This window comes from Sciurus carolinensis, chromosome 4, assembly GCF_902686445.1.
Source record: "Sciurus carolinensis chromosome 4, mSciCar1.2, whole genome shotgun sequence".
Classification (NCBI taxonomy): Eukaryota; Metazoa; Chordata; class Mammalia; order Rodentia; family Sciuridae; genus Sciurus; species Sciurus carolinensis.
Genome location: NC_062216.1, coordinates 55059873 through 55110973, shown reverse-complemented (window position 1 = coordinate 55110973; position 51101 = coordinate 55059873). Strand labels below are relative to the sequence as shown.

Here is a 51101-nt window from a genome sequence, read left to right as displayed (position 1 = left end):
AAGATCTGGCTCAGAGAGAGCCAGGGAATCAGAGTGAGCAAAACCTCAAGGAAAGTGAAACTCTTGGGGGAATTGAGAGCTGTTTTTGTTCCAAGAATTTCTAGAAAATGACAGTTAAAATTTTGGATGTTGGACTGGGAGAGGTAGAGTGTTTGCCTAGCATGCATAAGTTCCATGACCACCACTGAAGGGAAAAAAAAAACAAAAAAAGGTACCAGGAGTCGCTGTGTCCAAATTCCAATTCTCTCATTTAACAGTACATATTCTTGGGAAAGCGACTGTTCAGATGTCTCTTCACCTCTTGGTTCCCTTTCTGTTGAAATAATTGTCCTCCTCCTGTTGTGAGGACTAAATGACTTAAGTCTTGTAAAATGTACTGAACTAGAGCCACTCACATGATCAATACTCAAATAGCCAGCTGCAGCCACACCTGGAGAAGACAAACTTTTTTAAAATTCTATTTTTAGCTGGGCGAGGTAGTACACGCCTGTAATCCCAGTTACTTGGGAGCCTGAGGCAGGAGGATCCCAAATTCAAAGCCAGCCTGGGCAACTTTATGAGACCCTGAGTCAAAACAAAAAAGGACTGGTCATGTAGCTCAGTGGTAAGGTGTCGCAGCTTCAATCTCCACTACTGAAAAAAAATTTCAAATAAGAATAATTCTTATATTTTTGAAATAAAACATTTATGCATATTTATGGGGTAAAATATAATAATTTGGTGCATGTATATAATGAATAATGCTCAAATAAGGAATAGGAATCCCATCTCCTTAAACATTCATCATTCCTATATGCTCATACACTTAAAGTTATTTTGAAATATATCACGAGGGCTAGGATGCAGCTTAGTGTTAGAACACTTGAGGCACTTGGGGTTCTATCCCCAGCAATGTGCATGCACACACACACACACACACACACACACACACACGACAGAAATATAGCTGAGCATGGTGGCATGTACTTGTAATTCTAGCGACTCAGGAGGTTGAGCCAGGAGGATGGCAAGTTTGAGGCCAGCCTCTGCAACTTACCTAGACCCTGTCTCAAAATAAAAAATAAAAAGTGCTAGGAATATAATTCAGTGGTAGAGTACCCTGAATTCAATCTCCCAATCCCCAGTACCAAAAAAAAAAAAAAAGACAAATATGTCATAGAAGTTTATAACCAATAACCAATAGTTACCCTACTGTGCCATAGAAAACCTGAATCAGGCATGGTGGTGCACATGGGTAATCCCAGTAATTTAGGAGGCTGAGGCAGGAGGATCACAAGTTCAAGGCCAGTCTCAACAATTTAGCAAGGCCTTAAGCAATTAAGTGGGACCTTGTCTCAAAATAAGATATAAAAAGGGCTGGGGATGTGATTTAGTGGTAAGAACCTCTGAGTTCAATCCTAAGTACCAAAAAGAAAGCCATAATCAACAAAGGTGTTCATCAATGGATGAATGGATAAGGAAAATGTGGTATTTGTGCACAATAGAAATTATTCAGCCATTAAAAAATCAGAAAAGAAATTATTCAGTCATTAAAAAGAATGAAATCTTGGCATTTGCGGCAACATGGATACAACTGTAAAGGTCTTTATGTTAAATGAAGAAAATAAGGAAAAGAAGTTACTTAAGGGCACCAAGCTTCTTTTCAGAAGAAGAGAGTACATGGGAGCCCCCAGACTCTTATGGAATAAGATCTAATAGAGGGGCTGGATTACACTTCTACCCTACATTTGACTAAAATTTTTGGTAAGTCCCCTCTTTGCTCTGGTCAGAATTAATTCAGTTTTACTCTATTATCATAGGTACCTTACCCCAACCTCCACTGAAGAGTTTATCACCTCTTATTAAAGAATATTAAAGGGGAAAGGGTGTTGGTCAGTGGTAGAACATTTGTCTGGAATGCACGAGGCCATGGGTTTCACCCCTAACACCATGAAGAAAGAAAGAAAAGAAAGAATTTTGTTGGTCAGTTTCCCTAGCCAGATATTCTGAGGTCAGGAAATAAGTTTAAGACATCCTATCTCAAAATTCAAAGCATGAAGCTTTTTATTTATTTTGTTTTATTTAAAAGACAGGGTCTTACTGTGTTGCCCAGAAACTCCTGGGATCCAGCAATCCTTCTGCCTCATCCTCCTGAGTAGCTGGAAAGACAAGCACGTACCACTATGTTCAGTTTAAAATAAGATTTGATCATGCTAGGTGAAATAAGCCCATCCCCCAAAACCCAAAGATCAAATGTTTTCTCTGATATGTGGAAACTAACCCACAACAAGCAGGGGGTGTGGTGCAGATAGAAGCTCAGTGGAGTAGACAAAGCGGAATGAAGGGAAGGGAGGGGGTATGGGAATAGGAAAGACAGTGGAATCAATCCGACATAACTTTCCTATGTATATATATGAGTATACCATGGTGAATCTCACCATTGTGTACATCCACAAAAAATTAATTCTAAAAAATAAAGTAAGATTTTGATGTGCAATTTATTTACTTGCCCTCTGCACCTCTGAGTACAGATAGCAGGAAGCATCCTATGGGAAAGTCTTTGAGTGATTCAGAGAGCACTTAGAAAGGAATCAGAAGGTAAGCTCCAGTCCAGGGTGGTACATGCCTGTAATCCCAGCTAATGAGGAAGTCGAGTAGGAGGATCGCAAGTTCAAGGCCAGGCTGGTCAATTTAGAGACCCTGTCTCAAAAAATAAAAAGCATTGAAGATATAGCTCAGGAGTAAAGCACTCCTCAGTTCAATACTTCTGTGAAGAAATAAAATATATAATGTAAGTTTCTACCCCCCAGACTCCAGGCTCTTTATATCTCTTTATAACTTGGTTTTCTCATCCATAGTTAACAAACTGGGAAAGTGACCCCTATTCCATTTACCTCCTTGTGCATACAGAAGTTAATAAATGTGAAGTCCATCAGGACAGGAGTATTCTGTGAATCTCTTCCTCTGGCACCTCATTCCCACCCACGGGAAAGCCTCCCTTCATTGTCATGTCCATGTCATCTGACCTCTATTCATCCTCAGAGAGTGGGTGGAACTGGAGAATTTCTTTCCAGAAATTCCAGTGTCTTCATTTAGCAAGAGGAAGTCACAGAGAAGCTGTGTGACCCAAGCCAGAGGCCTTTCCTCCTCCTTTTCCCTGAGCTTTCCTTGCCTATGAACAGGAGGCCTGAATGGGCAGCCCCGCCTGTGGGCTGTGGCTCTGCTCGACCCTTTCCTGAGGAATGCAGCCTCAGCCAGGCTTTCGAAGGCTCCTGCTGGGGGAGTCCATTCCTTTTCTCCCTTCCTCCATTTGCAATCACTATTTATTTATCTTTGGAAGTTCAAGGAACCAGAGCCTGCAACTGGGAGAGACTTGTGGAGCCAGGGAGGGAGAGTGGAGAGGCCAGTGTCAGGTCCAGTGTCTGCTGCCAACCAGCAAGGGAGAGAAGTCACTTCCCTGCAAGGGGGTGGGAGACTTGGCCGGCAGGCCACAGTGGTACTGGAAAAGTAGAGCCAAGGTCATGAAAGGAGGTAGTCGTCTTAGGGACCACTTTGATGCTCCAGTGATGATTGGAGGACAGGAGTCCTGCCTCAATCCTGGTAGCTGGCCTCTTGGCAGCGAAGATTCTATTACATGATAGAAAGCCATCTTTTGTGGGGAAACTGAGGCAGTCACCCTGGGCCATCTTCTCCTTTCCCTCTGTCCCCAGCCCCCTTTCCAGTTTGCACTATAGTTCATCTAACACCCGTAGGCACTTTTTATCCCCCTCCCCAGTTGTTAAGGTCAGACCCTGCCCAAGGCTGTCCCTTCTCTCTCCTCCTTCTCCTGTCACAATTTATACTTATAAACTAGGAGGCAGACAGGACCCCATTTTGAACTCAGAGATGTTATGGGTTGTGTCCAAAGTCAGACAGCTAATAAGAGGCAGAACTGAACCTAGAATGGGATGTCCTATCTCACTGCACAGTGCTGTGTCCACACTGGCACAGATCCCTGTAACTCTTCTCATTCCCCCTGCCTTCCCGTTCACTCACATATTCAACACACACACACACACACACACACACACACACACACACACACGGAGGTGGAAAGGGGAGGAGGCCAGATCTAGCAGGATCTGCATTGACCTTTGACCTCCCTTTGGCCTAATGACATGTACTCCCCGCTGGGCAAGGTCACTGCTCCCAGTCTAGGTCTGCTGCCTCCCTGTTTGGGTCTTGTATCCTCCTGCGGTGACCCCCATAGGGCTGTGAGAGGGAAAGCCAGCGTCCAGACAGGCCCATCACGTCAGAGGCCAGTGGAAACCTCAGAGTGGTAAGCAAAGTTCAACCCAAATCATGGCGCACCAGACATCTCAGGTCACACACAGGTCAATGAAAGCCCCAGAAGCATAGGCCTGCAGGGAGCCCAGGAGGGTTTTGTGCAAAGTGATGGTGGTTGGTTTAAAAGTGTGAGACGGGTTGAGGAGAGGAAGGGTCCTAGCCCAGGGGAACCGGTGGGGAGGCAGAGGAGTCTTGGTTCAGGGCGGGAACAGGGAACACATATGGGGGTCTCAAGCCAGCTCTCCAGCTCACACTGCCATGAGGGCAGCGGCCTGGCTGAGCATCTGGAGGCGCTAGGGCCTCGCGGAGTGCCGAAGCGGGAGGGGAGAGCGCGGGGGCTGGCGGCGGCGGGAGCTGCGCGGCGCCGAGCTGCCTCCATCCATGGCACGGAGTAGCGGCGGCAGCGGCGGCGGCAGGATCCCGGCGCAATCCGCTAGGTCCCAGCCCAGCGCTGAGCGAGTAGGCGACGCGCAGGGGCCGGGCCTCCACCAGCCCCAGAGCTGAAATTCGGGCCGCGCCGCCGGGGGCCGCCCGCGCTGCGCTGACAGCCGAGCCCGCGTCCTCCCCGGCGGGGCGCTAGCCGGACATGCCCCCGGGGCGCGGCGGCGGGGACCCCAGGGCTTGCCTCCGCCCAGGGCCCCCCGCCCCGCCCTCGGGCGCCCTGGGCCCCCGCTGAGCACGCCTCCCGCACGGCCGGGTCCCTCCCGCCGGCGCGCAGCTCGGCCCCAGCGCTGTGGGTCCCCGCGGGGCGATGGGTTGATGGGCGCTGGGGGACGCAGGATGCGGGGGGCGCCCGCGCGCCTGCTGCTGCCACTGCTGCCGTGGCTGCTGCTCCTGGCGCCCGAGACTCGGGGCGCGCCCGGCTGCCCAGTCCCCATCCGCAGCTGCAAGTGCTCGGGGGAGCGGCCCAAGGGACTGAGCGGCGGCGCCCCAAACCCGGCACGCAGGAGGGTGGTGTGCGGCGGCGGGGACCTCCCAGAGCCTCCGGAGCCTGGCCTTCTGCCAAACGGCACCGTTACCCTGTGAGTACCCTACATCGCCGGCACGAGTCGGGACGGGAGGACGAATGGACGAATGCAGGCAAGACGGGAGGAGGAGGAAGGGGGCCATTCCGCCACTTCAGAGACTCCAGGACAGGCCTGAGTCCAAGCGCTGAGCGGGAAAGCTTGGAAAAATAGGGAGAAAGTTGGGACTTCGGGACCCTGGAGGGAGGAAGAGGCTTGTGCAGTCAGGTGCGCCCCAGAGAGAGGCACCATGGGTCACCTGCACAGGTGAAGTGGAATGCATGCTGGCAGGACGCCGGTGCTCCTTGTTTCCAGCCTAGGGTAGTGTAAGGGACTTTAGGGACCTGAAGAGGATGGGGACCGAAGGGGCGCAGGAAAGATCGACGTCCCGGGTCCAGTAGGTAATTGTGGTCCTTACTGTCGCGGCCCGTCTGGAACGGTACTGCAGGAGTCTCCTCACTACCGGGCGGTCCTGCCTCTCAAACCGGGGATACTCTATCCACTCCCCGGGCCTTCCAGCCCGACTTCCAGCCCTTTTGCATAGGGCAGGCGGGAGAATGAGCTCAGAAAAGTCGGTTATTGGAATGCGGGCGCTCTACTCTGAATGAGACCCCGGCATTCCGATTCCTCTTGGGTCCCTTTCCCACTGAATGCATGTGTGTGGTAAGCTTGTGCTGGGTCCTGCGCCCCTGCCTGTTCTTTACCTTCCTGGAAATAAATGGATCTTTGACTGTTTCTGATTGACTTTACGCAAGGATTACGAAGAAAAGAAACCCGACTGAAGGGAGGCGCGTGCCTCCCATCTCAACCAGGGCCTCATTCGGCCCTTGCTTTACTGGCCACAAGCGCCGCTGCTCCGCAACACAAGCCCAAGCCGCCTACATGGGATCTTAAGTCCCGGCAACCTCCTGAGTATTTGCTACCCCTTCCCATTACCACGATTTCCTGCGCTGACCACGTGCTCGTATCTCCACGCACGCCGTGGAGTTGAGGATTGGTCTTAGGGGCGACCCCTTGCTTTCCTGTCCTGATCTAGCCTAAAAGCCGCTTCCCCTTCCTCGTCCTCCTGACCCCAGTGGCGATCGTTTCTCCACCACCCCTTGTTCGGAACTGGGACTGGCCCCGTCTATTCGATTGTGTCCAGAACAATACAGTAACGCCTCTGGTTGGGTGAGTTCAGAGGCTGTCCGCTTCCTGACAGGACACAACTGGTCAGCCTGTGACGTTGGCCGCCTGGCCTGAGTTTTCCCCAGCTGGGGTGTGTGCATGCGTGTGTGCCTTGGGGTGGAGGCAATGTGTCTGTCCAATCCCAACTCAGGAATATGACAATGCCAGTAAGGCACCAGTTGCTGTATCCCAGGTCTGAGTGTCCACCGGTGTTTAAGGATCGGCAGGCCTGGGCATTCATCAGCCCATTCAGTTCTGGAGAATTGTTTGCTGTGTGGAATAGTTGAGCTGGGTCTGTGTCAGGCAGAGCTGCACAACGATAGTCCTGAGATTGAGGTGGGGGGTGTGCACTATGCTCCTGTAGCTGTGTGCACTCACATAGTGGGAGTTGTCTCTGTATGTCTGTTGGTGGGGATTAGGGAATCCTAACATAGTCAAAGCAGAAAGAAAGCGGGAGGGGGGCAAAGGGGGGGATCGAAAGGTGGTTTTGCAGTACATCTTAGAATGATTTGGCAAGTAATGCTTTCCAGCCATGGCTAATTCCCATTGACGCCACTCTAAGGAGAGAGTGGGGCAAACTCTTGGTGAGAATATATTGTGACAGAGTGACAGCAGATGTGACTCCTAGGTTACCTTCCCATCTCAAACCCTCCCTAGAGGAAGGGCCCCCTCTTTCTTCCCAGGACACTGACCTGGCCTACAGCTTGAGTGCACATCCCCATAGGGATAATGGACAAGGCAGGCAAGGAAATTCCTTGAGAGCCCAATGGCCCATCAGCGGGGGTGAGACTGAATCCCCAGCCAGACATATTTCTTAGCTCCACATAATCTTGATCTGGATGGTGCCCTCCTTCCCCCACCTGGCTTCTGAATGGAAAAGGAAAAAAAAGATCTTCTTCAACAGAAGTGGGCAAAGATTCCTTCTTTTTCTTTTCTTTTTTTCTTTTTTCAGTACTGGGGATTGAACCCAGGGGTGCTCTACCACTGAGCCATATCCCCAGCCCTTTTTTTTGAGACAAGTTTTTGCTAAGTTGTTGCGTGTCTCAACTAAGTTGCTGAGTGGCCACCAACTTGCTGTCTCCTACCTCAGCCTCCCAAGCAGCTGGGATTACAGGTGTGCACCACTGCCAGGATGCAGGCCCCAAAGAAGTAAAGAGCTGAGCAGTGGTTACCACTTCTGCCTGGCAGCCAAGCAAAAAAAAAAAAAAAGGAAAGAAAACAAAACATGTACATGGTCAGCCTCACCCTCCCAAACTCCTCTAATCTCATTTGTTTTCCACACAAAATTTCCCTTTTGCCTTTTAGCTTGTCACCTGGTACAAACAAAAGACATGAGCCAATTGTTTTTGCACTGTGGCAGTGTCCTCCCTCCCCAACATCCCCTACATTCCCACTGAGGACCCTTTCTTTCCTCCAGAATGAGCCTGCAGGTACCATTCACATGAGTCCTCAGGGACCCCAGGATTCCACCTTGGGAAGCCTGGCAGACACTTAGTGTTGGGGCTCAAAGAGCCAGAGAAAGTCCCTGTCTGCAAAGGGACTCTCTTCTCAGTGCAGAGAAAGAGTAGAGTAGTCGAAAGGCAATCCTGTGAATAGTTCTGTTTACCTCATTGAGAAGCCTTCCTCCACCCTGTTATCTCTACTTCTGCCTTCTGTTTTTGTAGACTCTATGCCCCTCTCCCCACCCTTTGCTTTTTTTTTTTTTTTTTTTTTCTTTCATGGACTTTAATGTGCAGTTTTCCAGGAAAGTGGAGCTTTTGGCTTCCTTCCTGATCCATCTGTCCCACCCCACCCCCAGTCTCACAGCTCAGTCTGCAGGGCAGCTGTGGGCACAAATGCTCTTGTCCAGAGCAGGAGCCTTCATTGGCCTCTCCTGAGGGAGATATCCCAGGGTGGGTGGCTTATTACAGGGAGAACCTGGCTGTCGATAAGAGCCCACTGTGAGCCTCCCCTGACTCCTGGGCAGCAGTTGAGGGCCTGCCCACTGGTTCTTGGCTCTGGGAATTAGGGGGAGAGGGAAGGGGGTTTGAGAATAAGGAATTCCAGGAAAGGACTGATAATAGATAACTCCAGAAGAAATCTCCTATGAGGACCTCCCAGGACATCTGAGCAGACCCTCAGAAGACACCAGCCAGTGTCATAAATTCCTACATTGTCTGCACCGAAAAGGGTCTTTAGATAAGCAAGTCCAGCCCCCACATCTTACAGCTAAGCACACTGAGGCTGGAAAGGGACAGGGCCTGAATGGTCACACAGCTTGGTGGGGTCGGCATCTGATTAACTAGTTGGGTTCTCCTAGCTTTCCTGTTAGGTGAGAGCCTTGCTGTTCACATAACTGGACTTGGAACCCATTGGACACAAACACTGCTTTTAAACCCACAGCATTTTCCCAGTGGACCAAAGACCTTTCGACCTGAGAACATTCCAGACTGGTGAGAAGGAGGCAGGCATGGGACAGGGCAGTTCATATTCCCCCAACCAGCTAAGCCTCCCATTCCAGGGGATTTGCCCACACTAGGAGAAGGGGCCATTGCCACAGACGTGCCCAGCGCCGGCTGTGTGCTTTTGCTGGGAGTTTGGTGGGGAAAGACAGGAGATAGGTAAGAGGTCACTTCGTGACCCTTGTGCAGTACTCCCACCTCAGGGAGGTGGCTCTTGAGCAGATCTATCCTTCTGAACCTCCAGTTCTGGACTGGGACACAGTCACTGCAGCCACCAGGATCCAGTTAGGGGAATTTGGGGCAAAGTGTGCCAGCCACCATGCACACAGCCCAAGGGCAGTGGAAAGATGCTGGCAGGAGGGGCGGACCCAGCCAGCTTCCCCCACCCCCTTCTCTTCCACCCTCTTTCCCCCATATGGTTCTCATAAGGTCTGGGCTCAGAGACAGCAGCCAGAGGAAGTGGCTGTGTACAGAGAGCTTTTGTGAGAGAGAGGAGGGGGAGGGGGAGAGAGAAAGGAGAAAGAAGGAAAGAAAAGAGGGAAGAGACTGGAGACAGAGGAGAGGGGAGGCCAGGAGACTCCATCATACTCCCTTACCCTCCTGGGGTGCGGAGTCTCAGTTCAAGCACCCCCAGATGGGCACTTGGAGCCCCTGGCCCCTGTCTGTCTGAAGTGAGGAACCCAGAAGTATTCTTACTGCCTCCTGAATCTTCCCATCTATCTGCTTGAGGGGCTAGAGGTACAAGCCCAGGTTCTAGGGATTCTGTCAGCTCCTCCTCTGGACCTTTGGGAACCCCTGCCCTTAGGGTTCCCTCTGGTACAAGAGTAGGTCTGTGATTCCATCTCAGAGCACTGGGCAGAGAGCAGAGTCCTCTGGGGTTTGCTGGTTCAGTCCTTATTGCACCAGAGAGATTGGAGAGACCACCATGCTAAATTCCAGAGATGGCACATATAATTCAGCTCCCAAAGGGTCTGGGACCCAGAATGGGTTATTTAGGATTGAAATTATTCAGAATATGTGCAAGAACCCAGCCACTCCTGAATCCCAAGGAAGTCCCTTCCTGATGGCTACCTTGGATCACCCCTCAGTGACTAGGGAGGGGGAGTGGCAACTCTTAGCCCTGGGGTGAGTCTGAGAATTTCCCCCAAAGGCAAACCAGTGTAATGTGAACCTAACCATAGATTGACCCTTAAATTTGGGGTCATGTTTTTAAAGAGAGAGAGTGTTTCTAAGTTTATCCCACATGGGAGTCATTGGGATAAGAACTTTTTTCTACAGAAGAAAAAGTTGCAGCTACTTGTGAGTTGATCCAGATCCTTCCACTCAGTGGAGGGGTTGGCTGCTCTCTTCACTAAAGCCCAGAGAGGGAAAGAAAGTTCCTTAATGCCACACAGCCTGCCCTAGTATCATTAACTCCTCTGCCACCCCTGAGGTACAGGCTGCCCGGGGAGGGAAGAAGAAAGGAGAGGAGCGGAGGGAAATGGCCCTGGACTGAGGGACCAGAAGGAAAATCCGGAGACCGCTAGGAAGGGCTGCTCAGAGGGGCTGTTTATTTTCATTCCCCCAGCACAGCCGCTGTGTTCTATTTAGAGCTCAGTCACTGACAGGACGAAGCTGCCTCCTCCCCTTCCTCCCTCCTGGGGGTGGGGGCATCCTTCCCAAACTCCAGAACATTCCTTTGCTTTTAGGACTGGGCTATGGAGAGGGGAGGGTGAGGAGGGGAGAGAGCAGAGAAACTGAAGTGAGCTAACTCGGGCAGCCTCCCAGGACCCACTCCCCCAGCCTTTGCTTCCATATTCCTCTGGGAGCCAGGGAGGGCCCAGATGGGGGAGTCAGGGGGTGTGCAAGATGGATGGGGCCAGGTGAGGGGCAGGGGAACCCATCTGTCACAGAGGAGCAGGCAGGGGGGGCGGAGAGGGAGAGTGTGGCCCGAGGAGGGAGTTCCAGCCTGAACCAAGGGGCCAGACATCTCCCAGCTGGAAAGGAAGGGAAGCTCCAAGCGCCCCCTCCTCCCACCCTCTCCCTCCCACTACCCGGGCTCCTCGACTTGCTGGGAATTGAGTGGGGAAGGAAAAATGCTATGACTTAGGATTTCAGTCCAGGATGAGGAAGATATCAAAGATAAGAGGGGCGGGGGTCTCCAGTCCAGACCCTTCTTTACTGAGCAGGAAACCCACAGAGAGGGGCTGACCTGTCCCAGGCCACACAGTCCTAATCAGACATCCACATCTAGAACTCAGGGCTCCTGAGTCCCAGTCGCCTCTGCAGGTGGAAATAAAGAGATCACGCCAACAAGAGGACTCATCTGAGGAAATAGGACAGAGACTGGGGAGCTCTGAAGCTTCTCAGGTCTCTGGGAGGCTTTCCACCCTGACCCCCAAAGGTCCTACTGCCAAAGACAGCAGGGGCCCAGAGGCTCACAGCACTGGAGTTTCAAGGGGTCCAAAAAATAGCATTCCCTCTTGAGTTGGGTCTGTTAGCAGACGAAGGAGATCAAGATGTTTTAGTACGGATAAAAGGTAGATTGGAAGACCTGGCTGAGAGGTTTAGCGGCAGTGGGTTTAATCAGATTTTCCCACCCAGCAGGCATCCTCTGCCCACCCGGCCCTGGAAGGGGCAGAGCCCACAGCACGTGGCTCTGTGGCTCTATAGGCAGGAGATGCAGCTCCACACTGACCGATCAGAGACATCGTCCCTGGGGACAGAGCAGGGCAGATACACTAATTTCCTCCACGAGGATACATGAGTCAAGGAAAAGGGGCTCCCTCGAATAATGACCTAACAAGTACAAGTGACTTAGGGGGAGCACTGTGAACTGCCCAGAGCGTTTGAAATCAGACTGAGCAGAGAATGTGAGGCCTGGGGTTTTATCTCCCTCTCCTAAAGGGACTTGGACAACCTGAAATAAATGTGACCCTTAGGGAGCAGTATCACAAAGAGCGGTACCACACAGCCAGGCTAGCATGGAAAAGGATAGGTGCTCTTTCCCAGGAATGGGGAACGCACAGGGACTGGAGGTAGAAAGAAACAGTGTCCTGACTCAGAGAACCTAGAACCCCTTCCCTGGAGCTCTGCCCCACCACTCACTCAGCTGGTTCCTACTGTGTGTTCCAGTCCCTGCCAGGAAGTGAGAAAGCTGCTCTCTGTCCTAATGGGCCCTACAGACATGGTGGGACCAAGATACAGGCTCATAAAGCTGTGCAGGATTGAGGTTCCACATGAAACTTCTAGGGAGGAAAGATTAAGGTTCTAATTTATACATAGGCATAAAAAACTGATAACAGAATGATCCTTTCAAGTATGTTTATCTATATCTATATTTATGTCTACATCTGTATGGCTGTATCTGTATCTATTCTTGTGTGTGTGTGTGTATGTGTGTGTATATGTATGTGTGGTATTGGTGAATGAAGCCAAGAGTACTCTATGCTGAGCTACGTCCTCAGCCCTTTCTGTTTCTTATTTTGAGACAGGGTCTTGCCAGTTGCTGAGGCTGGTCTTGAACTTGCAAACCTGTCTTAGCCTCCTGAGTAGCTGGAATTTCAGGTGTGTGCCACCATACCCAGCCACATTCATTTATATTTTCAAAGAGGCCTACTTTCTTCACTCAAAAGTTTGGCTCCCCAGTGGTGGAATTTTAGGCCATGTGTGGAGGAATTGTTTAAGGTGGGTTGGGAGTTACTTCCAAACTATTGCAAATCACATGGACACACACACACACACACACACACACACACACACAGATGCAAATGTGTTCCACCCTCTTGGACACATTTCCCTCCACCTAGGAAGGTTTGAGGTATGAATGAATAAATGCTTTGGTGTGGGTTGTTGCAACAAACTATTCCTTGTGTTCTACAAGAGTACTAGGACCCCAAAACCCCCCATCAAGGCACGCTCATCACCTCTCACAAACACCTGTAGCACTTTTTCTTATGTTTACTCCTCCAGATTCCATTCCAAAGCTCAAGGTCAATCCTTCCCATCTAAACCCCAGTTCCTTAGTTCTACTTCCTCCCCACCAAGATGGGGTGGGGGTGCCTTTGCAGAGAGAGTAGGTAAGAGTAAAGGAGTCAAGACCTATTAAAAAAAAAAAAAAAAAACAAAAAAACAAAACAAACAAACAAAAAAAACTAGGCCTGAGATAAAGAGATGAGCACTGTAAGACTATTTTTCTCTTGACCTTGGTGTTGACTGCGGGCCCTGCCTAGATAGCCCAACTTCCAGACTGAGTTCAGGGGCATTCTCAGGATTGGGGAGGAAGCCCCAATCTGGATTCTTCTATTACCAGCAGTTGTTTGGGGCCAACTGGACAAGCTTCCAGCCAAGACAAGATGGTAGGGAAGTACGGGAGTAGGCAAGGCAACTGTCATGTCCTCTCCAAGGCTTAGGTGTCTTGCAGTCAGCCTCAATAGACATCATGGGCAGCCTCAAAGGGAGGGGAAACCACAACAGAGCTGTCTTTAGCCTGAGGGTGTGTGCTGAAGCAGGGCCTTCTGGCATTGTCACTTTGGAGGTCCTACTATCGTATAAACCCACAGTCTTCATTAAACATAATTAATGCTCATTGACAAAGTGTAACATTTTGTAGCCATGTAATTAGGCATTTGTTAATTTCCATTTTTGCACCTGGTGTATTTATTTATGTACGTTGTGCTGGCGATGGAACCCAGGGCCTTGTATATGAGCATTCCACTGAGCTGCACCCCATGATTATTTTTAGGTCTTTTTGATATCAGCAAGCAGACCACCACCACCACCCATCACTGCTCATCTCCCTAAGACACCTCCAGGCCTCCAACTCCAGGTGTCGGCAACTGGCAGTGGCCTGGACCCAACAGGGCTCTAGGGTCAGACTCTTGAGAATGTACATCCCTAGACACAGAGATGTGGTTGTTTCATCTGGATGGTTTGGGGAGGGGGAATGACATTCATGACTCTTCCTGCACATGTGAGAAACGATTATTGCAGGCGCGTGCTGGCTCCATGCCCCACAGAGCATGCCCACGTGACTCCTAGAGGGTCACCTTTGATGTCGGGTGGTATCTGGTGAGTTCCTGTGGCTGCCCAGAGGCCACAGGGCCTCTCTGTAGACGCCAGCCACTCGCTCCCTTGGCCTCCAGTCTCATTAGTGGTAACTCTGCTCACTTCTCTTCCTTAAAATAGGACCCCAGCCGGCAGACCATTCTGGAATGGACTTGGTGTGCCCCCTCCGTTTGGCCAGATTTCAAACTCTGGAGTAGAGAACAGGGAACCCCAGGGACTTACCCTCCTTCCCATGGAAAACTTGAGGTTGGGGGTGAAAGAGGAGCGAGGGAGGGAGGAGGAAGGAAGCTGAAGATGCCTGACTGGGAGAGCCAGGACTCTGTGGGGCCTGCAGGGTTAGTGCGGTTAGAAGGGGACCCGCCAGGCTGGCTCCCTCTGAGGCAGTAGGGCAAGAAGATGGTGCAGGCTAAGGAGGTGTTTGTGTGAGAAATTTAAAGAGGACCCACGATGACACTGTTTCTGGGACAGCTAGATGAAACCGTGGGGCCAAAGCTCTGTCCTTGTCTTCCCAATTGTGTGACCACCCTGTTTTCCTCCCATGAGACAGCCTAGAGTGGTGGGAACATTTTTCTTCCCATTGGATGAAGCTGGGTGGTATGTGTTCATCTACCCTACTAACAGCCCTGTAACTGCCAGCTTCCCACCTGCCCGTAAAATTCCCAGACCCATGAACTCAAGAACTTAACCCACAAACACAGAGAGGCCAATTCTCTGGAGAGGCCATGTTTAAAGTAAATTTCCTCAGACTGCTCCAGGTGGTAAAGGCCAAAAGATCCAATTCTGGGTATTTGGAGACTGGCATCATAGAGCCATCTGCCTGAAGTCCGTCCAGGAGCTGGCAGTACAGCAAGACAGGGGCCCACTGGGGGAGAAGGATGAGATACTGTTTGCCTGGTGCCTGTCTTTGTGAGTGGGTCAGAGGTTGGGGATCTGGGCTATGTTCTCATAAAAAAATTGCATTTCAAGAGCTAGACTTTGTGCCAGGCAAGCCAGGCCGGAATCATGGGCTGCAGCTGACCCCCACTCCTGTTCTTCCCTCTCTGAGCACACACAGAGGGTGCTTCAAGGAGGCAGAGAGAGAAGCAGGTCTAGCCTACAGGAGGTTGAGGCTCAGGCTACAGTAGGGTGGCACTTGGCTGGCAGCTGGCCTTGCAGCCAGGCCAAGAGATAAGTTGTTCTGGCCAGAGGCTCATCCTGGCTTGCCTCAGGCGCTGGTCCTGAATTTTTTGCTCTGCCCCCTACCCCACCCCACTTGTGTACTTGTGATGTGAGTGATCTAAACTGAGATGTGCTGGAGTAGAATACATCCCAGATCGCACAGACTTCATACACATGCAAAAGGGGAAAATATTAATAATTTTGTATATTGATTACATATTAAAACAATATTTTGGGTACATTGAATTAAATAAATATATAACTAAAATTAATTTTTAAACTTTAAAAATATGGCTATAAGAAAATTTTAAATTATATATGCAGCTCACTTTGTATTTCTATGGGCCAGCTCTGATTTAAAGGATTTGATCTGAAAGGGGTTAGGACTAATGGCTGAAGGGTCTGAAGAACATGGGGAATGACCACCCCCAAAACCACCTCTGGACTACTCTGGTTTAGGGTTCTCAAATTGGAGTTCCAGGTTTTAATCTTGGGGACTTGGGGTAGGAGAATTTTTTTAGCATTGTTTTTGATTCAATGATTTTCCAAAAAATCTTCCATTAAAAACTCTTACCAGGCACAGTGGGGCACACCTGTAATCCCAGTGACTCAGAGGCAGAGGCAGGCATACTGCAAGTTCAAGGGCAGCCTTAGCAACTTAGTGAAGCTCTAAGCAACTTAGTGAGACCCTACCTCAAAATAAAAAAATAAAAAGGGCTGGGGGTGTAGCTCAGTGGTAAATTGCCCATGGGTTAAATCCCCAGTACCAAAAAATCCCAAAAAACAACAAAACCACTTGCAGAAGAGTTTTAGATAATTTTCAGTTAGAAAGCATTTACATAGTGTAAGATTTTTCCCCCCTTGAGCTACATTCCCAACCTATAGCATAAGATTTTAGTCAGTGTTTTTCAAACTGGTATATTCCCAGGAAATCAGGTGTCTTTTCCCTCTTACTCTAATAGTTTATAAGTTTGAGAAATAATGTCTATGGGTTTTCCCCTTTGCAGGATTGTGCTCTGATAATCTGGGAGCCCTGTTTCTCCATCCTTCCCCACCCACTTGCTCTGACCCCAAGCAGCTTTCCTGTTCTTTTTCCTCACATCCCACCCGGAGAGGGGACAATCCCTGGGAGAGGGCTGTGGGGTTAGCGGGAGACTGGAATAGTGAGGCCCTATCTCAAAATACAAAATAAAAAAGGCTCAAGATGCAGCTCAGTAGTGGAGTACCCGCCCCTGGGTTAAATCCCCAGTACCACACACAAAAATAAATAAATAAAATTTTAAAAGAGCAGCCAGAGGTCTGGGGTGCCCTCACCACCTTTTTGACATGAATATACCTTCTTGGCGTATTCATCCACCCATTTCCAAGAAACTCTGGGCAAATCTCTTTGAAAGCTCCTCTTTGCCAGGTCTTCCTCTCCTCTCCCTTACTATCCCTCTAGGCTGCCCACTTGAGAGAAAGACTGAACCTCGGGCCTTCCAGTCATTTCTCCATCAGTAAGAGCAGAGAAAAGAAGGGAAACCCTTTTGCTACAGTCCAAGGCAGGCGTGTTTGGGCTGAGAGGCTCATTAAAGCTTTCTAATAAGCAATTAACCAGAGGGATGAGCCCTTTGGCTGGTCTGGACCTCCCTCCTCCTGGCAGGGAGTCTGGCAGAGAAAGACTGAGTGGGTGGGCGGAGATGAGACTCCGGGGGCTCTTTCCTCCTCCCTTAAGTAAAACTGAATAAACAAACAACTCAGAGGGGGCAGGCAAGGGCTGAGGCCTGGGCTTCTCCCAGACCTAGGGCTCCATAGCTGTTTGCCAGGACTACAGGCAGACTGGGGAAGCCTTTGGACACTCAGGTCCTCTGAATTGGGGGCCTTGAGAATTCATAGCAGTCATCTTTGGACAGGGTCCTCAGCTCCTAGGAGAGTATGTTAGAGAAACTAAGAAGGGCAGCTCATCCATCGCCTCCAGGCCTGCTGGGCTTCTTCTTCCACTTGGAGCCAAACCCTGTCCCGATTGATTCTACTCTACTCTGGAAATTGCAGGGAGAGGATAACAGGGGAACTGTGGGGTCAGTCCTGGGTTCCAAAGTGGAAAGGGACATCGTGATTTCACACCCACTCAACCCACCTGCACAGGGGGAGTGGAGGGTGGGGGCTTTGCCATACACAACTCCAGGGGTTGCTGTTTACACAGAAGGCAACATGGCTCTAGCAGTGGGGCAGGGGACCCCAGTCCATCAGCACTTTCCAGTGTCTGACAGCACCTTCCATCTGTGTTCTTCCTGTCCCTTCAGGCTTTTGAGCAACAACAAGATCACTGGGCTCCGAAATGGATCTTTCGCAGGACTGTACCTGCTGGAGAAGTTGTAAGTGTGGTGGGGCAGGTATAGGGGAGGGTGGTGCTGGGTGGGAGGGTCACTCTAGGGAGGATGAGGAAGGCTGGTTACTGAGTGATCCCAGAACCTGCATGGCCTGGTCTTGCCCAGGACTTGACCACAGAGGACAGAGCAGGGCTGGTCTGGCAGAGAGAAAGAGCCAGCAGCTCCTTCGCCAGCATCAGTAGAGAGACCTAGGGAATTCTCACTGGTCTAGGCAGGGATGGGGCTAAGGGAAGCTCATTAACGCTCTTTAATGAGCAATTAGCTGAGAGGACTGAGCCCTTGAGCTGGCCCCCTCCTCCCAGCTGGGGGCCCAGCATGAAAGGGCTGAGGGAGACTTAATGTGACTGAGGCCTCTTTCCTTCCCGAAAAACAAATCAACAAACAAAGCCCCAAGGGGGCAGAGTCCTGGGCTGAGGGTGGAGAAAGTTGATCATTTCTAAGCCTCCACCCCCAGCCCTGCCCGGGTTTAAAGGGTTTAAAGCTGCATCAGCAGCAGTGTCCTTCAGGCTGCCTGTAGGTCCCCAAGAATCTCCTCCCAGGCCAAGGACTCTTGAGGTCTGGTTGGGGCCAGTTTGTGGGAAAAAGTTACTGAGGAGGCATTTGAGGACATGGTAGATTGTGCACGGCAAAGAGGGGGGAATGCAGAAGGCTCGACCCCTCAGCCACAGCAAGGTGTTTGTGAGGGCCTGGGTTGGGTGGGATAACCCCTGGGTGGGACACCTGGCTCAGCCACTTAACCTGCCAGATGAGGGGCTTACACGAACTGCTCCAAAATCCCCATTCTGTTGTCAGGCTCTGGGAACCCTAGCCTGTACCATGGCTTTGGGTCCTTGTTCCCTTCACAGAAGTGACCTGCACCTCCTGGCTTTCCTGGAGACTGATTTTTGCTTTCTCTTCAACCAACGACCCCTCTTCCACCTCTCTCCCCTCCTGTGAGGCATTCCCAGTTTCTCCAACAGGGTCCTGGACCCCCTCTACTACTATTTTGCCTGAAAGCTTTGGATCAGTGCAGTGGGAAATAACAAAAGAAGGTGCTAAGGTGCTCTGAAAGAGCCAAAGAGACCACAGTCTAGTGGAGACCACATACAACGCCATATACATCAGCATTAAGTGGGTTGAGATTTCTTTCTGTCAAGTTCAAAGGAGAAACCAGCTTAGGCTGGGGTGTTCAAGGGTAATGGAGATGCAGTTTCTATAGGACATGGGGTTTAGATCTCTAAATACCAAGTCTTTCTTGAGAGGCAGCCTCTATCCCACCCAGTTCACAGCGGAAGGGAAAGCTTTGTGCCCAAACCCCCAACACCCCAGGCTAGGAGGGAAGCTGGATGACCTGGTAGGGATGGTGGGAGAGGAAAGGGGCCAAGTCCACATTTAGGGCAAAAAAATGCCATCTGGGGCAGGCTGGGGGCCAGAAGGGGATGACAGTAGTACATGCACAGTTCTGAACCCAGCTCCCTCTAATAGCTTCTCTGTAGCAGAGTGATCTTGACAAGCATAAAGGGCTGCCTCCAAGTTGCAATTCAAGTCTCATCGGGTGCCAATAAATAGGGAATGTTTTCATCCTCCCACAAACCCTTAAGCATTCGGGAGCTGGATCCTCCATTAGGCAGGCTTGGTCTTAGAGGTCCTTAGGGGTCTTCTGGAGGAAGTGAACTATAGCTGCCTCTCCAGCCCTTTGCCCTGCCCCAAAAGGGCCAGACCTGGCTCACAGTTGCTCTTCCTTTTCAGCACCAGCCAATGAGTGTGGCTTTGAGCCTCAGATGGCCTCACATCTTCCCCTCTTCGTCCTCTCCCTTCACTTTGTCCCCTACTCCTGTCCTTCAGTCTCACCAGGATACCTTTTTTGATGAAGATGAAAAGATAGCTCCTCTCCTTCCCACCCATTCAAAATAGTGAAGTAGGCTCCTCTCCTTAGTAGGACCCATAAACCTGGGAGACCACACAGCAGGTGCATTCAAAGCATGGGAAGGGATCAGAAACATGGGAGGACAATCAAGGGACTCCTGAGAGCATCTGTCTCAGTGCTGAGCCATGGGATGTGGGAGAACTGCGGGCATGAGAAAGGGCACTAGAGCCAGAATTCCCAACCGACTTTAAATTCTTGATCTGTTATGAATCCCTTCATTCATTTTACAGATGTTCGTGGAGCCCCCTCCATGAGCTAGGCTCTGTTCCAGGCATTGGGAGTGAACACAGCAAAGTGCCTTCCCCCATGCCACTTACCGTCTACTGACAAGACCCAGGAAATAGCAAATGCATGTTGGGACATGCATACAAAGAAAAACAAAGCACAGTAAAGGGAATAGAAAGCAAATGGACAGGGATGCTGCTTTACGGAGTGAAGAAACACTTCCTCTTAAGGGGGTTGAGACCTGAAGGGATGGAGAGAGGAAGCCAGGTAGCTATCTGGAAGGAGGGATGGAGAGAATAGCCATTGTGAAGCCCCTTGGGTACTGGTGAGCTTGAAAAGCAGAAGGACAAGCTAGGTGCAGTAGCACAGCCTGGAGTCCCAGCTACTTGGGAGGCTGAGGCAGGAAGATTGCTTGAATCCAGGAGTTTAAGGCCAGCTTGGTCAATATAGGGAGACACTATCTCAGAGAAAAAAAGAAAGATCCTAGAGGGGATGGAGATATAGCTCAGTGACAGAATACTTGCTTAGCTCGAGGGAGACCCTAACCTCAATTCCTAGCACTGAAAAAAAAGAAAGAAAGAAAGAAAGAAAGAAAGAAAGAAAGAAAGAAAGAAAGAAGAAAGAAAGCAAGCAGCACCGTGTGACTGGGCAGAGAGCAAGGGAGGAAGTAATAGAAGTAAAAATCAGGGTGATTAGGAATGAGCATGGGCTCCAGGTTTAGGGACTTAGTTTCCTCACTATGAAAACATGGGAAGGGGGGCAGTGGATGGGGTGCTCTGTAAGGAGTAATTATTGATTTAAAATTCTGTGATCCTTGGATGTGTATGATACCCACAATGCTGCTTGGAAGGGTCAGAGCCCAGTGATATGGGCAGGGCCAGGCTTTCAGAAGAGGGGCCCTCTGGGCAGGAGTTGTGGTGCCCAGCAGGAGAGCAGGGTACCCCTGCAGGGATGAAGGAGCTGAGTCTGCATCCTGGCTGACTGCCACTGCACTGGTTTTATATATATTTACACATGTGCACATACACACCCATGTATTCTAAGGAACTGGCTCACATGATTGTGGGAACTGGCACATCCAAAATTTACAGGGTGGGCCTGTAGGCTAGAAAGTCAGGCAGGAGTTGCCGCCATCTTGAGGCAGAATTTCTTGTCCAGGAAACTGCAATTTTTCCTCTTGAAGCCTTCAACTGATTGTCAACCCCATTGTCGAAGATGATCTTTAAGAATCTTTAAGATCTTTAAGACCTTTACTTAAGGTCAACTAATTGTAGGTGTTTCCACATCGACAAAATACCTTTACAGATTTGTGGGTTCAGTTTTGTTAGCTGTGTGTGTGTGTGTGTGTCTGTGTGTACTAGGGATTGAACCCAAGGGCGCTTCACCACTGAGCCACATCCCCAGCCCTTTTTTAAATATTTTTTATTTTGAGACAGGGTCACACTAAGTTGCTTAGAGCCTTGCTAAATTGCTAAAGCCAGCTTCAAACCTGTAATCCTCCTGCCTCAGCCTCCTGAACTGCTGGGATTACAGGTGAACACCACCACACCCAGCCCTTTTAAATTGTTTTGAGGGCTGGGGATGTAGCTCAGTTGGTAGAGTGCTTGCCTTGCATGTATACGGCCCTGGGTTCACTACCCAGCATCACAAAAAAAAATGTTTTTTGGAGACAGCGAAGTTGCTTTGTTCTCCTGAGTTGCTGGGATCCTGTTTTTATGAGATGGCATCTTGCCATGTTGCCCAGACTGGCCTCAAACTCCTGAGCTCAAGTTGTGCTCCTACCTCAGCCTCCTGAGTAGCTGGGACTACAGTTGTGTGCCTAGCTGGATTAGTGCTTTACTAAACCACTAAGTACTGTAGCCTAGCCAAGTTGTCACACAAACTGACCCATCACAACCACCATTCCAGAGTGGGGAATGAGGCCTTGAATAACAGATATTCTGTGCCTAGCTCCTGGAGATGCTGAGTCAAATGGGGCCTGGGAATTTTTTTACACAGTTTGCAGGCGATTCTCATGCTCATCCGGGGTTGGGAGCCAGCGGACCAGATGACCCCTAGACTGTGGGCCTATTCATCACAAATAAGATGCCACAGCCTGGCGTGTAGTTGGTGCTCAGGAAACACTGATCTCTCTGTCCTGTCAGGCTCAGATGTCTAGGCTTAGGCAGAGGAGGCCACAGCAGCTTAATATACCACAATCCATAAGCAGCAAATCCCATGGGAGGGTTGGGACCTAATCTAATAACTGAAATAATAGATCCAAACTGTTCCATGAAGTGCCCACATGGCGTCCTTGTGCACAGAGCCCCTCAAGCTTTTTTTTTTTTCAACTGGGGATTGAACCCAGGGGCATTCCACCACTGAATTACATCCCCAGCCCTTTTTATTTTTATTTTGAGACAGAGTCTCCCACATAAGGACCTTGAACTTGAAACCCTCCTGGCTCAGCCTCCTGAGAGTCTGGGATTACAGGCATGTACTACACAGCCTGATCCCCTCAGGCCTTTGAGAATGGGTCATGTGTGAATGTGTGTGTGAGACAGGGATCACCTTGAAGGCCAAGAGTGGGCAGTAGATGTACATGATGTCCATTTTGCAATGCAAGGCCCTGATTGAGGCTGGGGAGGAATGCAGGCAGGTGACAGTGACAACTGTGTGAGCATGGGCAGGAAGGCAGGGGAAGGGAGACAGTGGATGCAGAGTGGGTCTGTGTCTGGGAGGATCTTATAGGAGGATCCCATTCCAGAGAGACTGGGGTACAGATGCGGGGACCCACCTCTATCAGCTGGGAAGGATGGAACAGAAAACCTGAAATGGGGCCCATCAGAGGCAGTTTAGGAAGTGCACAGAAGGACCCAGAAATGCATGAGGCCTTCCCTGAACCCTCCTATCTATATCTCACTACCTCTTAGTCTCTTTAAGCCTATGCGTTGCCCAGAAGATTTCTGAAGTAGGTTAGGGTGGGGTGAGGGAGGCTGATGAAGGAGCATGACCACTTTGGAGTAAAACAAGGCTTGGGAGTGAATCCTACTTCATTTACCTTCTGGCTGCCTTTCCAAGCCTCAGGTTACTCACCTGGAAAATGGGTCTACGAATGACTCCCTGACAGTGCCCCAGACGAATTCCAAGTTGTAAGGTGTTACCCAGTCACCTGTCATTTGTGTAGTTTTCCAGACTTTTCCAGGCTTGTGCACTTGTGCAGGCAGTTAGGTATGTAAGTGCTCCCCCCACCCCTTTCTGATAGTGCTGCAGAATCCAATCCAGAGCCTCACACATGCTAGGCAAGCAAGCTACCACTCAAATACACCGCAGCCAGAAATGTGAGTGCTCAAAGTAGGCCATGACTCATTCCTCTGGTCCCTCCTCTGTCCAGATCCTCCACCAAGCATATACAATGGGAAGCAAGCCACCAGAAGACTTTTCAAGGGATCTGAGGGTGTCCTGGTCACAGTGAGATGCCCCTAGACTACAAACCAAGGAGGCCACAGCGCAGATGGCTGCCAGAAGAGCCCAAGGGAGCTAGACTAGCAACGCTCCAAAGTGTGGATCTGCATGAACACAGGCCCCCAGAGGCTGGTGCAGAGGCTGGAGGAAAGGGCCCGGGGAGGGAGGCTGGTCAGCCCCCGGGATGATTTGTCAATGCCTAATGAGATTAATGAGCCCCGGGGGCTGGTATGCAGCGGGTGCTGGGGCACTCATTAGAAGCAGATGCTCATGGGAATGAAGGCAAGTGGGGGCGTGAGGGTGGAGGGCGGGTGGACTCACGCGCCAGGTGGTTTCCATTAATCTGTGGGCGGAGCCAAGGGTGAGGCCTGGGGCTCTGTCCCTCCTTCTAGTTCCCATCCCCTCCAAACTGGGGAGGAATGCCACATGGAAGCTCGGGCACAACTGAGGCCTAGGGAGGAAGGTCCATGGGTCCCGGGACAGTCCTCTTGTTTGCTGTGGTAGCCCTAATACCCGGCCCAATGTATGTGCTGAATACATACCTGTTGGTTGATATCAGAGACAAAAGCCCCCGCCCCCCCACCCCCACCCCCGCAGATTGGGGGTGGGAGGGAGACTGGGACCATCCTGTGTTTCCGTGGGCCCCAGAGCCTCCCTTTCTCCTCTCCCCAGACAACCTCTGTACCTGCAGGGATGTTCTGGCTCTCTTCACAGCAGCCCACACTTTCTAAAGAAACCTGGAAGTCTCCTAGGGCCCATGGCAAGCTGCTCTGTGACCTCCAAACCTATAATTTGGTTTTAAAACCCACAAGCAGGGAGGTCTGTGGGGGCCAGAGGGAACCAATTTGGTGCCACACCATCCTGAGTGAACATGGGCACGCACACACACACACCATTATACCAACTCACACACCCTTAACAGCCCTAATGGAGTATAATTTATATACCATAAACTTCACCCATTTAAATTACACAATCCAATGGTTTTTAGTATATTTTACAGAATTATGTAATCATCCCCATAATCTAATTTTAGAACATTTTCATCATCCACAAAAGAACCCTTGAATCATTAGTAGTCACTCCCCATTCCTCCACCCGCTATTCCCCAGCGCTAAGCAACCACTAATCTACTGTCTCTATAGATTTGCTTATTATGGACATTTCATATAAATGGAATCATATAATATGTTATATTTTAAAAATTGGACTCTTGCGCTCAGCATAATATTTTCCAGATTCATCCGTGTTTTAGCAGGGATCAGCACTTCATCCCTCTTTGCGGACTAATAATATTCCTTTTGAATAGTTCACTTGCTATCAGTTGGTTGACATCAGTTGATTGACATTTGAGTGCTTTTTGGCTATTATGAAAAATGCTGCTAGGAACTTTCATCAACTGGATTTTTGTTTATTTGTTTTGTTTTGTTTGATAATGCTGGGAATTGAACCCAGGGGCCTGGAGCATACTAGGCAAGTGCTGTGCCACTGACCTATATCCCCAGCCCTCCCACTGGTTCTTGTGGATATTTGTTCTTTTCTCTTGGATGTATACCTAGGAAATGGAATTGCTAGGTCATATGGTAACTGTAACTGCCACACTATTTTCCAAAGTGGCTGTATCATCTCTGCACTCTGCATCCTCAACAATACTTGCTATTATTTTTTTTTTTTTTTTTCTCCTCTTCTTTTTTGAAGTACTGGGATGGGATTGAACCCAGGGCTCAAGAATGCCAGTATGGGGTTCAACTGAGCAACTGAACTACATCCCCAACTCTTTTTATTTTTTAATTTTTTAAAAAAATTCATACAGGGTTTCACCAAATTTCTAAGGCTGGCCCTACACTTGGAATCCTTCTGCCTTGGCCTCCCAGAGTAGCGGGGATTATAGGTGTGCATCACCACCTCCAGCTATCTTTTTTATTATAGTCATTTTAGTAGATGAAGTGGTATCGCACTGTGATTTTGATTTGCAGTTCCCTTAAAACTAAATGATGTTGAGCATCATCTCATATGTGCATGGCCATTTATATGTCTTCTTATGCTGCCTAGGCTGGCCTTGAACTCCTGGACTCCAGTGATTCTCCTGCTTCAACCTCCCAAGTGTCTGGGACTACAGGCTCATACCACCGCATCCAGCTTATATGTCTTCTTTGAAGAATTGTTTTTCAATCATTTGCCTTTTTTTTTTTTTTTTCCAGCTGGGTCATTTGTCTTTATTATTGAGTTGTAATCTTTTGAAATCCCAAGAAGTATTATGCATGTAACTCTCTAATCCCTTTCAGGAGTAATGGTGACCTTTGAGATTTTCAGGAGCTCAAAGGCACAATCCCTCCTGGATAGAAGTTTCTGATCAGATATCTAATTTGCAAACATTTTTCTCTCATTCTGTGGTTGGCTTCTACTTTTTTGAAGGTATCCTTTAAGGTATAAAAGTTTAAAGATTTTTTATGCCCAACTTCTCTTCTCTTTTATTACTTGTGCTTATACACTCACTCATACATGTTCCAGTTCCCGAGCTTCTCTTTTCCTAAGAAGGGCAGAGGGTGTCATTGTTCCCAGCAACTCTCCCTTCACTCTACCTTAGGGCATGCTCCTCCACAGTGACACAGATACAAGGACCAAGTGTCCCTAGCATCAGGGAGGGGGAGCATAGGCCAGGCAGAGGGGAGAGTGAACTCCATCAATGCTGCCTCTTTCCCAGGTTCCAAGAACAAGGTTCTCAGGAAGCAGCCAGAGCATAGGAGATTCCACATCATAGGAACTTCTGTGTGTCCTTGGACTTGCTGCGTTAGACTTGTGACGTCACTCAAGAAATGCAGAGCAAGGATTCTTAACATGGGCTCCACACCCCTCTGAAGTCGTGTGCACAGTGTTAGGCGTGCTGCATTTTCTGAGAAGGGACTCCAGGGCCATCATCAGATTTTCCAAAGGATGTGCTAAACAAGAAAGGTTCAGAACAGCCATTCAGTTAGGGCCCTGCGGAGCCGATTCGCTGATCACATTTCCCTCAGGGTACAGCCTCAGAGTTGCTTCCCTAACCTGGAGAGACTAGGAGGCATAGGTTGCCCTTGGGCCCCTTGGGCTGTCAGAACTCAGCCCAGGGAGCAGCCCCTAAGCTTGTGCCCCCAAGACCAGGAGAGGACCCAGGACTATCCCACGCCCTGGGGCACTCCAGGGGATTACCTTGGTCACCCCTGAAGCCACTTTCCAGGCAGACGTGGGGCAAAAGGGAAAAAATGCCAACACTTGGTGGAAGCTCCCCTCTCAGAGAGGCCCCACATGGCTCAGGCTGCAGGAAATCGAGGGCAGGAAGAGGGGCTGGGGCCTGAGGGGCCCCCTTGCTCCCATCTGCAGAGCATCAGTGGGGCAGGCGGGTGGGGGTTCACAGGGGGGCCTGGGGAGGAAATGAGAATAAACACAAGTGAGCGAGAGGGAAGGGGCGGGGAGGGGGGCGCTGCAGCCTCAGCCCCTTGGCAGCCCATGAAGGGAAGTGACACAATGAGGAATGTGTTTCCCTCTGCCCGTCCCTGCATGGGGGTGGGAGTCAGAGCCCTGAGAATGGCCAGACCCAACAGGGGCCAAGGGGCACATGCTGGAACAACACTGGAGGGGTGGGTTGTGAGGGTGGGGCCTGGGCAGCAAAACGGTGGAGGGTGGACAGGCAGTAAGGGCAACCCTGTGCAGGCCGGGTGCTTATCCTGCCTGTGTTGCCTTCTCTCCGCGTGCGGTGTCTTCTATGGCCTGTCCCTTGCACATTCCTCTTGTGTGCCCAGCACTGGGGGCCCCTTCCCAGAACTCCAGTTTCCTCTAGGAAGCTGGTCCTTTCTGGTGGCTTTCCCTTCTTTCTTAAGGGGACTCAGGGTTATGGAGGGAGCTGAGTCCTCTATGTGAGATGGAACAGTGATATGAGGCACACTGGCCATGTTCATTCTCTCTCTCTCTTTCTCTCTCTCTCTTTCCACCCTCAACTGGAACTGCGCACAAACAGGCCCATAGAGGGACAGCACCTCCCTGCCCTGGACACCCATTTCCTCTTGCTCAGCAGGGAACTAGCTCAGTTAACTCCCTCCTGTCCAGAATTCAGACAGGTTCTGAGGCTTTGGCAGGCAGAACCAAGACCACCTCTGCCTGGGCTGGAGGGCTGCAGGGCCTTGGATAGCAGGTTGATCTGAGATCTCTTTTGTAATCTCTGTGTCCCTACCACAGCCCTTGTGACATCGTGGTTGTTCCAGGAGTCACCCACTCACCCTCTGCCTCCTAATCTCTTGGGCACTTGGGTGGGGGCAGAGACGGTCGGAACATTGGCAGCAATTGGGAAGGCTCTGGAAGTGCTCTGTGGGCCTCAACCTGATCTGAGTTGTGCAGGAAAGACCCTGAGTGGCCCTTGTGTAAGTTGGTGATGACTTCTGGCCCTCTAGGCACCTCTCTTCCTGGCTGTGCCCAGCATGGAGGACAGGGTGAGGAAGAAAGCCTGCGAGTCAGCACCCAACCTAGTCCTCAGTGGTCCTCCCAAAAACCCAGAGACCCACCAGGTTGGGTGATGGTTGGGACCAGATTGGTCCAAGGGGCAGGAATGACCTGCAGACCCTGGAGGACAGAGGAAAGGAACAGAGAGCCGCACTCTAACCTCAGTGGAGTTTGAGCACCCTACTCAGGGTCAGTAGCTGCTGTGGAGACTCACCTGCAGTTCGCCCCTCCAGGCAGGGTGGAGCTGGGCCCCTGGGAGCCATGTTCTGGCCTGTGACTTGCTCAGTCTGGGGGCAGTGCTTCCCTTGCCACCTCTCTTAGCATTGGCCTCTTAAGAGACGGGGTGGAGAAGTTTGCTTGTTGGGCCTCATCTGAAGAATGTCAGGGACCAGGGTAGAGAACACCAGCTGACCTCCCCTCTCCCTTGGAGCAATCTGTTTGCAGAGATACAATAACTATGAAATACTTCCTGATGGCCAGGCTCAAGAAGACTTTACCTTTGTGTAGCAATTTTCAAAAAACTCAACGCCTATGTTCAAAGACTTCCCAAAGCAACCAGGTTCTCAGGGCAGCTCAGAAATGGAGCAAGTGGGAAGCTGAGGCCTCCTGACTCTCAGGGCAGTGTTCTCTTCACACCTTGCTTCTACCTAGTTCCTCCTCTGTGGTCCTTCTGATCCCCTTCCCACCCTGTCTCTTGGCTTCTGCATGGGTCCTAATGGTGTCCCCCAACCCCACCACCCAAATGGGGGGTGAACTCAGGGTCACCTGCCTGCTAGGCAAGCGCTCTATCACTGAGCTACACTTCCAGCCCTTTTTATTTTATTTTGAGACAGATCTCACTGCATTGCTGAGGCTGGCCTCAAACTTACCATCCTCCTACCTTAGTCTCCTGAGTAGCTGGCAGTGTTTTTCTGATCAGTACCCCATGATGCAACCAAAGAGTTTGAGGAGACCTGTCTGGGGGTGGGAGAGGGTTCTTAATCCAACTTCCCAACCAGTGCTGAGGACAAGAGATTTAGAAGGAAATCAAGTCCCAAAGAGAGCCAGTACAGGGCAGTGTCCCAGAGGGGGAGAGGTGTAAGGGTCTTCCCACTGCCTCCCGCAGGGACCTAAGGAACAATGTCATCAGCACAGTGCAGCCTGGAGCCTTCCTGGGCCTGGGGGAGCTGAAGCGTTTGTAAGTGGCAAGTCCTCCCCCCACACTTCCCAGCACTCCCCTTTTCCCTGGAGAAGGTCCTGGATCCAATGAGCAGCCACCCCTCCTACCCACCCCAGACTCTCTCTTCTCAACACCCCCAGCCCCGGCTCACACAATAGCTGGGGTCAAATGCCTGGGCATTTCAAGCCAGCTCTGGTGCTGGGCCTCAGCCCACTCCTCACACTAGTCCCAGCTGCACACATGCGTCCCTCACAAGCCATCCCATGTGCTACCACGCAGCTGACTTCCTCAGTATGTGTCTCTCTAGAGATCTCTCCAACAACCGGATTGGCTGTCTCACCTCTGAGACCTTCCAAGGCCTCCCCAAGCTTCTCCGACTGTGAGTGGGGAGTAGGGGTATAAGGTGGGGAGTGGGAGGAGGGATGGGGGAGGCTCAGCCTGGATGGAGGGCTGGGGAGGAGGAAAGCAATGCCAGACCCTTACAGGTCCCCTACATTCTCTTCTCTCATCCCTCCCCTCCTCTGGCCCAGGGAGACCCTAAGATCCCGTCTCACTGTTCCCTGCCCCCTGCAGAAACATATCTGGAAACATCTTCTCCAGTCTGCAACCTGGGGTCTTTGATGAGTTGCCAGCCCTTAAGATTGTGTGAGTACCTTTCCTAGCCCAGGACCAGACTCCTGCTCCCTTCCTCTACCCAGGAGGGAGTCACATAAGCACCGTGTTCACTGTGGACAGCCTGATAAGTGGGCAGACAGCAGTGCCTGGAACCTTACCAGAATCAGCGTGCCCTTGGTAATAATGGTGGTGGCACATGCATGCCCAAGTTTGCCCTCTCCAGCCTGGGTCCTGTCCCCACCCCATGATTCCACATTCCCTTTGCTCAACTCCATGACTCCTCTGTCCACTCTGCAGAGACTTTGGCACAGAGTTCCTGACCTGTGACTGCCACCTCCGCTGGCTGCTGCCCTGGGCCCAGAATCACTCCCTGCAACTGTCCGACCGCACACTCTGTGCCTATCCCAGTGCCTTGCACGCCCAGACCCTGGGCAGCCTCCAGGAGGGCCAGCTCCGCTGCGGTGAGCAAGCCCTCAGACTGCATACCTACAGGGACCCTGTCATCCCCCATGCCCCAGACACAGAGCCCTGTGCTTCATGTATGGCCCTGCTGGCTCCAGGCTTTCTTGGCCCTTAGTATGTTTGTGTGATGAGCAGTGTCCAGGTCTTCCTCTCTCCCTCAGCCCCCAGGGAGCTACCCTCCATCAGCTTTTCTAAATGTCCCTTAGGGCTGCTTATTTGTTCCTGTTTTTGTCTGGTCCCAACCTCTTGGATAACATGCCTGCTGGGAGCCCTTTTCTTTGCCCAAAACCTGCCTGCTCCTCTCATTTGCTCCAGAGACTTTCTCTTGACCCCTTTTCTTACCAGCACAGGCAGGATATAGACAAAGGGACCCAGCGCTGTCCTCGTGGATTCTCACATGCACATGCAGGCTCACTCGTGAGCATTCAAGCTTTACTACCTGGTGTCTCCTCCACAGAGGGGGCCCTGGAGCTGCACACACACCACCTCATCCCATCCCTGCGCCAAGTGGTGTTCCAGGGTGACCGCCTGCCCTTCCAGTGTTCCGCCAGTTACTTGGGCAATGACACCCGCATCCGCTGGTACCACAACCGGGCCCCTGTCGAGGGTGATGAGCAGGCAGGCATCCTCCTGACTGACAGCCTCATTCATGACTGCACCTTCATCACCAGGTACGGGCCCTGCTGCTCCTTCTCAGCCCATGGCACAGGGTGGCCATCATCTACCCCACAAAGGATCTATGCCCAGTCCCGTTCCCATGTGTGTGCACATGTTTATGGAAAGCTAAGATTCAAACATAATAGTCTGAATAGAGGTTAGAAATTTAATGCCTAATAGAGAAAAGTGATATTTGACTTTTCTGGGGGGAGATGCTAGTGATAGAACCCAGGGCCTTGTGTGTGTTAGGCAAGTGCTTTACCACTGAGCCACACCCCCAGCTGTTTGACATTTCTTTAGTGATTAACAATGTCTGTAGTGCCTCTCATCTATATCAGCAGGTGTAATCTTTGTGGTAGACCTGCAAGAGTTATGATTAGCAGCATAATAAAGAACTGGCACTCAGAAAAGCAATACCATAAGGTCAATCGAAATAAGAAGAGCATGCACTCGTATCTCTCACTTCGTTGAGGAAAAAAGAACCTGAAGCTGGTGCCCCATGATGGGGCACCTGTGGGTGAACTGGCCAGGGGCATGGAGGGAAGGTGGCCGCTAGACTTGAGAGTGCCTCACCAAACCAGCCCCTGCCTCCTGCTCACCTGCAGCGAGCTGACCCTGTCTCACATCGGTGTGTGGGCCTCAGGCGAGTGGGAATGCTCCGTGTCCACGGTCCAGGGCAACACCAGCAAGAAAGTGGAGATTGTGGTGCTGGAGTCCTCCGCTTCCTACTGCCCTGCTGAGCGAGTCGCCAATAACCGGGGGGACTTCAGGTACGTGCTGCTCTACTCTGCAGAGGACTGCCAGGAGAGATCCAGCCACATTCCCACCATATGCTTTCACACCTGAGAACATGGGTGGGCAGGGGCTCCCACCTGCTGTCCTCGGAGAGTCCCAAAGACTCCCTTCTTGTCATTCAGTTGAAGTCCTGCTGTTGGATTTTGAGAAACTTTATCTTTATGAATACAATCACCAGTTGCAATGCACTGCACAAAACACAATGGGAGCTGGTCTCAGTGGCGCATGCCTGTAATCTCAGCGAATAGGAAGGCTGAGGCAGGAGGATCTTGAGTTCAAAGCCAGCCTCAGCAAAAGTGAGGTGCTAAGCAACTCAGTGTGACGCTGCCTCTAAATAAAATACAAAATAGGGCTGGGGATGTGGCACAGTGGTTGAGTGCCCCTGAGTTCAATCCCTGGTACCAAAAACAAACAAACAAACAAACAAACAAACAAACAAAAAACACCCCACAATGGTCTTTCCTCCCTATTCCCTCCCTCCCTCCTTTCATTCCTTCCCTGGGGCACTTTACCACTGAGCATGTTCCCAGTCCTTTTTAAAACTTTTTTTTTTTTTTTTTTTTTTGAGAAGAGGTCTTGCTAAATTGTGAGGCCAACCTCAAACTTGTGATATGCCTGCTTAGTCTCCCAAGTTGCTGGGATTATTGGTATGCGTACTACGCCTGGCCACAATGACTTTTGAAATTGCTCCCTTACAGGATGGGAATGTAGCTCAGTGGTAGGGCATTTATCTAACATGTGCAAGATCCTGGATTTGAGCCCCAACACCTCAAAAAAAAAAAATTGTTTCCTTTTATTAATAGTTTGCAAAGGTTTCTCACAAATAGTATCACAGCTTAATATCCCAGTAGTCCTCTCTGTAAGGCAGGGCAGGTATTATTCTCCCCTGCACAGCTGAGAATACTAAGGCTCAGAAAGGATAAGTGTCTTGCCTAAGGTCATAACTAATAACAGACTGAACTTGAACTCAGAGTTGCACCCTCCATCACCTGTGAAAGCTCTATAAAGTACAAGGTGGGAAATCTTGAAGACCATTGAACATCCTCTCCTAGATCCTTCTGGAAGTCCCCAGCGGTCTGGCATCACAGTTCTAAGGGCAGTGGTAAGGGGATTCCTGAGGAGCCTAAGTCATCAGTACCTTCCCACCTCTGTCCCCAGGTGGCCTCGAACTCTTGCTGGCATCACAGCCTACCAGTCCTGCCTACAGTATCCCTTTACTTCGGTGCCCCTGAGTGGGGGCGCCCCAGGCACCCGAGCCTCCCGCCGATGCGACCGAGCTGGCCGTTGGGAACCAGGGGACTACTCCCATTGTCTGTACACCAACGACATCACCCGGGTGCTCTACACCTTTGTGCTGGTGAGGCTAGGAGAGGAGGGGGCAGGGAGCACCCCTCCATCTCTGGTTCCAGGGATGGGATGAAGCCTCAGGACCGTAGGGGAGGGAAGTCCAGCTCCAAGGCTGCTCTGCTGTATCTCCTGCTTCTGGGGTGTGCTCAGCAAGGGGTGTGCACGGGAGAGTTGTGGGTCAGCCCCTTGTGCCTTGTGCTGTCTTTGAATTTCCAACAAGACCACCCTCGGGGGAGAGGGCCAGACTTCCACCCCTTTCCTCCTCTTTATCCACCAACACTTCAAGGTTTGCCACTGGAAGGGGGAATCCTGGGGAAGGGATGATCATGGCCTCATATGTGGTTTCTATCTTACTAGACCCACGGTTGACCTAGGCCCCTCTCCCCAGGCACTGTGTCTTGAGCACCAGCATCAAAGAAAGGGGCCCCTATAGGGGCAGTTTTGGGGCAGAAAGAACAAGACAGGATGATCCTCTTTCTTTCCTCAACACCCCCCAGATGCCCATCAATGCCTCCAACGCACTGACCCTGGCCCACCAGCTGCGAGTATACACAGCCGAGGCTGCCAGCTTTTCGGACATGATGGATGTAGTCTATGTGGCTCAGATGATCCAGAAATTTTTGGGTTATGTTGACCAAATCAAAGAGGTGAGATTCAACTAGTCCACTGAGGACCCTGGAAACTACCCGCCCATTACTCGGTCTCTCTCACACCCTAGCCCCTGGTCCCAAAACCTATTCCTGCCCTCAGTGACCACTCTCCCCTCCGTAGCTGGTGGAGGTGATGGTGGACATGGCCAGTAACCTGATGCTGGTGGACGAGCACCTGCTGTGGCTGGCCCAGCGCGAGGACAAGGCCTGCAGTGGCATCGTGGGTGCCCTGGAGCGCATCGGCGGGGCTGCCCTCAGCCCCCATGCCCAGCACATCTCTGTGGTAAATGGGTCAGCGTGGAAGGGATTCCCATGGGGCTGAGCACTGGGAGGGTCATCAGAGTCAACTGGGGCCAGCACTTATGATCCACAGAAGGGAACACTTCCTTCTCTGTGGTGTGCCTGCCAGGCTCCAGCTAACAAGAACATTGGCATTGGCTAAGCTCTGAGTTGTCAGGCGCAGTGCAAAGTGCCAGTGACACTGGAGAAATTGCACGAGACTCCCTGGTGGAGAACTGAGTTGGAGGGCTAGCCTGATGGAAATAAATAGGAGGAAGGCGGAAGGAGCAGAGGAACAGGAGGAAGATTTGGTTGCAGGGCACACAGCACTTGTGATGCAGTGACAGAAGTGCCCTGAGAAGAAGGTGACATTTCCAGTTGGGTGAACTAACAACCATGGTGGAGCTTCTTCTGCATATGTGCTAGGCATTTCAGGAGATACAAAGGAAGTTAGACATGGACCCTGCTCTAGAGCTGAGTTAGGACAACAGAAGTAGCAAATGCTAGCCGGGCTTGGTGGCTCACGCCTGTAATCCCAGTCACTTGGGAGGCTGAGGCAGGAGGATGGAAAGTTCAAAGCCAGCCTCAGCAAAAGTAAGGTGCTAAGCAACTCAGTGAGACCATGTCTCTAAATAAAGGTCGAGTGCCCTTGAGTTTAATCCCCAGTACTGCCCACCCCCCAAAAAAGAAGTAGCAAATGCTACTAGGTGAGCATAGGAACGCCAGTGCTTTAGGAGAAAGGAGGAGGTTCATGGTCAGGTTGGGGAGGGCGATTCCATGGCACATGTAAGACTGGCCATGCCTTTGAATAGTGAGGAATAAAGGGCAGCGGGGCTCAGCCTGAGCAGATCTTTAGAGGGAATGTGCGGTCTTGTGCGATTGGGGGTGACACGTTTCTTATTCCTAGAACTCAAGGAACGTGGCATTGGAGGCCTACCTCATCAAGCCACACAGCTATGTGGGCCTGACCTGCACAGTCTTCCAGAGGAGGGAAGGAGGAGTGTCAGGAGGACGGCTGGGAGGCCCTGGCCCGAATGCCCTGCCCGAGCCTGAGCCCCCGGCTGATCAGCAGCTTCGCTTCCGCTGCACTACTGGGAGGCCCAACATTTCTCTGTCATCCTTCCACATCAAGGTGGGCACTGGGTGCAGAGGGGTGGGGACTGGATGTACAGATGGTGGAGGTGGGTGGTGTGAGAGATGCAGGGCTTGGAAAGTGGGAGGTGAAACGGGAGGAGAGTAGAGGCTGGAGGATGCAGGAAGACCTGAGAGCTCAGGGGATGCTGAGTTTCTCTAAGGAGCTCCTATGTCCCCCTAGAACAGCGTTGCCCTGGCCTCCATCCAGCTGCCCCCCAGCCTGTTCTCGTCCCTTCCGGCTGCCCTGGCTCCTCCAGTCCCCCCAGACTGCACCCTGCAACTCCTCGTCTTCCGCAACGGCCGCCTCTTCCGCAGCCATGGCAACACCTCTCGCCCAGGAGTTGCTGGTCCTGGCAAGAGGCGTGGTGTGGCCACCCCAGTCATCTTTGCAGGAACCAGTAAGGGAATGAACCCGCTGCATATGTCTGCCCTGTACCCCTCATTCTGCCCTCCCCCAACCTATAGCCCCCTACTGCCCTTGTTGAGTTAGCAAAGGATGGTGGGTTCCCCATTTCCCAAGAGGAGGGAAGAGATGTCCCATAAAGGAAGGGTTGGTGGAGAAAAGGCTCAGGGAACACTGAATTTTATATCCCAGGTTTGTCACATTTCACAAGAGTTGTAAGCATAAATCCTCAACCAGCTCCCTCCACCATACACCAAAACATACCTGCTTCTTGCACTGCAACGCACAGCTCGAGGCAGGAAGCAATGCTGCATGAGTAGCTACTGAAGCTCAGAATGATGCTCAGTATAACAAGGAATAAAACATCTAGCTCAGGCCCCTGTCCTCATAGAGGCCACCAGCTCAATAAGCAATAGGAGGCCTGAATAACATGCCAGGGCAATAACAGGAGTTCCTGGAGTTTCTAAAGAGACATCATTGATGAGAAGTGTCCTAAAAAGGCAAGATGGCTCAGGCACTGTAGTCAGAGGTGGGACAGGGCCTTGAGGGATGGTCAGTAAGGGAAGATGGAGACCAGGGCAGAGATGTGGTGGAGGGATACATTGTGCCAAACTCTCTGTCTCACTTAGGAGCTGGCCCATTCTCGATTAGCCCATTCCACCAAGGCCAGCTGACCCCCACTATGCCTTTGTTCCCCCAACCCACCCCCATAGTACTGGGGACTAAGTCCAGAGGCATTCTAACACTGAACTACATCCCAGCCCTTTTTATTTTGAGACAGGGTCTCACTGAGTTTCCAAGGCTGGCCTTGAACTTGGAATCCTATTGCCTCAGCCTCCCAAGTTACTGGGATTACAGGCATGCGTCACCAAGTCCCACCGTGTCTTTTTTCTGTGATTCTACTGTCCCTCCCACCCTCCAAGCTCTGGGCTTGTTTGCCAGTCTCTCTCCAACTTCAGCCCCACCCACACACTGTCACCAGATTCACCTTCTTAAAACATGCTGTTCACATCAGAGAGCCCCTTGAAATTCTTGGTGGTTTCCCATCATCAGAGCTGCCTTCCTCCATGTGCCATCCAGAGTCCTATGTGACTTGGCTCCAGGACCTTCTCACAGCCACAAGGTGTTGCTGTCACCTCTCTGGGTTCCCTTCCCATTCGTAGAATAGACTGTTTACATTCTGACCAGGAATGCTCACTGAGTGCCTGACATGTGCCAGACTCTGTTGGAGTCCTGATAGTTGTGTCCTTGTCCTTGAGGAACATGTACTTCAGAAAAGAAGACAGGCATTGAACAAGTCATTGGAAGTGAACAGCTGCACAAGGTGTCTGGAGCACATAGTTATGAGGAATGGCTGAAACTAGTTAGTGGCCAGAGAAGCCTTTCCTAAAAAGTAAGGTTTCCCCAAAATCCAAAGGATAAGAATCACCTTTGGAAAGGTCAGAATCCGTATCAGCAGCCTCATGGGCTTACTGAACTATGTGGAGAGAAGTGGGTGGTTTAGGGGTCGGTGGGTCCCTGTATCAGGTACAGTCCTTGCAGCTCTGCTCAGAGCCCCTCTCTCTTCTTGGGAATAACCTCCTCCTTGTTCCCTCCAACCCACCCTCAAGTCATGGCACCAACTTTCCCTCCCTCTCAGGGACACACTCCCAACAGATTCCTCCTTTCGCCTGATTTTTTTTTTTTTTTTTTTTTAATACTGGGGATTGAACTCAGGCACTTAACCACATCCCCAACCCTTTTTTGTATTTAAAAAAAAATTTTTTTAAGGGCTGGGGATGTGGTTCAGTGGTAGAGCACTCGCCTAGCATGTGTGAGGCACTGGGTTTGATCCTCAGCACCACATAAAAATAAATAAATAAATAAAGATATTGTGTCCATCTACAGCTAATGCTATTATTTTAGTGGTAGATGAACACGATACCCCAGCCTTTTTTTGTATTTTATTTAGAGACAGGGTCTCACTGAGTTGCTTAGGACCTTGCTAAGTTGCTGAGGCTGGCTTTGAACTCACAATCCTGGCTCAGCCTCCCAAGCCACTGGGATTACAGGCATGTGCCACCATGCCTGGCATCATCTGATCTTTTATTCCCTCCACATTAGTTCTCTCTCCCTGTCCCTGAGCCCCTGGATGGACAGCAACACCTCTCATTGGGCACCTAGAGCAGACTCCTTAAGCACTTATATCTTTATTTCTCCTCACTCACCCCTGTCCAGTCTCCCAGGTTAAACTGAAGTCCATACTTGGCATCCAGCTCTGCCCTGAAGGCCAGCAGTGCCCCACCCAGCAGGTGTCTTATGCATGTTCTGGCAGCTGCTGCAGCTGCTGCTTCCTCTCCACTGATCCAGCGTCCCTGGCAGCCTTGTGTGTATCCATGTAGACTTCCCTTTCCCCTGTAGGTGGCTGTGGCGTGGGAAACCTGACTGAGCCTGTGGCTGTTTCACTGCGGCACTGGGCTGAGGGGGCTGACCCCATGGCAGCTTGGTGGAGCCAGGAGGGGCCTGGGGGTTGGAGCTCTGAGGGCTGTCAGCTCCGCTCCAGTCAGCCCAATGTCAGCTCTCTGCACTGCCAGCACCTGGGCAATGTGGCTGTGCTCATGGTAGGTATCATGGGGGCCTAGAGTTGGGAAGGCAAAGGCATAGGAAAGTACAGGAGGCAGTGATGGAGTACCCTGATTGCCTGGAAACATGGAGAATACAGAAAGGACAACGGCCTTATTGAGCCTCTTAACTGTTAGGACTCATGGAAAATGACCCTCTGGCCTCCCCCATACCCCTATCTTTTAGGAACAGGGAGGTTTGTCTCTTTGCCCTTGTCTAGAGAGATGGATGGGAAACTACCCAGTCTGACTTTCACATCCTGTATTTTCTGAGACCCAGATTCTTAAAGTGGGGGGAAAAAAAATCTGGGAACTTTTCTCCTCTTTCTAGTCATCCCCTCCCTCATCACATTTCATACTGTACTTTCTCAGATACTAAGCTGGCTTGCTCCTGTGTGAGACAGAACCTTCTCCATTTCCTCATCTGATTTGACTTCCTCAGATACTGAGCAGGCATGCTGCTGTGTCATAGACAGAACCTTCTTCCTCTTGAAAAGTTCCCAGGAAAGCAGGACAGTGGAGGGGAAAGGCAGACAGTAGACTGTTAGCATTCCCTAAAGCTGACTTCCTGAGAGTGGACATCCTGATGTTTCCATCTGGGCCTACCTGGATGGACTAAGCACCAACCAAGGATCAGGTCCCATGCTGGCAAGGCTCAGGAAGCAGGAAAGTGGCCTGGGGGGCCGACCAGTTTGGCTTGTTATTCCTACTTACTTCCTCTTTCCCAGGAGCTGAGTGCTTTCCCCAGGGAGGCAGGGGGCTCTGGGGCTGGGCTGCATCCTGTCGTGTACCCGTGCACAGCCCTGCTGCTGCTCTGCCTCTTCTCCACCATCATCACCTACATCCTCAACCACAGGTGGGAGCTGCTGCAGGAAAGGAGGGTATGGGGGGAAGGCAGCAGGTCTCACCAAGGACTGGCAGGTGTTTCTTTCTCAGGTGGGTCCACATGACTTGCCCAGGCTTTTGTCTGGCGTTGTATCTAAAGGTTCTGGGGTTGGAGAATTATTTTGGGAGTTAAGGATTTTCTGCCCTCTGGCCTTGGTCACATTCACCCACATATGTGCACATACATAGATATCTGCCTTCCCCCCTTTGGCTCTTCCAGTGTCCTTGAGACTCCATAGGTCTACCTTGTATTGGGCAGCCCATTAATGAAATACTCTTTTTGGGGCAGCTCCATTCATGTGTCCCGGAAGGGCTGGCACATGCTGCTGAACCTGTGTTTCCACATGGCCATGACCTCTGCTGTCTTTGCTGGGGGCATCACACTCACCAACTACCAGATGGTCTGCCAGGCGGTAAGCAGAAGGGGCTGGGGGCTCCAGGATGAGTGATGGCAGCCTAGGCTTAGAGTAGGCAGAGGTATAGCAATAAAGAGCCTCATAGGGATCGGCTCCAGCTCCCTGTTCTCCCTGTGCCAGCCTTGGACGGTGAGTGGGGGTGGTGTGGAGAATGAGAAGGCATGGTAAGAAGCAGATCAGAGAAAACAGGAAATGGGATTTCAAAGTGGAGAGTGGGGATCACAATGGAAGAAGGTCAAGGATCAGCCAGATAGCAATGGTAGGGTGCTGGAGAATATGTGGGGCAGGAGCGAACCTGGGTGGAAGCAGAGAGAAGCACAGCAGGTTCAGAAGTTTAGTGAGTATCTAGGTTGTGGGCTGGAAAAAGAGAAAGAACTGTGGGAGTGGTGGCTGGAAACACTGGGAGGGGTGGGAGCAGTCTGGCAGGGCTGACTGGGGTGGCCCAGTCATAGCAGCCCAGGTCCCCCAGCCTCAGTGCCTTGACCCTGCAGGTGGGCATCACTCTGCACTACTCTTCATTGTCCACACTGCTCTGGATGGGGGTGAAGGCCCGAGTCCTGCACAAGGAGCTCACCTGGAGGGCACCCCCTCCACAAGAAGGGGACCCTGCCCCGCCTGCTCCCCGCCCCATGCTCCGGTACATACTTTCAACTGTCAGCTTTGCAATGAGAGAGGGACTTAGACTGGTGTAGCAAAGCTCCCAGGGTGGATGCAGAGTAGATCCAAGGTCCTTAGAGATCACTCTCTTAAGACAGAAGAGGCAATGCACTTGGTGCAGATAGGTTACACGGGCTGTGGAGTGGGTGTATCCTGCAAGCTTTCAGATGTGACAAAGTCAGGGAAGGAGGTAATTCCAAAAGGCATTCGGCAGGGATCATGAGAACCTAAATGGCCCCTGTGACTTCTGCATTATTTAGGGTCAGAGAGAGAATTCTGGTCTCTGACCCTTAGAACAGTCTTGGCCAAGTCCTGGAGGAACCTTAAGCCTGCGTCTCTGGCAAGAACAATTCTGACAAGATTCAAGGGGAAAGAGGCTGGGACAAAGATATCAGGTCGAGGGCTTGGCGTTCCTGGATCTCCTTTCCCATTCTCCCGTCTCTCTGACCTCCAAACCCCATTCCCCTCCAGGTTCTACTTGATTGCTGGAGGCATTCCACTCATCATCTGTGGCATCACCGCTGCAGTCAACATCCACAACTACCGGGACCACGGTCCCTAGTGAGCACCACTTCCTTCTGCCCTAAACCCACCCATGGGCACTGGGTGCCTTCTACTTCACAGGGAGGCATAGCTGCTCAGGACTACCTTGCCAGGGACCCCACCTAAACCCATGCATGTTGATTAAGCCAGGTGCTGCCTCTGCACTGCCCATATCCTACCTCCCCAACCATCCGGCCTGTGGGTCCCACCTCAGATGTGCTCCCCCTCATGCACTGCTTCTGTGTCTCCCCTCAGCTGCTGGCTGGTGTGGCGTCCCAGCCTCGGAGCCTTCTACATCCCGGTGGCTTTGATTCTGCTGATCACCTGGATCTACTTCCTGTGTGCGGGGCTGCATTTACGGGCTCCTCTGGCACAGAGCACAAAAGCGGGCAACAGCAGGATCTCCTTGGAGCCTGGAGAGGAATTAAGGGGTTCCACCAGGCTCAGGAGCAGTGGCGCCCTCCTGAGTGACTCAGGCTCCCTTCTGGCTACGGGGAGCGCCGGAGTGGTGACGCCAGGGCCCCCAGAGGATGGTGATGGCCTCTATTCTCCGGGAGTCCAGCTGGGGGCGCTAATGACCACACATTTCCTGTACCTGGCTATGTGGGCCTGCGGGGCTCTGGCAGTGTCCCAGCGCTGGCTGCCCCGGGTAGTGTGCAGCTGCCTGTATGGGGTGGCGGCCTCTGCCCTGGGCCTCTTCGTCTTCACGCATCATTGTGCTAGGCGCAGGGACGTTAGGGCCTCCTGGCGTGCCTGCTGTCCTCCTGCCTCGCCCTCGACCTCCCACGCCCCACCCCGAGCCCTGCCCACACCCCCAGAGGACGGTTCCCCAGTGCTGGGGGAGGGGCCCGCCTCCCTCAAGTCTTCTCCCAGCGGTAGCAGTGGCCATGTGCCACCACTGGGCCCGTGCAAGCTCACCAACCTACAGCTGGCCCAGAGTCAGGTGTGCGAGGCAGGGATCGCAACACGCGGGGAAGGGGAGCCGGAGCCCACGGGCTCTCGAGGGAGCCTTGTTCCGCGCCACCCCAACAACTTGCACCATGGGCGCCGAGTGCACAAGAGTCGCGCCAAGGGGCACCGTGCGGGGGAAGCTGGTGGCAAGAACCGGCTCAAGGCCCTGCGTGCGGGAGCGGCCCCCGGGGCGCCGGAGCTACTATCCAGCGAGAGCGGCAGCCTGCACAACAGCCCGTCCGACAGCTACCCGGGCAGCAGCCGCAACAGCCCGGGCGCAGGCCTCCCGCTCGAGGGGGAGCCCATGCTTACCCCGTCCGAGGGCAGCGACACCAGTGCTGCTCCACTTCCCGAGACAGGGCGGCCGGGTCAGCGTCGCAGCGCCAGCCGCGACAACCTCAAAGGCGGCGGCGCGCTAGAAAAGGAGAGCAAGCGCCGCTCGTACCCGCTCAACACCGCCAATTTGAACGGCGCCCCCAAGGGGGGCAAGTACGACGACGTCAACATGACAGGCACTGAGGTGGCCGGGGGCAGCTGCATGAAGACAGGCCTCTGGAAGAGTGAAACCACCGTCTAGGGCTGGAGCGGGCGATGCTTTAGTATAGGCCAGCCACAAGGGCTCATAACCGGAGTTTTCCAGGGGCCTTGAAAGACGTCTGTCGGTACGTCAACAAGTTTGAGGTGGCAGTCCCGGTGGCTGCATGTGAGCCCACCAGCTTTAGTCTTGGAGGCTGGGATGAGATAGGCAGATATTTGCCACATACCTGGAGGGCCGCAGTTGCAGTAGCGACAGACAATCCTAGAAACAAGCATGATGTATGTCCGTCCAGCTCTGGCCAGTTTTGATGGTCAAGTGCTTGGTGGTCTCCCAGACAGCTGGGGAAAGCCTTGTCAGTCTATGGAGTGACCCTCGAATAGACTGAAAGGGCACTGCACAGCCCAGATGGGCTTTTAAGTTCTCCTCATATTCCCATCCACACTGCCTAACTAAGAAAACAGATAAAAGAAGGAAGCCCAGGAACCACATTCTGTCCTTACCACCCTCTTCTGCCAGGTGGCTGGCTGGGTCACTGCCTAGATCCTGGGCCTCTTTCCTCCCCAGAATTTGGCTAAGGGAGCTATCCTGACAGATGAGCCAGGTGTCAGGCCCTGGGGGAAGGTAACAGGTGCTGCTTTTTGAGATTAACTATGCAATAAAGAGGGGGCAGTGCACAGGAAGAACACCATCCCCATGGAGTGGTACACAAACCCTACAGCAGGGCTCAGCAGCAGTGCATCAGAACAAAGCCTAGGCCCTACAGCTAAGAAGCTAACTCTGCCAAGTGCCCCATGACTTAAGGAAAGTGGAGGGAGCTGGTACATAGATATGGGTGGAATCTATAAATGGTCTGAAGTGTAGCTCTGCCCTAATATTGCAGGTGGTGTTTGGAAAAACACTTATCGTTCAATTAAGAGCCATTTCCTAGTCTTGGCCTTCCAACATCATGGAAGAACACCTCCTTGCCTCCATGAGGCCATATGGAGAGTCACCCCATAATCTGATCTCTTAACTCCTCAGTAGGGAGAAACCCCCCAAAATGTCAAACCCAGCTTTCAGACTCACAGAAGCCCAAGGTCAACCTAGAGGTAATGGTTAGGGTTCCTGCAGCTCAAGAGCCAGTGCCTTCACCACTATAAAACTTCAGCACCCATATCTTCCCCAAATTAAATTGCAACTACCAGCCTTTTACTACAGGACCAAATGAAGTAAAGGGAAACCAGGTCTGGTCCAAGTCCCCTTCGAGTCTTCATATCACCCTGGCCTGATCACCAGGTGAAAGAGGACATAGGGGAAGAGAGAACCCCATACTTCTTGAGATGGGTCCTGTTATTTATGCTTGCTGCACAGACAATATTAGGAAAAAAAAAAAAAAAAAAAAGCTTTGTATTATTCTTCCACATACGCTGGCTGCTGTTTACATACCCTGCCAATGCCTTAGCACTGGAGAGCTTTTTGCAATACTCTGGGGAAAGGGGAGGGAGGGAATGAAAAGTGCCAAAGAAAACATGTTTTTAAAAGCTCGGGTTTTATACAATAGAATGTTTTCTAGCAGATGCCTCTTGTTTTAATATATTAAAAGTTTGCAAAACCCTTTGAGCTATAGCTGTAGTCCACACACAGTCCTTTTGTTAATGAGGTAGAGGATTTCATGACACATACACAAACCCACTAGTGCCTAGAATGGATATGGGGCCAAGAATTCTCCAGTTCTTGCTCTTGAGGCTTGGTACTACTGAGAGTACCAGCCACTCCACAGAAGTGCTCTAGGACAGCCATAGTAGGCCTGCAGAACCATCGATGAGTTTAATGCAAACCAGGGCAAAAGAGCCTGGCATTTTCCCCATCAGGCAAGAAGCCATTCCACGGAATGTGAACATATGCAACTTGATCTGCACCAAGGGAGATTCTTTCCACTTATAGCCACCCCTCCCAGCTTCTACTCCAAGACTTCAAGTTCAACTATTTGCAGTGCCACTCTTAGTTCCTGCACACCCAGACATATCCAAGGGCTCATATATACCTATTTCCTGGGATATGACATGCCTATTATCCAGCAGTTGTCAAGTGAGGTACCTCTGGTGGCTGTGCATCAAGGAGGATTAGGGACACTTGTGGAAGCATGGCTAGCAGCTTGGGCTCTCTCAAAGTCCCTAACTTCCTGAGGGGTACGCAAATACTGCTCTATTTCACTATCAGAAATGTTCTCATCTCCAGTGACTGTGGAGATAGGGAGTATGGGACGGATCCGCTTTGGAGGCTTCAGCATGCAGGGTGGGAGAAGAAGAGCAGGACTAGCTGGCCGCTTCCCCTTGGGCAGATCTAAGGAACTATCCACTTCCTCTTCTCCATGTCTTTGCTCCTGCCTCTGCCCCTGCTGCTCCTTCTCCTGGTCCTCTGTTTCTGCTGTTCCATCCTGAAAGGCCATGCGGACCAGCATGTGGCGGTGCTGGAGAAGGTCACCAATGTGCTTCACTACAGATCGCTTGTCAAGTTTCAGAACCTGCAACCAGGCCAGCTGCTCAGCCATCCGCAGCAGTATGGCCAGCAACTCCTGCAGGCGGGAGGCAGCAGGGTATGGCAGGTCCACATTCGCCAGTTTACAAAATCGGGCAAGGGAACATGTCAGACGATCTGAAGGCTGCAGAGACTGCCATGCCAGGAAAGTAGCTGCAGTGATGACAGGCAAGGGATGTCGCCCAGTCACCAGCCACGTCTCATTTGCCAGTTCCACCAACTGCAAGGTTCGAGATAGCATCTTGTCTTTGTCTTCCACGTATTTGGCTGGCACTGATGGGGAGGCCTGGAACAGTTTGAAACTGAAATAAGCAAAATGAGGGTCAGTTCTCAATGATGGTGGCAGGGGGCAGTGGTCTGCTCTTTCAGGATAAGGAAGTGTAGAAGGGTAGCAGGCCACTCAAAAAGGGAAAGCTATTCTGTCCTCTTGGGAACACTCAAGTTCACTAGCAAATTCACAGAGGTACTCAAAACAGTGGGTGTCCTGCTTGTCAGGTAAGGGCAGAAGAAAGCATCAAGGTACTGACCATCACTTGAGCACCTCCCTGCCAGTCACTATTCAGAGTGCTCTACTATGTTCTCTCATTTCATCTTCATGAAAGTATATCCAGTTACGTACATTTAGAGTTGGAAAACTGGCCCCTAGTAATCTAGTTTGGAAGGAATCAAGCTTCAACCATTACTTTTCTCTGTCCACGTGTGTGCATGTGTGCTGGGGATCAAACCCAGGGCCTTCTGCACACTAGGCACACATTCTACCACAGGGCTACACCCCTAACGCCTAACCATTATTTTTTTTGTTGTGGCAGTGGTGGTGGTGCTGCTGAGCTACTTAAAAAAAAAAAAAGGCTGAGTTTCTAACCCCAGTCCTTCCATTAACTAATATCCTTTCAGCTCCATTCACAGATGATCCTGCTGAGGTAGGGCACTGCACACAGCCACACATGCGCCACACCATGCAATTCCAAGCATTGCCATTCATAAAGCATGTAACATTAGTGGTGCAACACAGCAGCCTTGTGCCAAGGTTAGGAACTACTTTTCCTATATCATTAAGGTTGCTTTGAAGGCAATGGAATTTGAAAATTATAGCATTCTAGAAATGTATAACAGTATTAATCTTATTAGTAGCAGGCACAAGATAGGAAGAAAAGGGTTTTCTTCCACATTCTTTTAAATGAGCTCTGGTAAAACAAACAAACAAAACTTCTGCAGTTTAAAGGATTTAGGTATAACGACACAACCCATCCCAGTGTTTCCTTCTAGGCAGGTACCTGCTACAGTAAGTCTTCACCAAGTCTGCCAAACACAAGGATGGCACATCCAGTCCCAGGAGCTTCACTATCTGCATGTAGGTGCCAGAAAACACATCCATATCTGCATACAACAGGGCACAGATGGTTCCCATGGTTAGGGGCCAGTTATGCTGCCGGCAGGTGATTAAAACACAGCATCCAACCAACACCTCCTTCTTCTGCAGCCTGGCAGCTCGGATGCCAGAGTGCTGATATGCCTGTTGGTAGTAAGCAATTGCTGTATCCTCGAACGTTGATGGCAACTGCAGAACTCGACAAAGATCTCTCACTCGGCGGAGACCTAGGAAAACCCACAGCAAGAGTTAGTGGGATCAAAGGAACTAGTGTGTATTACTAGCAAGTTCTGCTAGAGCATAATTTAGTTCTGCTAAACTTGCACAGATACCAAATGCAAAAATGATGTATCTTTCTGCATTGATAGAACACTCTCCCACCACTCCCAGTCCTAGGGATCAAACTAAGGGCCTTTAGGCAAGAGTTCTACCACTGAGCCCCAGTGTGGTCATTCTAAAGGTACAGAAACATTTGCAGAAAGAAGTCACATTTCAACCCACCACTTTTTTTGGAGGCTAGTTTGATTCATGGGTAAGCCAAAGTTTTCTTGTAAATTTCTTTCTTTATTTGGTGCTGGAGATTGATCCCAAGGCCTCACACATGCTAAGCATGCATTTACCACCAAGCCACACCCCCAACTCCAAAGCCAAAGTATTATCTAGACTTTCTGAAGCTACTTCAAATATACTCCTATGAAAATATATCCAAATATTATACTGAACTGCTCCCCCTCCCAGAACTACTCCCAATCTCTATTATTACTTTTCTTTTCTTTCTCTCTTCCTTTTCCCCCAGCACTGGGGACTAAACCCAGGGTCTTCCACATGCTAGGCGAGCACTCTGACACTAAGCTACACCCCAGCCCTTTTTAATTTTAAGACTGGGTCTCAAAGTAGCCCAGGCTGACCTCGAACTTGCAATCCTCCTGTCTCAGTCTCCTGAGTAGCTTGGCATTAGAGATATGTGCCACCATGTGGCTCCCAACTTTTATTTCTAATCACTGTTCTCATCTATTCTACCTTAATGCTGAAAGCAGAAAAACTATACAGATGGACTGGGCCATCAGGATAATTTTCTTTAAAGCCATTGTGTCATATAAGTGATTCTCACCTCTTTGCTGGCTGCGACTAACTTGTTCACTTTCCCCTGTACTTCGAGAATACGTTACTTCTGTAAGATAATGAACAACAAATATTAGGCTTATGCTCTATCCATCAGAACCCTGCCCTCCCACCACACAAGGCCAGGGAGCAGAATTCAAATCATTGTGCATCTGCTCCCTGTTCCATAGAGGATGCCCATGCATACAAAGGTAAAAGTCCATCTGTTTCTCTATGTTTATAAGCAATATCAAATGCACAATGACTAAAGGAAGGTTAGAAATGTACTAAAGCAGCTCCAAGTATTTCAAAGTTTCGGTCATTTCTCCTATACATCCAATTCTGGCTGCATATTTTGAGGGCAGCACTGGTCAGGGATTTACAAAGCAAAAAAAAAAAAAGAGAGAGAGAGAGAGAGAGAGATGTTTGCCAATTAGTGCTAAAACTACTTTGAGATATTGGCATGTGCTGTACTCCTAGAGAATTTACCCACAATCCTTCGACTACCATTAGATCAGGCAATCTGGGTGGAACTTTCTCAACTTCACTTATTCAGAATGACTAAACCCACTATATATGCCAGACATCCGTCTAGGTACTAAGAAAACACAGATGAATGGCAGTCCCTGATGTCCTCAGCCCATCTATTCACTTTAGGCCGTTTTCTCCCACATATAAGTGTGCACGTGACTAGAATTGGGAGGGAGAAAAGAACAAAGAGCTGTTAATCCCTCCACCGCCCCAGGCTGTTCCCAGGGCCCAGGAAAGGTCAAGCACAGGTACCTCGGAGGTTGCCCTCATCGGTGAAGGTGGTGGTAAGCACCCCCTCGGTGACAACGCAGCCGCAGTCAGAGCATACCAGCTGGCTCTGCGAATAGTGAGAATCTTCCACAAGCTCAGTAGAACCGCAGTCCGGGCACCGGCCTCCGCCCGGCATCTCACCACCTGCGCAGCGTAGCTGAAGCCTTAGATACCCACTTCTGCGTCCGCGACGGCAACTGTGCAGCAGCAGAAACTAGGAGGGGATCCTTAAAAGGGCTGCACGTTTCTTTTCCGGCCTGCGAGACGGCGGCATAAATGGTTGGCTCCTCCCGGCGGCCGCGCGCCACTTCCGGTCCTCGCCTCTGCAGACTCGGGTAGAAACGTGAGTTAGGAGAGAAGGTTCCCGACCTAAACTGCATCTCACATTCTCTACTATCTATAGTTGATTCAAGGTGGGCCGCCGGGATTTGAATTTGGGGAAAATTTCTACCCACGTGGGCACGTATAACTGACCAGAAATTGTTGCCATCCCTGAACCACCCTGTTTTTAAAGCACTGCAGGAATCGCGGGTTCTTCATTTCTCTTCGAATGTTAATTTTGGTAAAAGTACGAAGTATGTAGCTACAAAAGTAATGTAGTGAGAGCACTGGAAATCATGTTTCCTGAGCTGCTTCCCGAAGCAAGTTGCTTCATCTCTTTGAAGTGTGTTTTTCTCAACCATAGAACAGAGGAGTTGAATTAAAGCCTGAGGAGGCAAACTCATGCTGATTATATAGGCCAAGGAATGTCTAAGGAACTCTGGAGTGGAATAATATGCAGTAGTGAGACTTCGGGCAAATTAGAAGGCCCAAGGAGATTCAGATGTGTTTAAAACCAGGGGCACTGAAATTCATCTCCAGGCCTTTTTATTTTTTATTTTGAGACAGAGTCTTGCTAAGTTGCAATCCTCCTGCCTCAGCCTCCTTACCTGGGTTCATGGGTGTGGGCCACTGTACCTGGAAGAAAAACACTATGACTTTTTTAGAGACAACCTATCCACTATCACAGGGCTTGATCATACTAGAACCCCCCTCCCCCCATCAAGGGGCATAATAATTTCTGATTATCCTTTGCTTAAATTTGAATTACTTGCTCTAACCCCATACCAAAGTGAACTTCAGCACAACAGCCACATATGGGCTCTGGCATTCCAAGCCCCCTGTCTTCAAGACATCCTCACTAGTGTGAAGTATATGTTGAGGATTTATTTCTGGTGTCTGGCAGCTAAATATTAGGACACATTTGCCTGGGAGCACACATGTACATCTCAGGGACATCCATTTGTTTTACAAAGTACACTTGACATTCTTACTGGAGAGGAGAAACATGTACCTAAAGGCAACATAATTATCATTGGAAGTCGTTCTTTACATTATTAAACAGAATAGAATCAGATTTAACTGATTCCTAATTTTGTGCAGATCTTAAACCTAACTGCATTAAAATAAACAAACAAATAAATAAATATTAAAAACTAGGCACAGTGGCACACACCTGTGATCCTAGCTATCTGGCAGGCTGAGGCAGGAGAATCATAAGTTTGAGGCCAATCTCAATAATTTAACAAGACCCTGTCTCAAAATAAAAAAGTAAAAAGGACTGAGAGTGTGGCTCAGTGGTAGAGTTCCATGAAGTTTGTTCCCCAGAAGCACAAAAAATGAAATAAAATAAAAATATTAAAAAGTATGCTTTAGGGACTGGGTTGTGCCTCAGTGATAGAGTGCTTGCCTCATATGTGTCAGGCACTTGATTAGATTCTCAGCACCACATATAAATAAATCAATAAAGGTCCATTAACAACTAAAAAACATTTTTTTAAAAAAGTAGGCTTTTGGCCAGATGCAGTGGCCTCTAATCCCAGCAGCTTGGGAGGCTGAGGCAGGAGGATCATAAGTTCAAAGCCAGCCTCAGCAACTTAGGCCCTAAGCAACTCAGAGAAACCTTGTCTCTAAATAAAATATAAAAAGGACTGGCGATGTGGCTCAGTAGTTAAGCCTCTCTGGGTTCAATCCCCAGTACCCCCCCCCCAAAAAAAAAGGCTTTTGCAGAGCCTCAACATTCCACTTTCTCCAGCGCTATTCATAGTAGGTGGGAGAGTGTTGAGAACAAGGTGACATCTGTACAGCCATGTTGTATGAACAAGCCATTTTGGGAACTGGCCCATAAAATTCCCCCAGGAAAGGGCACACAGGTGCTACCCTCAAGAGCCAATACAGGACAAACAGCACGTACTGGGCCCCCAGGGTTTATCAAGGCTGTTAAGAGATATCTGTCCGAGAAATGGGCAGCTGCTCGGAAACCTTATCTATCAAGGATAGGGGAGGGGGCCTAGCCTGGACTCATCTCCTGCAGAGTTCACCCCCTCCCTCCTCCCTTCTTCCTCCAGGACCATTCAGTTTTGGCGGGACCCAATGAGATTCAAATAAATTGGCAGGACCCAACCAAAAGAGAACAAATGTTTAGCTGTTCGAATGTTAACCAATAATGTACAGGTCTTTGTATGTGAATGATTGGAAATTTCTTAAGTAGAGTGCTTTCTCATCCCTCGAGTCCGCTCCCCACTCAGCGTGGGGAGAGTGGTCTGAGAGGCTGGTTGCGGTCCAGGTTCGAGCTTGCAATGAAACCTCATTGTGTGATTTGCATTGCCGTGTGTGCACTTTGACTCTCTGGGGATCGGTCGATATTGAACCCCAAAAAGAGCAGTCCTCAGATCCTCCAAACAGCAACTGTTAGGGGGTAGAAATGTGATTCCCTTTTCCAGTCACAAGCTAAGAGTGTACTGGTACAATAAGAGAACTTGTCCTCAGACACAGGCTGGGAAGAGGGCAAGATCCAGGTCAGAAGATGGCGCACTCTGCTAAACCATTTAAGTCTCGGCAGCCTCCACTTTCTTGGGAAAGTGATTGATTGATTGATTTGGAAATGTATTAATTGGCCTTGCTGCAGGAATGCATGACAGACACATCATCGTCAATGCCCTCTGCATCACCACAGACTCTTCTAAGCATTATTGTCATTTATGATAGAGATTGTTGATTTAAGTGATGCCCCTCAGCTGAGTACCCCCATTGGACTGGGTTAGACCTGCTGGGGGTGAGGGGAAGCTGTTGAAAAGGCAACCCCAGATGTCTTCCAGATGTGCAGTGATGATTTTGAGGACAAGGTTTCTAGAGGATACACTAAGGAGGATGGCAAGGAAGGAGAGGAAGATCTTGGAAGCACAAAAGGATGGGAAGCAGACCTCAACCATTCAGAGAAGCTTTTATTCCTTCACGGACTCGGGCACCGTTGGGGCTCATTTTCCGGATGGGAAAATGGCCATTGGTTACAGAGGGGATTTTAATTTTATAGGGTACAATGAGAATGATATAATCATGGAAGCTGTGCATGTGCAGTTTTGACCGTGAGGGGGGATAGTTGTACAGGTTAAAACTTTAACTTAGGAGGGTAGCTGTAAAAAGGTTGAAACGTTGTCTGGGAAGACAAGACCCCGAGGGATAAGTACTCAAATCTTGCCCATTTTTATTTGCTGTGCATCCATTTAGGACTAATTTGCCATGGGGGAAGGTCAAGGTTTAGGACCCAGCATTCAGTATCCACCCCTTTTCCCCAGGGCCCATTGTTATCAGAAAAGCATCTGCTGGGAGGTTAATCCTTGGCTAGTTTCCCCTCCCTCCTCCAGAGCC

At 50.6% G+C, this 51101-nt stretch overlaps 2 protein-coding genes and 1 long non-coding RNA gene across 3 annotated transcripts; 1 reads left to right on the top strand and 2 right to left on the bottom strand.

Annotated features, from left to right (window-relative positions):
- The first annotated feature begins 4665 nt into the window (after positions 1-4665).
- On the top strand, positions 4666-43216 carry Adgra2 (adhesion G protein-coupled receptor A2). Its single transcript, XM_047548958.1, has 19 exons — positions 4666-5327; positions 17404-17475; positions 28641-28712; positions 29002-29073; positions 29268-29339; positions 29607-29770; positions 30229-30442; positions 31034-31198; positions 32382-32580; positions 33068-33217; positions 33342-33503; positions 34407-34631; positions 34815-35031; positions 37437-37636; positions 38365-38492; positions 38811-38934; positions 39429-39574; positions 40066-40155; positions 40393-43216. Exons 1-19 carry the CDS (start codon positions 5065-5067, stop codon positions 41663-41665), a joined length of 4008 nt encoding a protein of 1335 aa, XP_047404914.1. The 5' UTR covers positions 4666-5064; the 3' UTR covers positions 41666-43216.
- Positions 25225-28403, bottom strand: LOC124982396 (uncharacterized). Its single transcript, XR_007108276.1, has 2 exons — positions 27750-28403; positions 25225-26004 (listed from the first exon to the last, which is right to left on the bottom strand). It is a non-coding gene; the product is annotated as an uncharacterized LOC124982396 (long non-coding RNA).
- On the bottom strand, positions 42973-47672 carry Brf2 (BRF2 RNA polymerase III transcription initiation factor subunit). The gene is made up of 4 exons (XM_047548959.1): positions 47397-47672; positions 46624-46683; positions 45418-45739; positions 42973-44445 (listed from the first exon to the last, which is right to left on the bottom strand). Exons 1-4 carry the CDS (start codon positions 47548-47550, stop codon positions 43719-43721), a joined length of 1263 nt encoding a protein of 420 aa, XP_047404915.1. The 5' UTR covers positions 47551-47672; the 3' UTR covers positions 42973-43718.
- Positions 47673-51101: the final 3429 nt, after the last annotated feature.

What these genes read in the sequence shown, in the direction of transcription:
- Adgra2 (XM_047548958.1), top strand. Translation starts at nt 5,065, where the DNA reads ATGGGCGCTGGGGGACGCAGGATGCGGGGGGCGCCCGCGCGCCTGCTG. An exon ending in CTGTACCTGCTGGAGAAGTT is followed by an intron (nt 17,476 to 28,640) that starts GTAAGTGTGGTG and finishes TGCCTCCCGCAG; the next exon opens with GGACCTAAGGAACAATGTCA. An exon ending in GCAATGTGGCTGTGCTCATG is followed by an intron (nt 37,637 to 38,364) that starts GTAGGTATCATG and finishes CCTCTTTCCCAG; the next exon opens with GAGCTGAGTGCTTTCCCCAG.
- Brf2 (XM_047548959.1), bottom strand. Translation starts at nt 47,550, where the DNA reads ATGCCGGGCGGAGGCCGGTGCCCGGACTGCGGTTCTACTGAGCTTGTG. An exon ending in CGATGAGGGCAACCTCCGAG is followed by an intron (nt 46,684 to 47,396) that starts GTACCTGTGCTT and finishes ATTATCTTACAG; the next exon opens with AAGTAACGTATTCTCGAAGT. An exon ending in TAGTCGCAGCCAGCAAAGAG is followed by an intron (nt 45,740 to 46,623) that starts GTGAGAATCACT and finishes GGGTTTTCCTAG; the next exon opens with GTCTCCGCCGAGTGAGAGAT.